We start from the raw sequence: 72,089 nt of genomic DNA on the forward strand, positions 1-72,089 counted from the left end.
ACGGCGCGGATTTATTGAAGCTCTGCTGTCTGGGAACCTAGCCCTGTTAGTTACTATTTGAGCGCAAAAAAGAAAACACAACAAACAAAAGGCCAGAACGGAGTGCTAATCTGCAACTGATTTATTCGGGACAAGGAGAACACAGCAAACAGGGAAAGCATGATCATATCAATGGCACGTGTACGGGCAAGTGTTCATAGCATGAATGCACAAGTGACTCATCTCGTCTTCTTGCGTATCAAGAAAAGCAACGCCCTCTTTATAAATTGCCACAGATGACGTACTAAACGATCAATGTCCCACTTCCTGATGTGTTAAACCTCAGCCATCTCTTCTGCGAGTGTGTGATGAAAGCTCCTGAAGAACAGAACGCTATGTCTTGGACGCATTTTGTTTTCTTTTCTCCTTTTTACCCTTATTTTCTTTTCCGAATTAATTAATGAGCGCCGGAAGATGAGTCCCAGTACCGGTCCGTAAAGACAACTTGTGTTACCGTTGACACTTGTAATCGTAACTTTCTCACATTTCAATGAAATTCTATGCACCACTTCTTTCTCACATTTCATAAACCGGTTCTAATGCTAATAGTGCAATAGGTCGTCATTGTTGCACGTTATCAAGCGAGACAGGGAAGAAAGTTTTCTGGGAACTGAAGAGACCACAGGCACATCCTACTTTTTCACCGCGCGTTTGACATTATGTGCCACATTATGCTGATATTAGATAATCATTGTTTTATATCTAGCGAGATTCAAACACTATCTTTTCCTTTTTTCCTTCTTCTTTGAGCGAAAGAAGCTGTGAGCATTTGGCAACATACGAATAAATCTCAAACTTTTTCTGCTACTTTTCATTTCATACTTTACGTTACGTATCCGGTGGCCCCTCGTTTTCTTTGTTATAAAGGGTTATACTTGCGCGTGCTTGGGGAACTGAACAGTTATTTTGCTATGTGATAAAAGACTTTTTCAGCTGTGCGTTTTTTGTTAAAAGCTAGAAGGAAGACAACAAAAATAAAATGTCAGAACTCAATTTTTTTTTTCGAAGAGTTTGCCACAAGGCATAAGTTGAGAAAGGGGGAATGGGATGCAGGAGATAGAAAGTTAGAAGAAGGAGTGAAGTCCAGTTGCGCTTATGTATTCGAGAAGGTTGGCAGTATAGCGATTGTCCATTGTCCATTTCTCATAATCACTATCGCGATTCCACCGCAGGCCCATCCCCGTGACGTTGGCGTGCTATAAGCGGGACTAATTCGAAGAGCCTGTCTACATAAGTAGATAAACATTCCGGTATATTGTATGTGATAAAGGTGACTTTTATAAGTGGACAAGAGTGAAGCATGGCCGCGTCGACTTGAGGACCCTGGAAGTAGTTGAGAAGTTCAAGTTTAACAAGTGTCGCTTGAGAACTAGATTGTAGATAAAAGATAGAAGCGTTGTTTCTTTTTTACAGATAATATGTCTAATATGATACCAGTCATTTCACCTATTTCGAAAATATTGTAATATATTTCTTGCTTTAATCTACAAAGGTATTTTGACAAGTTTTATACAAATGTTGCTCAACTTTTTCTCGCAAAAATGTTTCTTGATAACGCATATAATTTGTTATTCAAGCTTATGTGCTGAAACGTGCATTTACATAGCTTTCATGTCATGTATTTAATAAAAGTTTATACGTAATAGTTTTTACAGAAAGAGATCTAGTGGAAGTCGAAGCCCTTCCCGGCGCAGCTGCAAATGATGGGTTTACTCCGAATTAAACGTTGTAAACTACAAGAAACGCAGTGAGACGACTGCATCGAGGCTGACTGATACGTTAGAAGTTCGTTTATGCCGCCAAGCAGAACCGATACGCGGAGCCCAGGGGTTTGAAGAAGGGTAGTGCATAAGTTGCTGCGTTTGACAGCACACTGAACACGCTGGTTGACAAGGATCAGATGCGTCAGAGACGGACAAGAGGGTGGATGGAAAAGGGTTGGGAGAACGGTTAGGGCAGTACGCATGTTTCCTATACTTCGTGTCCGCCTTGCGTTTTCGGCGTCATTCTTGTTTTTATGTGTCAGTTAGCAGCTTAACAACTTCGTGATACGCACTCGGTGGTCACAAGTAAACGACCTCGTGAGCATCTACATGCCTTCTTCTGTTTTACCTAGCTAGCTCCTTCAGTTTTAGAGTTTTAGGAAAAGGGAATCTGGATAGATTAGTGACGCTGTGGAGACGAGGCCTTTGGAGAGAACTCCGACAGGAGGGAGCTCTGGAGGTAGTAAAATCCTAGTTTCCGCCCGGCTTATAGATACCGCCTGGTCAACCCAACGTCTGACTTGACTCACCACGGCTTCAATATTTGCTGTGATTTTTTTTTTAGTATCGAGTATCTTTAAAATACACGATTCACTAAATAAGTATTTTCGATGCTGGTACTCCGATACTATCATTTTCAGCTCATGATACCTAATACCAATGTACAAAATTTATCGAAAGATAGTGTCAAAGATACATGTATATCTATTTTCGATACTTCCCATGACTGTCATCTGGGTGGATGGCATGTCGATGTCCTGGTATATAACCAACATTTCCATCTGTTGCCTAGTAAGACAATCGTGGCGGCCACGTGCAGACGAAGGCGAAATACAGCGACGTTAGCGCATAAATAAGAACCCCAAGTGGCCTGGATTAACCCGGAGCTGCTCACTACGGCGTCCCTTATACTCATATGCGATTCTGGATTTTGAGCACCCCAAATAGATCAGAATAGATCAATCAATACGAATTAGCTCCATAGATGGCCTTGTCGAATGCAGCGCTGGGGATAGCTGAAATGTTTGGGCGCAGAAGGGTTATCAGATGTACTAACTGGTCATTAAGTGTACTAAATAAGGCCCTCATAATTTGCGGTGGGAGACGCCGAAGAAAAAAAAAAGCAAGAAAACGAGTAAGACCGATAGAATAAAATAAAGTAGAATGGAAGAAAAACAAAGACGTAAGAAACGAAACGACCAAAACAGCCATGAAGGGAAATGGAAAGAGAGAGAAGCAACGATACTTTTGCTCAAAAAGGAGTGCCACTTGGTGTCGAGAATGTATGTGTATAGCTGTCTGTCCCCGGAAAAGAGTCACTGCTGATGGGCTATTTCGCTGGAGACCGAAAAGAAGTCACTTTGAAATACCGCACGTCGCCGGGTTGGCCCCGAAGCAGGCGTTTCGCGTTATCTTGAAAAACCTCGATGGGGGCCCCATTTATTGTGAGCTTTAAAGAGGTGCTTATCTCCGCTCTCCGGAGGTACTATCCTCGGTGATCTGGCTGGAACGTCACAAGCGCTGCTTGGGTCGAGCTGCTGTTTTAATTAAAGACTATATATAGAGCCGTGCGCTAGGAAGCCCCACTAAGTACGAGCTGGCGGTCATTATTTTTTGCCTTGCCGTAACGAGAGGTCTTTGGCCTTGAAATCCTTGAAGGTCGCCAAAGCTTGAGTTGCGTGGGGCTGCCGGCAAACTAGGGTGACGAGCGTATGCACCTGGGAACACCCAGTCCGGAGTAAAGCAAAAATGAAGTTCAGAATTAAGTGTGCCAAGGACAAAAAAGGCGTTTTTCACGACCCTTTCATTTGCTGTAAAGAGATTGAAAGAGAAAATCAAAGGAATTCAGGCCCGGTACTCGCCCAAATAAGTGAGCTTGGCAGGAAGTTAAGTGACTTTAATTAGGTGTCACGTGGAGGCCAGATAATCGATGACCGCTTAGTGCTGCTGAATAGGAAAGCCAACGTAGGCAGTGTGGTTGTAATCCGATTAAGGCGGGATGCGGGACTAAAAGGTCAACTTTTTAATTGTTGCACCAATTTCGATAAAAGTTTCAGGAATGGCTTATCTTCTTCTTATTAGCATGTAACCTAAGTTTCATCGCCTTAGCACAAATATAAAAAGAATTTAGTTGTCATAATTAGTGTCTCGGCTTCCAAAAAGTGTCATTTCAGAAATTAAAAAAAAAAATGTACTAACTGTTCGTGCTTAGATGATTTCTAGGTAGTTCATCGCGTCGGATAAGGCCAGTTGCGAGTTCGTTTTACATTTTTGTAAGTATCTAGGTACTTTGAAAGCTAACTTTATCTTTTCTCTTCTAATTATATGTCATATATTTGATACTGTCTTCTTCTTAAAGAAAAATTGCGAATACAAAAAGTACCTTATCTTGTTCACAAGGAAGGGAAGAAAAACTTTATTGTGCTCTATGTTATTTTTCGTCGTTCTGGGGATTTGGTCACTACAAAAGTTTAGTCCAAAAACCAGATTGAAAGTAGCCTTTGGCGAAGGAGTTTAGAAATGGTAGTTTTCCTAACGGTTCTCCTCTTGCAAAAGTACAAACTGAGAAAATTGAGTTCTAAGGTTTCAGAAAATTAATTCAGAAAACTTAGGCCCTAAGTTAATAAATCAAAGTTGCCTGGTGCATACATTTGGCTATCCTTTCCAACGCGGCACTGCTCTGTGGCGATTTCTTCGAGTTGCCTCTCTTTCCTTCCGCATTACAGCTGTCCAGCGCCCCTGTCTGCGCTCGTGAACAATTTCTTCGGTTGCTTGCTGGGCGTGTCTCTTCACATAGGCTCCATATTCTATCTCCAGCTTGTCGAGCGCTTGCGATTTCAGTGCACGTTAAAGATCCCCAGGCGGTCGATATAATTCCGTAGCCCTCGACTACGGCTCCTCTTTCTCTCTTTCCATTTTCACTCCCGCCTTCCTCCCTTTCCTTACGTCGCTGTTTAGGTGTCCACACAAATTATACGAACAAATTATTGCTATTATTATTTATATCGTCGAGGGCCTTGGTTAGCCACACTCTCATTGGTGCGAAAACAGCGCTCGAAGGTTACGTGCTGAGTTTTAGTCAATCCTAGCTTCTATTTCGGTTTACTAGCCGGACCGGCTGGTAAACGGCTCAAAATTTACCTTTACTTTCTGTTTTTCTTCTTAGCTCCGTGCTGTATTCTCAATAGCAGATCCCTTTTGGCTAGACAGCGCAAAACACAAGCTGTCCAACTTGGTGATATCCTCCGCGTTCAGCTTCTTGTCCGCTATCGGATTGTGTCATGGGCCCTTCCAGTGGTGAATGAACTCTATCTCGCAAAAAATAAATAAAAATACAATCTTTCTACTGCGTAGATGACAACCAACCAATGTTTCCTAAATACATGCACATCCTAAACAACAAACAATTAAAGGCTTCACATTTTTGGTGAGAATTGCGATTCTAGTCCCTCATCCCCGACTCCCAGCTTGCGGGGATGGGATGAGCGTAGCTATCACAGGGCGGGGTTAACTCAAGATATGTGCGATATATGAGGAGATTGCGCTAGAAAACCTGGTGCTCTGTGCACAGAGTGCCTCACAATTTCGAGCGTACTGGAAGCTGTTAATAACGCTATCAACTCAGTCCATAATAAAAAGGACGTCAAGTGCATGAAAAACTACAGTCCGATCAGTGTACAGTCCTTTGCCTACAAGGTTTTACTACGGTAATCGCGTTAGAACAACCATAGACTTACATCAAGTGAAGTATTAGGCTCTTTTTCGTAAAGCCCTTTTACCCCGCCGGGGTGGCGCAGTGGTTAAGGCGCTCGACTACTGCTCCCAAGGACGCGAGATCGAATCTCGGCCTCGGCGGCCGCTTTTCGTTGGAGGCGAAAAGCAAGGTGCCCATGTGCTGTGCGATGTAAGTGCACGGTAATGAACCCCAGGTGGTCGAAATTTCTGGAGTTCTCCACTACGGCGTCTCTCATAGCCTGAGTCGCTTTGGGACGTTAAACCCCACATACCAAACCAAACCTTTTTCATCCCCGGGAAATGTTGCGAGTCTGGCAAAACTATCCAAGGACTTTTGCGAACGCTTTTTTCGTAATTACCATCATTTATAAAGGGGAAACCATATATAAAAATTCAAATTCAAAAACAAAGATGATCGCCCGATACAGTTGCGCGGTGGCACATTGAATTTGCGCCGTGCTTCAATTCTTGGGCTGTGGGGCGGAATACTCTGATTTTGTCGAAGCTTGCAGGAGAATTATAGGGGCCAGCCACTTTTGCCTCATCGGACTAGATAACCACAATTCCAAACTTTTTCCGTGTGCAGCTCTGTGCGTAAAGACGTCGCAGTGTGAGCCACATCAGATCGCTCTCAATATACAAATACTTTTCGGACAGGGCGATGTGCTAGGACGCCAGTGCATATGAATTACCGGCCTCTCTGAAAGGGGGTGAACCACGTACGCAGGAATCATTGAGTGCTACAGCAAGTCGCTTCGAAGTTCTTGCCGAAATGGCTGCGTACGTTCGTTTTCGTAATTCTTCTGCTGTTTCACAGGTGAAACGTTGAATTTCTTCGCATATGATTATAGTTGCCTCATCTGAGAAGCATAAAATGAGAAACGCTGAAATGGCCGAGATTGATGTAAATCTGCGTTGCTATAAATATGCTTATACGCTTAGAATTCTGAAACCATGTATTGACGCCTTCTGCGCGTATAAAGCCGCCCCGATCATTGAACTGCACGGCATTTTGACCAGCAAGCAGTCGTCATAAGCATTTCTTTAGAAATGCCCGAGCGAGTCGTGGCACCGCAAAAATACGACAAACGAATGTTTAGCGAGGGGAACTTGTGCAAAAGTCATTTCGTTCTCGTATTGATTTACACGGGCCAGACTACAATCGCAGATAGATTCATATACTGTGTGTTCGATAGGTGCAAACTTAGGATCGTGGTGACATTTAGAAGAACAGAAAGAATAGTAACATGGAACGTGAAGTTTACCAACTTTCTTTTGCAGGTTCCATTAACAAAAGATGGTTTAAAGATAAGTGGCAGAGCAAGGGGGAGTGGCGAGAGGGAGGGGGGGCGTAAAAAGATGGTCGAGAAAAGAAGGCAATGGTAAATCAGGAAACATAAGCTAGTGACGCGCAAAATACGTTTTCCTCTGTAGCCAACTCATCGCATAGTTCTACCAGCCCACTGCTACGCGCACCGTCGCTTTGCCATACGCTTATTATTAGCCACATGGATGAGTTGTCGAAAGCAAACGTCAACTACGAATATGTAAAAGGAGCTCGAGGTGCTACTATAAGCTCTAGGAAAAATCCAGTTATCAATGACAGCGTGCGTATAAAACGAGAAGATGTAATCACGGCAGTATCACGCAATATTAAATTAGTGATTACATAGTAATTTGAAGATTGCCGAGAAGAAATGAGTCGTTCCAAGTGAAAGGACGCGAAGTAATGACCGTAGTCACAGCCACTTTTTTCCGCGCGCTTTTTTTCTTTTTACCCGTAAAGCACTCAGGGACACGTCGTCTGATCACCTGGGAAACAATAAAATACACCATGCGGACTTTCGAGTGGGAAGGCACACACACAGTTGGACGCAATAGAACTTTTCGACTTCCATTTTTTCTTTTCTTACCTTCACTTGGCGGCCTTACGACGACGCAGAGTCGGGGATGCCATTTCACAAAGCACCAGTAGGAGGTACCTATCGAGCACTACGGCGCCGAACCCGCTTGAAAGGTTCTCGTGGAGTCCGCTAAGGGGCGAGGAATCATCTCAAGTCTCGAATCCGCGACAAACCACGGCATTCACATTATCAGTACATTTACTAGAAAATGAGCAGAGGAAACCAGGCCTAACACATTTATCCTTTAAATAATACGAGGAAGTATTTTGCTGAGTTGAAACTTCAGCGTAAAAGAGGAATATGTAAATGAAACTGGGGTGCACTCTAGAAAAGTCTTGAGTTGAACTGATATGGAGTTGAACTGTTTTTGTTGCTAATTAGTAGCGATAATTATTAACCCTAATTATTAGTGCCAAGTATTACAGCTAAGTTGTATTGCTTCTTGGGAGGGATGCTTGTACACAATGCTTCACAATTAGTGGCTTAATTTTAACTGCGTGTTGCTTTCATGTAATGTGTGGCTGCTTTCCACTTTAAGGTATGAGGCAGTCGTACAAAGCGAGCTCTCCTCAATTCCGTAGAGGCACCGCGCTCGGCTCGCGACCCGAAGTGCAGCGGTTAGATTTCGCATGGCCGCGTTTTCCTTTTCGTCTCCTCATTGGTCGAGAGATTGGAGACGTCACAAAGCCTCGTGACCTGAAGTAGCATTGATTGGTCGGTGGTGTTTGCGACGTCATGAGACATGTGTCCTCTTTCTACCTATCAGCAAATTTCGTGTCACACGCCGGCGTCTTCTTCGAGTGCGGACTCTAACCACCGATTGGCAGTGATGAAATACCATTTTTTTGGGAAGCCTGAGGGGTGAAAAAGACACGTGAGAGAGACACATATTCGCACTTTTTTCACGTCTCTGTCTTTTTTGCGCTTCAGGCTTCGCCAAAACGAGCTAACTCCACTAACTACCAAGAAATAACAGGAAACAAGCCAAGAAACAGCCTTGCTGATGAAATACCATTCGACAAGGGTGTTACGAAGTGAGACATGATTCACCAGTTCTAGTAATTATGTCTTTACAAGAGGAATTCACTCAACTGCACCGGGAAGACTTAAATATAGTCTTTGATGGCGAATATTCTGCTAATTTCGGAATTGTTGAAGTCATCGACTTATTAAGTAACTCAACATACGAATTGAAAAGCCTGATTGAATGCTTAGACAGGCAAAGTAGAATGGCAGGACTCAAATTTGATATGACGAAATGACAGCCATATTTAGTTTTCTTGGAAGGGCGCAACATTTTACAATAGGCAATGGAGCATTAGATGTTGTCAGGGATTACATGCACTTTGGGCAGGTAGGAACCACTTACCTTGACTATGACTGTGAAAAAACTAGGAGAACAAGACTGGTTTGGAGTGCGTTTCGCATGCAATTCAGGTGATAAATGGCTCGTGGCCGTATCCCGCAAGAAGGAGGCATACAGTAGCTGGATATTTGCAGTACTCAATTAGGGGGTCTAAACTTGGAGGCTGTTGTATATGCTTCAAGTAAGGATGAAGGCAGCACATGTGGCCTATGGACAGTAGAGTTATATATGCAACGCTGAGAGAGAGAGTTAGAAAACAGCATGGATAAGTGAACAATCGTATCTTAAGGAGGGGTGCGGATTTCACTCTAATTGTTTTTTATTTTTATTCGATTTGCACAAATAGTGTTGAGCTTGCTGGATATTCATTTATTTCTGCATCAATGGCTAGCAGGTGCATTCTATGAGGGCTGCACAAACGTGAAAACTCGAGGAGGATTGGCTGCTTCTGTATGGTTGATATGTGGGCGGGTGATGATGCATAAGGGTGATAACATAAGAATTCAGGGGTGAATGGTAGAATTTGTGAACTAGCAGAGCCTGTTTATTTCCGGTGAAATTTTAAGGCAAGATGTAAAGCTTATGTGGTATTAGTTCTCCGAAAATGCAAAACGTACTGCTCCGCTTTCGATGCTTCAGGTCAACTCGATAGCTTTTGTAAAGTTAGTTGCGGGTCAGCGATCGAGCTCGCTTATTCAAGCTTCAGGTGGACCAAGGTTGAACTAGGCTAAAGGCAGTTTTACAAGGGATATCATAGCTACTCTTAGAAAGTACTTCTTGGTTATATCACAGTAATATCTTTTCTATAACATATATCTTCCTTTATTTTTGTGACAATTCTGCAGACTTAGCAAAAGATCGAGGCCGGGTGGAACATTCACCGAGTTTTGTTTGTTCTGACACATGTTTGTTCTGAAAATTTCTTCGACGAAGTTGCACACATGACTCAACTCTGAAGACAACTCTATACAATAAATCTACAATTAAAATAATTGGGAAATCAAGAATAACTTTACCTGGAGTACCATTCCAGAAGTGCAATTCAAGGAATGCTTTCAAAGTAAGCGGAAAACGTGCAGTGTCCAAGGTAAAGATGTGCACAGGTCCAGATTCTGAGCCCGAGCCCTGCCCGGCTCCGACGTTACAGGCCCGAACCGGGCCAGCTCGGTCCGACACTGATCTGGCCCGACACTGACAGGGCTTAAGCCCGGTCCGACCCTACCCGGTGCTCAGATTTAAAGGCCCGTGCCCGACCTGGTCCGACATTTTATAATTGAAGTTGAAGCGGTGATAGAGAAAGAAATAATTTAGGGGTGCTGCGTTTATCGTAGAAGTTGAAATGTTCAGTTCTCAGGTTTATGAATTATCATTCGAACTTAGTATGCAAAAACAAGTTGTGCACTGTTGAAGGCTTCGGTCATTTACGGCACTCATGGGTGATGAATCCAGCAGCGCTGAAGTCTCGGTGCTATAAGCTAAAAAAAAAAAAATAGAGGGTCTCTTACATGCCTTTTAAGAGAAGATTGAGGAAAGCCTACCCTTCCTCTCCTATCATTTGCCTCTTATTGGCGTTCGTTGCAGTGCTACATATAATTGGTTTGCATGAAAAGGAAGGCACAGAATCGGTCACACTGTCTCCGGCAAGTGTGTTTGGACGGTACACTATCGCTCCTGTCGCGTGGCGTTCCTTGGCGAGCGTTCAAGTGTCGCATTGCAGTTGGCGAGAGTGCTAGACAAGAACTAATCTCATGGAATACTGCGGAGTATGATTGATCTCGCACAACTCCCGAGCACCGGATTTCGTTCAACGAACCTGTTTCGAAATGTGACTAGCATCTACCGCTCCTGCAGGCGGTAGATGCTAGTCGGAACAGCCCGCTTTCTTCGTCTCTTCTGTCGTTTTGTCCCTTGCGGAGCCACTGTACCGAGCAAACCCAAATACGCGGCCCGGCCAGAGCCTGAGGCAGAGGGCAGCTCTACAAGTTCGGCGAAGTTCGAGGTTGGTTGGTTCACAGGAAGGGAAAGGCGCACTATCTGTCACCCTTGCTCTGTGGACACCTGAACCGCGCCGTAAGGGAAGGGATGAAGGTGGGAGTGAAAGTGGATAGAGAGAAAGGGGAGCCGTAGTGGAGGGCTACGGAGTAATTTCGACCACCTGAGGATCTTTAACATGCGCTGACATCGCACAGCACACGGACGCCACTTCGTTTCGCCTCCATCGAAACGCAGCCGCCGAGGTCGGGTTCCAACCCGGGAACTCCGGCACAGTAGTCGGGCGCGGCGAAGTATGATACACAGTGTAGTGAGGAAATGCAGGGGCATGCAGACATGATCCAAGTAATATGAACATGTACACACATGAACAAACATTCAAATTCAATTAGAAATGAACGCAGATGGAAAGATCAGACCCAGATAAACAAAAAGAAGTTATCGTTCCAGCCCCCGCTTTTGACGATGACGGGAACTCTGTCTCGGTGGTAGTCGACGGGTCCGGAATAGAGCAAGGCAAGATATATACAAGCGGAGTAGACGCCACGGCAGCGGAGGAAGTGGCGATCGCCCTAGCGTGCGTTAGTACGAACGCGAAGGTGATCATCAGTGACAGCAAATCAGCAATAAGGAATTTCTGCAAAGGCAAAATATCACACTACGCGTTGGACATATTATCAAAAAACAACATAGACAGAGGGATCACTCTAACCTGGGCCCCCGCTCACACCAACATACCAGGAAACGAAGCGGCCAACGCCCTTGCCCGAGCGCTCATTATCCGGGGGGGGACGCCGGCCTCAAGCTAACTTTAAAGTCGAGATGCTCGCGACCTACAACGAAGTCATTGAGCACTACAAGTTAGGACGGCGGAAATATCCACCCCAGATAGGTCCCTCACATCCACAGAGGCAGTCACCTGGCGCCGCCTGCAAGCCAAGAACCACATGTCTCCCAGATGGAGATACCTCACGCAAACTGGAAATCCGGAGGACCAGTTCTGCAGATTCTGTAGTGATATAGGAACGTTAAAACATATCCTCTGGGAGTGCAGCCACTCCCCGGGCTACAATTTATTCAAGGACGCAGAAGCATGGGAGACCGCGCTTCATAGCGAAGACCCGGCGACACAGGCCAACATTGTCCGACTGGCAACCGAAGCGGCGAACCGCTTTGTCTACTAGCCCCTGCCTCTTGGGGTGACATCGGGCTCCCTGGACGCCTGCGAGCGGTGCCGGAGCTCCGGTATCGCCTCTTCCGGACAATAAAAGTTTTCACCACCACCACCACCTCCAGCCCCTGCAGCCACTAGGTCCCAGGTCCCAAAAGATCTTGGCCTTAGCCTTGGCGGTTAAAATCTACTCGAATTTTACTGACAAAATAAAGTTTTCTACCTCACCCCCTCTCTACGGTTCTACAGCTGACGTAATTCGAAATTTCTAAAAGCCCAGTTATGTTTTTTTTCCTTAGCATAGCCATCATATATGTTTTTTATATAGGAAATCACTCCTGCTAAACGACTGCATGACAGGTGCACGTTTTTTCTGGAAATATATGCTAATGCAGTTATGATAACTATCGGTGTGCAGTTGGCGCAACCAATTTTTTTTCTTTGATATACAGACCAAAATACAGCAGTTTACAATACTTATGACAGTAACTTAGTTTTCGCTTTTGTATCTTACAATCTACCATCCTTTAACTAGTTAAAATTATATTAGAGATAACTGCTTTGGATCTTATTACTGCTTTATGACTTGAATCTGTTCATTCTGCATGCTTCTTGGCGCCTGGCAGTCACGAGTTGTTTTGATCTTAGTTCAGGCCAAAAAGTTAGTTATATGCAGTGAGCACCACCGTGGTAATCAAGATTCTGGCGTGTCCCACCGGTGAATTCTTCAGCTCGGAACGAAGAGATGTTTTCGTCGACCCCCGCTTCGTCCAGCAAAAGGGCCAGTGTATTCCTTGCCAGCGTTCGCCGCCGCCGCTCAGGTGGCCTATTCGATTACTCTGGGGAGCATAATATTCTCAGTGCGCTAATGGAGCCGCATTCCGCATCGCATCGCAGGCCTTTGTCGGCACTCGCCGGTAGCTCCCATTACGCGGGCGCCTTCTGAGTCTTCTCCGGCGTGGAAGGGCTTCCATAGATCGAACAGGTAAGATGCTTCTGCAGTGGGTGGAGGAAACACAGTCAGTGATAGTTAAGACAGCGTAAAAGTGTTATGAGAGAGGACGACATGGCTAACTGGGATATTACTAGAAGAATCGACTGCTGTACAATGTCTCCACAAGTGTCTGACAATCATGAGAAAATGGATATCGCTGAAAACAGCAACAGAAGTATAGGAAGGGACTGTACCAGTTTGATTTTTTGTCTATTGGGAAAACAGCACCGAACATGCTAGACCAACCATGACCATTCAAACACCTCTCGTACCTTCCACGCAATTACGGCATCTGGTGGGGCTAGTGGAGAAGGACGCATAGAATATCCCAATAAATGAATATGATAGCTTCGTAAGGTGGATATGCTACAATGCCCAAGCTATGCTGACAGCAGCGCCCTGCAGTTGAGGCGAAGAACAAAGAAATGGTGGGCCAAAGAAGTTGGTTGCTGCGGCCATAAGCAGCTGAAGAAATCATGCCAAAAATACAGACAAGCTCTACGCATTGCAACCCAAGCAGCATAGATTGGAAGTTTATGGAAGAAATAGAGTCGACAAACAAACAGCATTATTGGTCAAAGAAAAATTATGCACTTTAACTAAAGATTTCTACAAGACCTCAAAAAAAGTGGGGCGAGATGCTCCTAGAAAGTTTTCGCAACAAGTAAAGTTATAAAATCCACACCAAGAATAACGACAGTTTAACCTACCAGGCCCAGACACTGGGCGGGTGCACGACGGAGAGGCATGCCTAGAGTACGTAACAAACTACTAAGCACAGAAGCTATCAATATGCTGGGACAGCAGACTAGTTCCACTCACCACAAACGCGACGACGGCATCACGTACCAAGCACTGGAGACAACAAGAAAGCATATGAATGGCCAGACCGCAGCGGGATTAGATGAAATCCCTCCGGAGTTATTGAAAAAAAAAAAAAAAAATTGGCGCCAGGTGAAGTGTCTTTCTCAGTGAAGTCCTGAGGGATAATATTATGTGAGTGATATGCGAAAAGACTGGAAATCCTCGCGAATATGAATGATCCATAAACAGGCAACAACAGGTAGTTAGCGAAGAGCTATCGCTCAGTCGCAGTGACACCAATAGTGTACAGAATATTTGCCCAGCCTGTGCGCATGCCTAAACCAATGGTTGGTTGGTTGGTTGGTTGGTTGGTTGGTTGGTTGGTTGGTTTGTGGGGTTTAACGTCCCAAAGCAACTCGGGCTATGAGAGACGCCGTAGTGGAGGACTCCGGGAATTTCGACCACCTGGGGTTCTTTAACGTGCACTATCATCGCACAGCACACGGGCGCCTTGCTTTTCGCCTCCATCGAAAAGCTGCCGCCGAGGGCTGAATACGGAAATGTACTAGGGAACTACAACACCGCGTCAGTAAGGGGCACACACTGGATGATAATCAGTTTGTCGCCACGCAGGCACTGGAGATTGCTGCCGAAGAAAACAGGCCACCGGTGCTGGGTTTTCTGAAGTGCCACAGGCATAGGACTCAATTGATAATACCATTCTGTATGAAAATCTCAGCAGCGTTGGTTTGCCGAACGAACAATTAAATCTTCTGAGAGATCTACGCAGGCAATACACCACTAGTACAATAGGACAGTACCATGTCAAAACCTGTTGCTGGGAACAAACAGATGACATAAGCAAGGATGTCCCATGTTACCAATCTAGTTCATTATATTTGGCAGGCATAACGGGAAGATTAGACATCTGTGGACTGTGCTTCAGTCTGACGTATACAGGGGAAGAAAGCACACAACAAAAAAACGTCTCCAAGCTTGATTTAATACAGACGACACTGCATCATGGTCAGCATTTCATTTCATTTCATTTATTGTACCCTCAGGGCTTTCGCATTACAGAGGGGGTGGGAGTAGTGAAACAAAAGAAAATCAAGCACAAGAGGAAGCGTGACACAAAATGATACTATTAAGAATAGCTCAAAACGAAATTCAACAAAAAAGAATATATTATACATGAGTCAACAAAAAGCAACCAAACAAAAACATCCAAAATAAATTGTAGAGGAACTCCAGGAGATCCTAGGTATTTGCTTCGAGGAGGGATCCCACCTACGCCTGGATTTCAGTCCCGAGAAGTAGGCGGTCATGAAGGGCAACGAGGGAAGCTCCGGCAACGCCGAACCGCAAATAGCGCTCAAAGACCAAGGCATACAGTGGGCCAAAAGGTACATCTGCCTTGGCTCAGACGTTACCAGCGACCGGAACTATATCTGGGCATATGAGGATCAGATGCCCCTTGAAGATAGTGAAGAAGCGGGCTTATATTATTCTAAAATGCTCTGGAGGTTCTACCGGATTGGGTTGATGAGGTGGATCTGGAAAGCGTTAGGGCACCTGAACTGACCTTTGGCAACGCTGTGTTGTGTTGTGCCGCTGGTCGGTGACCCGGCAAGCCTTCGTGATCCGTCAACGTGAGGTGGTTCTGTTGGCGCTAGGAGTCCACCGGGTGTCCTAAACGAATAAGCACAGTGCGACATGGGATGGTCGTCTTTCAAGGCAAGATAGGTAATCGCCAAAATGGCTCCTGAGCGCCGATTTAGCGTACTACCTGACGGCAGATGGGTCAGAGGGGTGTGCAAGTACAGAATTCTACGCTGCACAAAACGAAAGGAAAAACCCAATCACGAAGACTAGGAGAGCGCTATGCATATAACCGGCCAAATTCCTAGACGTTTTAAAACCAATGTGGGCCAATGAATTACGGGAACAGATCAGAACAGTGGAGTAAAACAATTGGGGAGGACATCACTGGCAAAGAGATCACTAGTGCTGTACTGAAGATTCAAGAGAGACATAAAGAAGGAAAGCATATATGACGCTTGAGGAGAAGCAGGCTCTTGTGCGAACGATAAGTGGGTTGTTACGGACGCGACCACTCTGGGACAAATACGCAGAGGGAGGTGGCGGAGGAGACATTAGGGCATGTGGTCATCAATTGACTAAGCTTGCGACCCGTGCCTATTACAACGCCAGCAACGCAATCTCCGTAGCCACCCATGAGCGTCACTGTGTGCCCGAAGAATACAAAGGGGAAGGGCCACAGCAGAATCAACACAATCAGTATCGGATCATGCAGGAGCTGTTTATGACAACGCTGTCGGAAGGTCACTTCTTTTCGAATCCCGTGCGTGGGTGATGCGTACAAAGCTACGGACCAAAGCGAGCTAAGAACTGGTGTCCATGACCTTCTAGAGCTGCTTGAGTTGTAGGCCGGCTGACACGAATTGAAAATAAAAAGTTTAGGATGCGTCGAGACATATTGTCACGATTTAAGCCCCAAGGACCCGTGAAAGTACGCATAGGCGAGAACTCGGGAATCAGGTCGGCTTCGAGCATTGATATAAGAGTTCAGAGAGCTTCTCGAGCCAAAGGCTATTTCTTCGTCGTTGTCTTCAAAGTGCAGCGGCAGCGCTGCGCTAGGCACTATTCCCCCCGCGAAAGGAAAACATATTCTCGATGGCAAGGTGAGAAAAAAAAATAAAATTAGGGGTGAGATGCACTGCACAAAGTCCTCACTTGCGGGAAACGTCAAGGTTGAGAAACGCAACGTTGACACAGCGCTCAGTCATGTGAACAGTACGGCTTTAAGCGCACCACATGCACAATTTCAGGCCAATGATGCCGAAGACTGACGGTCGCGCTTCCATCGGGAAAATATTCGTAGGTGACGCTGTTTAGACGGCACATGACGTTATACGGTCCGAAATACCGATGTAGGATTTTTGCGCACAAGCCTTCGTGGCGCACGGGGGACCACACCCATACTTGGTCCCCTGGTTCGAAGTGAACGTCCCTGTGCCGAAGGTTACAGTGTTGAGCGTCGTTGGCATGCTTCTCCTTGATGTGCAAGCGGGCCAGCTTACGAGCTTGCTCGGCTTGTCCCGCGAAATCGGCGGCATCGGGTACGACCGCTTCATCCCCACACCGGAGCATTACGCCCAGCATCGTGCGGGCCTCCCTGCCATAGGCGAGACGGAACGGTGTAAATTGCGTGGTTTCCTGCATCGCCGTATTGTAGGCGAAGGGGAGCATACGGCAGGATCCCGTCCCAAATTTTATACCTAACGTCGACGTACATCGCCACCATGTCCGCCAACGTTTTGTTGAGCCGTTCCCTTAGACCATTGGTTTGAGGATGATACGCTGTTGTTGTGCCATGATCGGTATGGCTGAGGGTTAAGATGTCCCGCAGCAAACGAGCTGCAAGCGCCTTGCCTCTGTCAGTATTGATGTTCGATGGCGTACCGTGTCTAAGCCCAAAGTCGCTCATAAAGAAGTGAGCAACTTCACCGGCCGTAGGGCAAGGGCGTTCGTTTTAGCGTAGCGGGTCAAGTAGTCTGTGGCGACTACGATCCACTTGTGGCCGTTCGAGGATATAGGAAATGGGCCTTAAAGGTCCATGCCCACTTTCTCGAATGGTGCCAGGAGTGGCTCAATAAATTGCAACATGCAGCCCGGCTTGTTGCAAGCGCGGCGGCCGCGCGGTTCAAGGCACGCGGCATGATTATAATTCCTATACAGAGTTTACGCAAGACCTATATTTGTTGTTCGATGGTAGAAAGAACTACAAAATTAAACCCTTATTCCTATTGAAAAGGCACGCTCTACGCCTCCACCTTTATGTCCAAAAATCAATTTCAAACCTGTAACTGGAAGCCCTTATCCTTAATCATAGTTCTAGCTTCCAACTACTCACGGTGCGGCTTTTCCTCAGATCATTTGAACCCAGTCACATAGTCAGTCCTCCCATTTCTGTGTCCCAATCGTCCTTATTATTTTCTAATCATTAGCAACATCAAAAACCGGACTTACGCTGACGCAGACCTTTTAACACCGATTAAGGTTGATCTCATTTCTTTGGTATGGGGTGATGACACGCAGGAAGCAGTGGAATTCTATTAGGGCGACATCTGCCCTTCCATCCGAAGCACGTGCCCTCAAGAAATTTAAGTAGTCTTCTTTCCGATTACATAGAGCAATATCCCTATCATACTAGTTTCTTCTACGGATGTCTTCTACGGAGCTACAAAAAAGCGTCAGTTGTCATCTTTTCGCAGGCCTTGGTTTGAAGATAATATGACCGCATCAAGGGTTATATTCTTGTATTGTTTGCGGAATATTAGGCTTTTGGATTGCTCTACACAGAAGCCAATGTCGTGTATCACATTATCATCCTCCTCGATAGTAGTTTTATACGCGCTTGAAACTTCACAAAATATTTTTTGAGCCGTTCCCATCGATTTTTTTTTATTCCAGGCGCATTTGAAAGTGGTCCGTCTTGTTTGGGTTCATGGAAAACCGGTATTAAATAAAACGAGGTGGCTGATTTCTTAGAAAGGCTTGATCTTAATGTGGCAGTGGCATATGCAGTCCCAAACATCAGTCTGCCAGCGATTTCCAGGTTTTAGTCGTTTCAGCACATATCAACCAAGCTACGTGATCCCTTTCTAAATACCACCGATTATGGGCACTTAACATATATTTTGAACGACCGCTGTTGTAAAACCAGGCTGTGTGAGGCATCAACGACACTGTTGTGGAGCAAGATTCCTAGTTGAATGCCTATATCTATGCAGATGTGGGTGGTCACCGAAAAACATATGAGAATCATGTGAGGATGGTGAAGCTATAGGGAATTTTCTTCTCCCCTGCCGGTATTTCACACCTCAGAAAAAGGTTTACCTGAAGGACCCTCTCTCCAGGTCATTGGTTCTCTTTTATCTACCAGTGTTACTGTCGTTTATGCGAGCACCAAATGATTTGCATTGGGTTGAATTTGTGGGATTCACTATATTTGCATAACTAAAGCTGGCAGGTTGAATTGCTACAATTTTAGAATTTTTAGCGATCCTTTTCTGACAAAATGTTATGCTTGTTATTTAACTTTAAATATTACATTGCCGTTTTTCATCGCTACATTTTTCAAAATTTCAACTTGGTGTCAAATATTTTGATTTAATCGCCTGTATAAATGTTCTTGTATACGTCACTAAACCTTGGCCAATTCCTCAACGTGTGTCCTGTTTTAAGAGGCAAAGAAGAAGAAGAAGAAGGAGTAGACACTTCAGCCTTCAGCCCGGCGAATGTGATTCGAGACGTTTGAAGGTGCTTAGCCAGAACCCTTTGTCTTGAAACGCTACGCCCAAAGCATGGATATCGTTTTACCGAGACGCTTACTGTCAAAGGACTTGGTAACCAGCGACTGCTTTGACTGCTTCGAGGCCTTTGGGAACGGCATCTTTCAGTCGAGGCTACTAGTCCTCAACACCCTTGCTGTTTTCTTGACGAATATCAACGGCTTGGTCGTTCCGCTGATATCCACAAATGTGAAGCACTGGTGTAAGCAGTCATCAACATCGAACAGTTCGGAAGCCACATGGAAAAATGCCACCCTTTCTAAAGTAGCCGAAACGCCCATCAGCCGATGTGAGCTCTACAAGTACACCCAGGGTTCAAACAATACAGAGACAATGCCTTGCGAGGAGTGGGTATACGACGACCAGCAAGTCAGGACAACCATTGTGAGTGAGTGGAACCTCGTATGCCAAAGGCGCTTTTTGCGGGAGACTATCACAGTGATCCACAACGCCGGCACTGTCTTTCTCGCGATTCCTGCTGGCTGCATAGCGGACAGCATCGGCCGTAAGCCCGTCCTTCTAGCAGGCGTCACTGTGCTTATCGTCTCTTCAGTGAGCAGCTGCCTGTCGAAAAGCTACGCGACGTACACCACCTTCAAGTTCTTCACCTCGGGTTGCGCCAGCGTGGTAGCCTGCCTGACAATGGTCAGCCTTTTCGAGGTCACCATACATGACCGTCGGCCGCTGCACGTTGTTGTCAGCGCTTTTATCGGAATCCTTTTGTCTGAACTGTGGTACGTGATATTTTTACCTCTTAAGCTGGGTTGGATGCTAAAACAGAGCCTATTTATTCTACCGACTGTGCTCTCGCTGCCGCTTTTCTGGATCATCTCCGAGTCGCCGCGCTGGCTGGTCTCGAAAGGGCGACTTGAGTCAGCGGAGGTTGTTATGATGGCCGCTGCCGAGGCCAACCACTTTCTCTACGCACACACGGCATGCATGATTCACAAACTGAAGACCGACATCGCCATCAACGCTAAACGCTTACCCGCCATAAACCAGCACATGCTCGGTGACTGTAGCGTTCAACGACGTACGTTCATAATGAGCGTCTCCTACTTTTCCATGACGTTCGCTGCATTCGTGACTGTATACACGCAGAGGCAAGACAACGAGCCTTGGTTTACACCCGCCTCTTTCGCATTGAACTTGCTTTTCTGTTTACTCATGTACCTGATGATCACCAGGATGACAATGCGGTGTGTCATGACAACGTGGTTTGTGATAATGGGTGCCACTCAGTGCCTTTTGAGCATTGTCGCCGGAACAGACGCCACAATGGTTGAAGTAGCATTAACATTATTGTCCAGTGCAATGTTCTACTCTGGTCTCGTCCTGTCCTTTTGCTACATCCTTGAACTCTCTCCAACCCCTGTTCGTGCAACACTGGCTTGTTGGGGCTACGCCTGCAGTCGCCTCGGTGCTGTAGCCGCCTTCATAGCAGTGGTACTGCAGAGGGCAGGTCGCTTAGACTTGGTGTACGCAATCGGCGGACTTTTTCTTATGACGTCATTGGCCATGCAGCGAAACTTGCCCCGAGATACTACAGTGGAGTGCGCCAAGGAGGAGGCCAATCGGGCGTCTGTCATCAGCCAGCGTAGCATGGCGTTCATGAAGAAGAGCTTGGAACCAAAAGCCGTTGAGTCAAACAGAAGCAAGTCCAGCTTCGACGTGAGCCATCGGTCATCGGTGGTATCTCGGAGCCATCTTCGTGACCAGCAAGAAACCGATGGATGACTGTGCGATAGAGAAGCGCAAAGCGTCAGCTATCTGCTAGTATTATTCTGACATCAAAATTTTTATTTTGCAAATATCTGAATACTATCTAAAATTTATCTGTTCAGTTTCTGTATATTTCCAGCGTGCCTGATTACTACTAAGCCCAATGGCAGAGGGGAATGTTCTTCGCAAACGCCTATATGTATGTGTTCTCGTTAGCCACAGTTAATAACTTTTATCGGTATTTCGCCGAATCACTAAATTGTTAAATTCACGCTTTGCTGCAATGTCGCGCAATATTTGCGTTTCATGACTCCTGTTTAACATGTGCGAGATAAATATATACTTCCTCATGGCAAGCAGCGTTGGAAGCACGTATGTTTGAGATTTGTAGAATAAAACTTTCAAGATTGCCTTAAACTAGGTAGTAATTTGCTGATAACCGAGGGATTACCGTGCACAAGGTGAAAAATCTTGGATGACGCTTATACTTCACCTTTAAAATTAGGACGCGTTATAGTGTTACCGGGGCGCTGTTCGCGTGAGGTCACTCTAAATGCAGACCTTTGCAGTAGGTCCAAGCTATGCAAATATATTCATTTGAATACATTCACTAGATATGTGTTAGCGTGAAAGACTACATGGTTTACTTGTAAATTTTCTTTCCCCAGCCGTACATAGTTGACTTGGCCAAGTTGGCAGCGTATCTTTCTGGTTAACTAAACCTTGTGGGTTAGAATCATGCCAGCCTCATGAAACGTTTAGTGGCGCGAAATCAATGACTCTACCTGTAAAACAATGTTACACATACGACAGCATTCACTCAGAAGTAGGTCCGGATTTGGTTGCTTTTCTTCCACTTTTGACGTAAAGTTTAATGTGAGCTTTGTGAGTTCTTAAAATTCCCGCGTGACGCCATGTGGCTGCTAGGTCATGTCCCTATCAAACAATATATGAACAAACGCAAGAAGGCTGAGTGGCTTCGATATGAGATACATAAGATACGATACAACTGCTAGCGATGCAAAGGAAAGCACCTTGGAATGCTTTTTCGGCGGGTGGTGAGTTATATAATAAATAAAAATAATCGATTCACATGAAAGGCGCGGTATCTGTCACACTTGTTCTGTGGACAACCGAACCACGCCATCTTTTTTGGTTCTTTCTTCTCTATTTGCTCTTCTGCCCGCACGAGGCAGTGGAGGTGGCTCAGCTACAGGGCCAGTAGCCGGCCCGTGCATTTTCGTTTCGTTCTTCCCACAATCGCAACAGCAACAATAGGGAAGGGAGGAAGGTTGAAAAGTGAAGGGTTGCCGTAATGGAGGGCTCCGGAATAATTTCGACCACCTGGGGATCTTTAAAATGCATGTGTGAGAGGAGCAGGGGGAGGAGGACAAAACATTTATTACCGCAAGGGTATTCGGGGTACCTTTGGCCCCCTGGGTTCCCGCATGACCCCACCGCACTCAAACGTTCATGTTCAAGGTGGCTGTTCCTGGCCCTAGGAGACTGAGACTTGTAGGTCAACGCCGCTTGCTGCGGGGGCTAGCTTGCCACCGAATGTATATCTGTTGTAGGCCGTCATTGCACCCTCCACTGCTTAGGGGGTGGACGACGGCGGTTCCGGCAGCGTATTTGGGTTTGCTCGGTACGGTGGCTCCGCAAGGGACAAAACGACAGAAGAGACGAAGAAAGCGGGCTGTTCCGACTAGCATCTACCGCCCCCAGGAGCCAAGCAGCCTAGCGATTAGCGGCGCATGCTTTTTCAGTGGGCGTCTCGGACGCAGCACTAGCTTGAGAGAGCCTATAATACAATAATACAATTACTACTACTACTATTACTACTACTACAACTACTAAATAATAATAATAATACACAGTATTATTTTCTGCTAATTATTATTATTAATATTATTATTATCATTAGTAGTAGTAGTAGTATAGAGGAAGACTCGTTTCACGAAGTTGGCACTAAATTGTCTAGTTAACGGCCCAATGAACTGGCTAAATATTATCTTCACAGTTTTAATTAATAATAATAATAATGATTGGTTCACAGGAAGGGAAAGGCGCAGTATCTGTCACACTTGTGTCTGTGGACACCAAGGGATGAAGGTGTCCACAGACACGCGTGTGACAGATACTGCGCCTTTCCCTTCCTGTGAACCAATTAATATTATTATCGTTAATAATTAAAACTGGGAAGATATTTAGCCAGTTAATTTGGCCGTTACCTACAGACAATTCAGGGCCAACTTAGTGAAACGAGTCTTCCTCTATACTACTACTACTACTACTACTACTGCTACTACTACTACTACTACTACTACTAATAATATTAATAATAATAATAATAGTAGTAGTAGAAGTAGTAGTAGTAGTAGTACCACTACTACTACTACTACTACTACTACTACTACTACTACTACTACTACTACTACTACTAATAATAATAATAATAATAATAATAATAATAATAATAATAATAGTAGTAGCAGCAGAAGTAGTAGTAGTAGTAGTAGTAGTAGTAGTAGTAGTAGTAGTAGTAGTAGTAGTAGTAGTAGTAGTAGTAGCAGTAGTATAGGCTTTCTCAAGCTAGTGCCGCGTCCAACATGACGCCCATTGAAAAAGCATGCGCCGCTAATCGCTAGGCTGCTCGGCTCCTGGGGGCGGTAGATGCTAGTTGGAACAGCCCGCTTTCTTCGTCTCTTCTGTCGTTTTGTCCCTTGCGGAGCCACCGGACCGAGCAAACCCAAATACGCGTTCCGGCACGCGTCTTTCTCTCCCTCTTCTTTTTCTTGACATAATAAATCAGCCAACGTGGGAAGGCTGGGAGACGGGCGGCCCTGTCCAGCTCGAATCTCAAGGAACAACGAGCCCTCGTCGAAAGAGCACGTGCAGCGGTTTTTACGAACGGTGTCCCGGCCTAGGGGCCCGATCAGCCTTCCCTTAATCTAAGCCAATGTGGCTTTCAATAAGCTTTCAATCATCATCATCGGCGGTGGCTTAGCTACAGAGCCAGTAGCAGGCCCGTGCATTTTTCTTTTCCGCAGGGTACAGTACCCTGCGGAGCATGATCCGCTCTGTCCTTTTTGCAAAACAATTATTTTTGGTTGAACTCTGGTTAACCCTAGTTGAATTGCGATAGCAACGGCGAATCTTCTTTTGCCTGCTACATTTTCCCCCATCACGCCCTATCAGTGTAGGGTGCTGCATTATTGGGGACTTTTAGGCTCATCCTTTAAGAGTATGATGCGAGAGCGTAAGCTACAAGCCTTTTTTTTTCTTCTTCTACTACTCCTCCTCCTCGGAGAAGGAGCGGGGCCAAGCGTGGCCTCTGCCGGGACCACGCGACGGCTCGAAGCCTGGCGCAGTATTGCTATCACAACAAAAGTAAACGGTACTCTGCCGCACGTTTTGGCAAAATGCCCCAAACACAAGACCCCCCCCCCCCCCCCCCCCCCCCCATCCTCCCGTTGCCGCCAATCCCCCAATCGCCAACCTCTTGAGCGATGGGTGACCTTGCTATCCAGTCCTGCCCTCGCACTGACGGACAGGCGCCAGGAGCTGCTGGAAAGATATGGGTCCCGCCACTAGGGAACCAGCCCGTCTGGTGCCTGCATGCACCACCGATTTATTTCGGGCCTAATAAATGTTGATTCCTCCTCCTTGTCTCACAGCTCGGACGACTCACTCGTACGAACGCGGGAAGGCCCATCCCATACAGACTACACATGTGCGGGCAACTTCCAGAGAAGGTTGCGAAAACACAGTTACCTACACACATTAGGACAGATCTATTCATTAAGCCCTTACCCAAGAATATGCACCCCGCGCACCACGAAGTTCGACGCATGGCAAGTGCTCGCGTCCTACATGCCAAGTATGGCCGACACGTCAATGCAGCATACGTGGACGCGGCGGAATATCGCCATACCAAGAGACAAGCGTTTGTACTGGCCGCTGTGAATGGCAACGGTTCCCCGTTGGCGGCCGCATCAACCGCAACCACCTCCTCCGAGACGGCGGAGGAAGCAGCCATATCCTTAGCTATAAGCACACGCGTCCGTTAATATTATATTTAGTGATTCTAAAACAGCCATTCGCAATTTCGCGAGGGGCCGTATCACGCCTACCTCCCTCCGAATCAGCATCCCTGCTCCGATTAGAGAAATTGAACTAATCTGGGTCCCGGCCCACTATAATCCGGGGAACGAGGCGGCTCACAAGCAAGCCCGATGTTTCGTCGACCGGGAAGTGAGCACGCCCTCCGATCCAAAATTCACGAGGGAGGGGTTAATTTCTTTTCATGATATTACCCACCACTTCAGACTGGAAAGGCGCATATATCCGCCTTCCCACAAATCCCTATACGAAGGCGCAGGAAGTTACCTGGCGCCGACTGCAAACATGCTCCCTCCTAAATCCGGCGGTGCTTGCCCTCATGTACCCAGGCCAGTACAACCCAAACTGCAATAAATGCGGTGAAAAAGCGACATACGACCACATTCTCAGGAACTTCGTAAATGATCCGCCTTTGACGGAATTAATACAGCTCCCTTCTCCCGAGCGGTGGGAAGCCATGCAGAACAGTTCGAACCCGAAAATCCAACTACGGGCCATCGAGCGGGCTAATGAGGTCGCCGCCAGCCATGGACTAGCGGCCATGTAGTACATCATTATCATCATCATCATCATCATCAGCCTGACTATAGCCAATGCAGGGCGAAGGCCTCTCTCATATTTCTCCACTTAACCCGGTTCTGTGCTAGCTGCATCCACTTGACCTCTGCGAACTTCTTAACCTCATCCACCCACCTAACGTTTTGCCGCCCCCTGCTACGCTTTCCTTCCCTTGGAATCCAGTTTGTTACCCTAAGCAACCATCGGTTACCCTCTCTTCGCACTACATGTCCTGCCCATGCCCATTTCTTCTTCTTGTATTCGTCTTTCCTGAAACCTGCTTGAGCGACGAAATGTTTTGCAGTCCAATTAACGTGCACTGACATAAGAAAGGCGCCGTATCTGTCGCACTTGTTCTGTGGACACCTTAATAGCTCCCTTACGCTACCTATGACGTAAAGGCCGCCAGATCCGCATCCTCAAACTAATCACGTGAAATTCGAAGGTCGTGAGTTCAGATCCCTCCGGGGGCATGTGGTTGTTTTTTGTGATGCTTTGTAGCCATTCACTTTCAGTTTTAGTTACCACTTCCAATTCACCGGACAAAAAAATTACGGGACTGCGTTTAATTACTTTTGTGAGCGGAAATGGCGAAAACCACTTTACAGAACTAATTTGATTAACTGCATCATCATTGTAATCGATGTATCTGTATCGTCATTTTCAGTGTCACTAATTGGATCTTCATTGTCACTTTCATCAAGATCACTAATGCTACTATCATAATTATCAGTAACAATAAATGCACAATAACTGACATCGCTACTACGATAATTTTACGTTTTCCGTAAAGCACCAAATCAGTCGAAACTGTTGGCATTAGTCATGATGGTAGCATGCAAGGTAGGTCAATAAAACAGAGCATGATGTGTTTTAGAAGGCCTAGATTGCTTAATGCCTCGTGAAAGAACCTAAGAATAACGCTATCTTGATTAAATCTACTAAATACCTTCAATGCGTAACCTGAACTTGGTGATGGCAGACAAGGAACGTGTTTCACCTTAATGTCAAAAGCGCTATATGATGTTGTATCAGATCGTCAGGAAGGCACTCGACAGCATGGCGGCCAGAACAAGAAGAGCCCTTGTTTATTGATGGCCATCGTATTTATAGGTTTCCATAGCGCGGCGCACGCACTGCGCATGACATGTGCTCCGTCATCAGGCTATCACACAAGCCTGATACATCCTTCCATGGTTAACACAAGATGAAAGCAAATGTTCATGTTAATTGATTAAAAGCAGCATCATAATAAAGGCGCTGTGGTGGTCGTATGGTGCGAGTCGACCTTCTGAGAGTGGTGGTCGTCCTGGTTGGATCTGGATGGGTGACTGCAGCTAAGGGCATGGCACCATGGGCTGGAAGTGGGCTGGAAGTGGGCTGGAAGTGGGCTGGAAGTGGGCTGGAAGTGGTCTGGAAGTGGGCTGGAAGTGGTCTGGAAGTGGGCTGGAAGTGGGCTGGAAACCTGTGGTGTTACGCTACCAATGCTGTCGGTGTCGTCGTCACTTGTTTCAGCATACTTCTCGCCAGTGTGAAGCAAGTGTCTCCTGTTTCGTCGAAGAACACGATCTTCAGTCATGACGTGGTATGACCTCGGAGCAGCTTGTCCAACAATCTTCCCTTTCTGTGACCAAGTCGTATCTCTTAGTCGCACACGCCACCTTTCGCAAGTTGTGGCAACGGCCGCCCTTCGCATGTCTGACGATGCTTCACCACATCAGTGGCCGTGATTTTGCCGAAATCTGGAATATTAGATCGAAGGCGCCTCCCTTGAAGTTCACCAGGGGATTGACCTTCGGCCAGTGGTGTTGAGCGGTAGGCTAGAAGGCCTAGCCAGAAGTCGTTTCCTGCATCTGTTTTTTTCATTATGCGGTTCACAACTTGGACACCTTTTTCTGCGAGACCATTATACTGCGGGTAGTAGGGACTGGACGTGACGTGTGCGAAGTCGAACTGCTTGGAGAAGACCGCGATCTCTTGGCTTGAGAACTGGGGTCCGTTATCCGGGCAGAGTTTAACAGGAACGCCATATCGAGCAAAAATAGCGCTGAGAGCCGCAACAACGCTTTTTGCACTTGTGTCTGGAAGTTTCTCGACATCTGGGAAGTTTGAAACAGAGTCATATACGGCAATATAAGAATGTCCTCCAAAACAAAAGATGTCCGCTCCGACCCTGTACCATGCACACTGTGGCACCAAGCGCATGAGCAAGGGCTCTTTGGCTTGTTTGTACGCAAACTTTCTGCACGTTGAACAGTTCTGAATCAGCTCAGTGATGTCACTGTTGAGGCCCGGCCAAAAAACGAGACGTCTGGCTCTTTCTTTGCATTTGTTGAAACCAAGGTGACCAGCATGAATTCTTTTTAGCATTTCCCGTCGCATGCTCTTCGATACGACGGCTTTCGTACCCTTGAAGAGTATTCCGCTGATAACAGACAGTTCAGATGAAAAAGGCTTCAGTTCACCTTGAATTTCTTTGTTGATAAGCCGGTGACGAGAGTGTTCAAGTAGCAATCCAGAGCTTTTTCTTTCGCCACTTCCTGTTGTGTTGTTTCCGTGACCATGCAGTTCAGGAGCTGAAGTGCGTGAACTTCAGCATCTTCCGTAGCAGCCGCATTGTCAACTTCGCCTGCCGGAGTCGCTCGTGACAGCATGTCCGCCAGGATGAGGTGCTTCCCCGGAACGTACTGCAGCACATAGTCGTACCTAAGAAGTTTTAAAAAGAATCTCTAATCGTGGGGGCATGTCACAAATTCCTTTAGAAAAAATCGATAAAAGTGTCTTGTGGTCGGTCTCAATAATAACCTTCTGTCCGTACACAAACTGGTGAAACTTCTCGCAGCCGAACAAAATTCCGAGCGCTTCTTTCTCAATTTGTGCGTAACGTTGCTCAGGATGTGTTAGCACTCTGGATGCATAGGCCACTGGTCGCCAGGAGCCACCATGACACTGCAGAAGTGCCGCCCCAACGCCATCTTTGGATGCAAAGCATGTTATTTTCGTTTCCTTTTTGGGGTCAAATATTGCTAATACGGGCTCTGTCGCGAGTACCTGCGTGACGCTTCTCCATTCTTTCTCGTGACTTTCGGTCCATTCAAACTCGACTTGAGGTTTGATAAGCGCTCGTAGCACGCTGTTCTGTCAGACAAGCGAGGCACGTATTTTCCAAAGTAGTTGACTACTCCTAACATGCGCTGAACATCGGCTTTGCTTTTTGGCGTTGGCATTTGAACCAAATTGCGCACTAGCTTCGGACTTGGGGAAATTCCAGTTTGTCCAATGACGTCACACAGAAATTGAACCTCGGTTAGACCAAACTTCCATTTTTCGGCATTGAATGTCAGTCCTGCCTTTTCGGCGGCTTTTAACACTTCCACTAGCCGCTCGTCATGCTCTTGCCGTGTAGCCCCCCCACAAGAATGTCGTCGATATACACATGCACTCCTGGTAGCCCCGCAAACATCTGACTGAGTATTTTGTGAAAAACTTCCGGCGCAGATGCGATGCCGAACGGTAGACGCAAGTAACGATATCTACCGAAAGGAGTGGCAAATGTTCATATTTTTAATGTTCTCTTGTCGAGTGGTATCTGGTGAAATCCAGAATTTGCGTCTAGACAGCTAAAGAAGCAGGCGCCTGTCAATTCCACTTCAATATCTTCTCGCCTGGGAACCTGGTAATGCTGCCTTTTTATATACTCATTAATCCTTCTGGGATCCATGCACACCCTAAGTCTGCCATCTTTCTTTTTGACCAAGACCAAAGGGCTTACCCAGTCGGTAAGGTCGTCTTCCTTTTTGATGATGCCGGCCGCCTCCATTCTCTGAAGCTCGTCACGCAGGGGTTGACGCAAGGACAGGGGCACCCGCCGCGCTGGCTGGACGACCGGGACAGCAGCTGGCTGCAGTACCATGCTGTAGGGCTGCTTCATGCAACCCAACCCTTCGAAGACTTGCTTAAAATCTTTAAGTGCTCCATATTCAGCGGAAGCGCTGATAGTGTCGATTGACCGCCGCACCAGACCCAATGCTTCACTTGCTTCAAGCCCAAGTATGGCCTGACGACCATTTTTCACAACGTAAAACTTCACCGCAGTGGCGGCGTTCCCAATTGTCACTTTTTGGACGGTTGTTCCAAAGTTTGTGATGACGCCTCCATTGTAGGCTCGCAGCACAGAGCTCGTAGGATTCAGTTCGGCAATGTGTAGCTTGCGGTATACTGAAAAGGGTATAATGCTTGCCTGTGATCCGGTGTCGACCTTGAAGAGTGCTTCACGACCTGCGATTTGGGCTTTCACAGTCCAGTCCTTACTGTCGCTGCTTGCGATGCCAACGTAAAGAACGTCGAACTCATCGTTAATATTAAGTTCGCTGACTTCGCTGATGACTGCCTTGGCCGGACAACAAATTGCAAAATGGCGGAGCTTTCGGCAGGAGTTGCATCTTTTCCCATATGCCGGACACTGCCGTTGTTCATGCTGTCGGTTGCACTTCTTGCAGCGATACGCAGTTCTGTCGAGTGCAGTCTTCTCTTGTGGATCCATGCAGTGACGGAATGGCGCTACATACAGGGAGACTGCGTTAATACTGTTATCTGGCTTCTCCCAGATCTGATTTCTTCGTGCCACTGATTCCGCTACTCGGCACATTTCTTCAGCCTTTATCAATGTTAGGCCCTTCTCACGGAGCAATTTTTCACGCAACTTTGAATCATTCGTCCCAAAGACGATCTGATCTCTGATCATTGAATCGTTCAGACCTTCGAAGTTGCACTGCGTTGCCTCTTTCTTGAGATCTCGGATAAATTTTTCAAACGGCTCTCCATCCCCTTGCTTCCTCGAGCGAAATACGTAACGCTCATGCACTTCGTTGCTTACCTCAGCACAGTAGGCCTATCACTTCGTGACCAGAGTGTCATAATCTTCTTTGTCTTCACCAGCCACAAACTGGAACGTGTTGAAGACGTCAAGCGCTTCATCTCCGGCAACGCTTTAGAGGTGCGCTGCTTTTGATGCACCGGTTCTAGGATCCTCTTAAGACGTGGTCGCCTTGATGAACAGTCCCAGTTTCTGCTTAAATCGCTTCCAGTTCCGAGACAGGTTTCCCGAGAGCTGCAAGGGTTCTGGGGGCTTCAGCAGGTCCATCATCGACCGTGGCTAACTGACCACTTCTGACACCATGTATTAGATCGTCAGGAAGGCACTCGACAGCATGGCGGCCAGAACAAGAAGAGCCCCTGTTTATTGATGGCCATCGTATTTATAGGTTTCCATAGCGCGGCGCACGCACTGCGCATGACATGTGCTCCGTCATCAGGCTATCACACAAGCCTGATACAGATGTTAAGGCGAGTGACGCAATGGATAAGAATTTTAAAGCAGTAAAAAGCGCCTCTACCAGAGTAAAGAGCAAGACGTTGGTTTCATTTTAGAAGTTACAGTTATCGAGCCTTCTAAAAACTGGGATTGCCGAACGGAAAATGCAATTTCCATTTTCTTCACAACAAAGGCGCATAAACCGGATGTGCCCTTATGAGCCCCTTTGACCTAACGTTCTTCTTGGCCGAAGGCTAAGTTGCCGCAAAAGCATCTCAGCTCCGAATATAGATCATCCCTTCGTGGTTGCGAATTCGGCTGATGTGATAGTTTACTTCCAGCAGTGTAACAGCCGTTCGGAGGCGGTTACTGCTTTTTGATAGACGGCAAAGACCTTTTTTACTGCATTCTTTTTTTAAAGTTCATAAATTATTTATTAATGACAGAGATTTTATTGAGCAATAACGCCCTCTGCATTTACTCGTACAGAATTCTATTGGTTTATCTTCTGAAGGCTTCATGAATTGTTGTCATTTTATTTTTCTTTTGCGTTTATAGATTTTAACCACGAACATTTCATTCAGACGGCGGGCTTCTGCAGCAGTTCCTGCATAGCGCCTGTTCTAAGCGCAATCTTTTTATCGCAGTGTGACAAACGTATTAGCATAGGCATTGACAAGCTAATATAGCTAATACATTTAGATGTGTGGGCGACTACTTAGTAGCTGTCAGATCAAGCTCGTTTCAATGTAGCCACGACATGGTCAGACGGGTGCTTCACGTGTTTACGGTCGGCTCTAAAGGAGTTCGTTTCACCTTTGAGTTGCCAGAAGAAAATGGCCTCCAGTTTCTAGATGTATGTTTGCTATTCCGGGAGGTGCGTTCATGTTAGAGCTACAGGCAGCGGTCAAAAAAAGGAAGGTCTGAGGTATAATTTGGCCCATTCGAAACTAGTTAAAATGACAATATCTGTTAACTGCCTACGTGGTGCTCTCGCAAAGTCGGGTTCATGTCTTATGGCCACCAGCGTGCCGCGCCGTCTTGAACGCCTAAAGCCGTGGGCTACCCGAAATTCTGGCGTTGGCAGCGGGCAAACTGTTGCGAGAAGTGGAGAATGAGAAACGAGGGCGGCCACAGCAAACCAGAAGCCAGAAAGTAAGAACTGTTACCATTTCCAAAATACCGAGTGTTGTGTGCGCTTGAACTGAGGCACACGTGACGGTGTCACATGCTGCATGAGCATACGCTGTGTGCGGCTATTGGTTGTCCGATAGTCCGTGCTCGCTGTAAAAGACGCTGGCACGAATGCTCCTCAAAACAGTTTGACAGTCTTCTGAAACTTCTGAGCGATCACAGTAAAGCGGGGAGTCAATCGCCCAATTTTGTCGCTGAGCTTCAAAGCCTGGTGCAGATGGGCGAATTCGGAAGTTTCCTGGATGAAGCGCTCCGGGACTGTTTCGCTTACGGCCAGCTTCGCGAAGACACTCAGCGTATTTTGTTCACGGAAGACAAAAAGTTAACCTTCCACAAAGCTGTAGATAAGCCGCTTGCAATAGAAAACGCAACGAAAACCGCGGCGTTTACGCTTAACAGCGTGCCCGTGGGGCAAGATGTGAACAAAGTTCGAGGGGCAAAAAATTACAATGGTTCAACGCTGCTGAAACAAATATTGAGCGATAGCATTAGCTGCGGATGACCGAGCGTTCTTATCTTTTTCTTCTTCTTCAGCCCAGATATAAAGCCCCGCTTTAACCAACCCGTATGAATGTGCCTTAGTAGCCTATAGGGGTAACGTGAATGCCAGGGTCCTAGCAGGCTGATTCTGACATAACCGTCCCATGTGAAACGAGAGACCCAAGTTGGCAGCTTCTGCCAGCCCACATATAAAGCCCCACTTTAACCAAGCCATATGAACGTGTCTGACGTCACATATCACGTGAGCACCAGCTGCGCCTCTAGCACGCCACGCCGACCGCTTTTGTGTCACGTGGGGTGTGACGTCACGCGCTGCGCCGTGGCTGCGACTGCGCTACGCCGACCGCTTGAATTGGTAGCCCAGCTCTCAACCTAGTGCCACGTGGGGTATGACATCACAGCGTCACCTAGGTGCGGCCGCGCTACTCCGACCGCTTGAGTTGGTAGCCCAACTCTTACCCTAGTGCCACGTGGGGTGTGACGTCACAACGTCACTTGGGTGCAGCCGCGTCACGCTGAAGGCTCGAAACCTAAAGTAGTATTGCTTTCGCAATAAAACTGACGGTGACATCGCAAAGTTGTTTCCAATGCGAGTGACCCAATCACTCTAGCGAAGCGTGCCCTTATATCAGCGATACGAGTTACAATTGTAACCGGAAAGCGCATAATTACACGCCCACCACAAAGGAAAGAAAGCTAGGGAGACAAAGCCTCGGAAACGAGTGAAGATGCTGACGTCCATCCGAAATGCGTCGTCTGCCTCGTTTCAAGCAGTCAACGCAGCCCCAATTACTGTGCCCCTGAGCATCGATGGCGTCCAGCTGACGATGGAGCTTGACATCGGCGCAGCCGTATCCGTCATTTCCTGTCGCGAATTCAAGAAACTTTTTCCACGAAAGAAACTTCAACCAGCGTCGTTAAATCTGAGGGCTTGCACTGGAATGCTGGTGAAGGCGAAGGGACTGGCGTAAGTAGTCGTGAACCGCAACGAGCAGACAGCGCAGCTTCCTCTGTATGTCCTAGACACTGCAGCACCGGCTCTTTTCGGCAGGGTTGCAAGATGTTTGGCTGGATTGGAAGAACCTGTTTTTTTTTTGAAGCCCCTTGGTCCTTCTCATGGCATGTCAAAGCACTGGGAACGAAAGCTGGAAGACCTGCTAGACTTCCACTCTGAGCTTTTCTAGAATGAACTAGGTACTATTGCAGAAGAGCGAGCCATGCTTGTCCTTCGGGAAGGGTCGCAGCCGAAGTTTGCGAAAGTAAGAAGCGTTTCATTCGCTCTACAAGGTGCAGTAGAAGCTGAACTTGCGAAAATGGACAAACTTGGCATTATATTTCCGGTTGCTACAAGTGACTACGCGACGTCTTTGGTACCGATCACGAAGAAGGACGGAACCCTCCGGCTTTGTGGTGATTATAAGGTCACCATCAATGTCTGTTTAGAAGTAGACCGCTACCTGCTACCTCGGATAGATGACCTTTTAGCATCGCTTGAAGGAGACGACGAGTTTTCCAAAATCGACCTCAGTAGGGCGTACCAGCAGGTTGTGATGCCGGACAGCTCGAAAAACCTACTGACGTTAAACACGCACAAAGATTTGTTCAGCAAGAAACGTTTGGCTTTCGGTATTTCGTCGGCGCCAAGCATATTCCAACGAATTATGGACAACATGCTTGAAAGATTGAAAGGAGTCAGCTGCTATCCTGACGACATTGGGGTCACGGGAAAGACCAAGGAAGAACTCTTCCGCAATTTTGAAGCCGTCTTGTCAAGATTACTAGAACGTGGAGTGCGCATCCCGTGTGATAAGTGCTTGTTTTTACACGAGAGCTCTGTTATCTGGGCATATCATCAACGCAGATGATGTTTGCGCATCCCTCGAGAAGATATCGGCACTACTTAATGCGCCTGCTTCAAAGGACAAGCAGCAACTGCAGTCTTTTCTGGGGAGGGTGAACTCGTGAAACCAGGCGGGACACTTTATTAAGCAAAGTACTGGACTTTACAAGAGCTGGCTGGCCGTCTTTCTTGCGTTTATATAAGTTTACGAGAATGAACCAACTAGCCCCGCAACGCATACTACTGCAATAATTATTCGTGGAAGTAAATAGCCAGAAAAGGTGAAAATAACAACCACATGCCACTGGGGGTATCCAAACTCACGACCTCCGAATTTCGCGTGATTCGCTTATCGAGGGCTTCGAATCTGGCGGCCTTGACGTCCTCATGGGTAGCGTAAGGGGTTATATAGTTGCCGCTTCATCACGTTGTACGAGACGCTCGCAGTATTACAGGATGTTCCACGTTTGCCGCTATGATGGAGTGAGGCGCTGGGGAATGCTCTCAAGAATAGGTGCGAACCGAACGTACTTCCCAATGAAGGTTGCTGTATGTGGGAAATCATTAAACGCTGTAAAGTAATTGATTTCGAGCAATGAAAAGTTTAAGATGACTGGTTCGATTCGAACGCACTACATTCGGTTAGCCACCAAGATACGCGACCGGCCAGCTACCTGCGCCAAGGCACTCTTATGTCTTGAGAACAAGCGAGGATTCATAAGGTCCTCCAGTGGTCTTTTGCGCAAACATGCATCTGACGACTGCATTCAAATGGGTATGTTTGTCAATGATTGGTCCTATAGCGAAGCCTTGCATTTAAATAAGTGTGCAGTTAGAGTTGCCCGACGCGAAAAAGTCTCTGTAACGCTACATCGCGGCCTACTTTTAAAAGCGAAGCTGAAGCAACCTCCAAGATGTTTCTCTTTGGGCACGGTAACCACTCGATGATGAACAATGAGTACCTAGTTTACCGCAGTGCGACACTTTTTGAAAGTTTTGTTCAACGAATCTCGAAAATACGTGCTTCTACTGCTGCTTGCAATGAGGGTAGTATATTTATCTCACACATGTTACAGCAGGGGTGCATGAAACGTAAATGTTCCGCGATATTGATGCACAAGCTCGAATTTAGCAGTCCAATCGTTTGGAGAAAAATATAGATAGATAATAACTGAGCCATTAGAGAACACATGCATAGAAGTGTGTGCAAAAAACATTGCATATAGCCAATCATCACAGTAGTCATCAGGTACACTGGAACTATACAGCAAGCTAACATATAAAGTTCATATGGAGTTGAGATATTTGCAAAATGAACATTTAGACAATGTCAGAATATTATAAGCACGTTGGTGCCACTTTGCCCTTCTTTGCAGCACTCTCATCCGTCGGTTTGATGCTGGTCACGAAGATGGCCGCTAGATGACATCGATGATAGACAGCTCCTTTCGGAGCTATTTTTCCTAGTTCTGTTTACCCCGGTAGCCGGCGATTCCAAACTTTTTTTCATGAACTCCATGCTGCGCTGGCTGATATTAGATGCCCGATTGGCCTCCTCCTTAGCGCACTCCACCGTGGTATCTCGAGGTAGGCCTCGCTGAACGATCATTGACGTCAAAAGAAAAAGTCCACCGATAGCGTACGCCAAATCCAAGCGACCTGCTTTCCGCAGTACCACTTCGATGAAGGCGGCTGCAGCACCGAGCCGACTGGAGGCGTAGCCCCAACATGCCACAGTTGCACGAACTGGGGTTGGGAAGAGTTCAAGAATGTAAGAAAAGCATAGGATAAGGCCAGAGTAGAACATAGCATTGGACAATAATGTTAATGCCACCAGAAACATTGTGGTGTCTGTTCCGACGACAGTGCTCAAAAGGCATTGAGTGGCTCCCATGATCGCAAACCATGTTTTCATGAGACTCCGCATTGGCATTCTGGTGATCATCAAATACATGAATAAGCAGGAAAGAGAGTTCAGGGCGAAAGAGAGGGGTGTTAACCATGGCTCGTTTAGTTGCCTTTGCGTATATATAGTCACGAATGCAGCGAACGTCATGGAAAAGTAGGAGACGCTCATTATGAACGTACGTCGTTGAACGCTACAGTCACCGAGCATGTGCTGGTTTATGGCGGGTAAGCGTTTAGCGTTGACGGCAATGTCGGTTTTCAGTTTGTGAATCATGCACGCCGTGTGTGCGTAGAGAAAGTGGTTGGCCTCGGCAGCGGCGATCATAACGGCTTCCGCTGACTGAAGCCGCTCTTTCGAGACAAGCCAGCGGGGCGACTCGGAGAGCGTGCAGAAAAACGACAGCGAGAACAGAGTTGGCATAAGAAAGATTCGCTGCTTTAGGGTCCAACTCAGCTTAAAAGGTACAAAAGTCACCTGCCACAGGTCAGACAAAAGGACTCCGATAATACCGCAGACAACCACGTGAAGTGGCCGATGGTCATGGGTGGTTACCTCGAAAAGGCTGACCATTGTCAGGCTGGTCACTACGCCGGCGCTGCCTGAGATGAAGAACTTGAAGGCGGTGTACGTCGCGTAGCTGTTTGATATGCAGGCGCTCACAGAGGAGACGATAAGCCCAGCGACGCCGGCCAGAAGGACGGGCTTACGGCCAATGATGTCTGCTATGCAGCCAGCAGGAACAGCGAAAAAGACAGCACCGGCGTTGTGCACAACAGTGATCGCCTCAAGTAGAAACCGCCTTTGGCAGACAAGGTTCCACTCACTCACAATAGTCGTCCTTACTGGCTGGTCGTCGTATACCCACTCCTCGCAAGGCATCGCCTCTGTATTGTTTGAATCCTCGGGGTACTTGTAGAGATCACATGGGCTCAAAAGCGTTTCAGCTGCTTCAGAGAGTGTGACGTTTTTCCATGCATCTTCGGAGACGTTCCATGCTGCTGACTGCTTACACCAGTGCTTCACATTTGTGGAAATGAGCGGGACGACGAAGCCGTTGATATTCATCAAGAAAACAGCAAGGGTGGTGAGCAGCAACAGCCGGCACTGAAAGACGCCATTGCCAAAGGCCTCGCGGCAGTCAAATGAATCGCTGGTTACCAAGTCCTTCGTAAGTAAGCGTCTCGGTAACATGATGTCCCTGGTTTGGGCGGCACGCCTTGAGGTGAAGAGTTCTCGTTAAGCACTTTCAATCGTTTCGAACGAGGTTCGCCGCTCAGAAGCTTCTTCTTTCTTCCTCAGTACACGTGGCACGTACCCAGTGTGTCTGATTGGCCACGGTTCATTAGAAAAAAAAAATCAATAATTGATCCGGACTTAAGCTGTGCTATTTATATATTATAAATAAGGATTCAGTGTTTTAGAATCAGTTAGGAATCATTGTTATGGAAAAAAAAATGGTGGTAGGAGTAGTAATTCAGATAGAATAAAAAATGCAAATAAAACTTGTAAATATATTAAATAAGAAGCGCTAACAAACAAATCTGCCAGATGAAATATTATGCCTATGAAGTAATTCATACATGAAATATTGGGTACGCCCTTTGGCGGTTACACCAGTGGAGACGAGGACCGGCATTGTAAAAGGCAATTCTAAGAGAGCAAAGGGAATATGTAAATAATTTCTTCTCTGAGGAGCATGCCTTAGGCAGCAGATGATTTAACACTCCGTAATGTCCACGTCTTTTCATGGCATGTGAAGAATAGACGACATGCATAAACAAACCCTCAGGTAAGGAATTTCCGCAACGTAAGAGTGCCGCGGAGACTACGCATTGCCTCAAGCTGCCGGATGGGATATTAGGAGAAAAATTTAAATATTTAAATGTTCAAAGTCCGCAGTCTCAAGAAGCGGCTCGCAGCTCAGGGAGTGGAGAGAGAGAGAGAGAGAGAGAGAGAGAGAGAGAGAGAGAGAGAGAGAGAGAGAGATAAGTTTTATGAGCACCCGTCAGGAATGACGTAAGAAGGCTTCAGCCTAAAACCACATTCATTCCCCTAACTGTCAGCTGGAAACCCTTCGCAATCTGCGGCGGCCAGGGGGAGACCGATCACTTTGCGTTGCTGTTCTGCTACGTGATTGAGCAATAAGGTCTCCCAGGATTCTGCATTTCTATTCGAATTGTTATAGGATAGACAGGTCAAGGCCATGTGGGCAAGATCTGCTATGCTATTGCAGCGCGTACAGGCAGGGAGTGGAGCTTTTGTAGCGAAAGTTGTATTGGCCACGAACGAGGAGCTTCGCGTGACGGGAGGCACTGAGCCGTTGCCTAGCAACTGCTGCAGCTGGTGGACGCCTCGGCTCGTCGCGCCATCTGGCCATTAAAAACAACCGGATGAAGAAGTCTCGTCTTTAGTGCCTCAACATAGCTAGACATAGTGAGTCGGACCTTGCCGGTGTGGCGCAGAGCTTTGGGCGTCGTCTTCTGTGCCCGAAGATACGGGATCAAATTCCGGCCTCGGCGGTCGCTTTTCAGTGGAGGCGAAAAGCAAACGCCCGTGTGCTATGCGATGTCAGTGCACGTTAAAGAACCCAAGGTGGTCGAAACTTCCGGAGCCCTCCACTACGGCGTCTCGCATAGCCTGAGTCACTTTGGGACGTTAAACCCCAGAAACCAAACACAACGAGCAGCGCATCTTAATTCTCCTTCTCTACCGTGATGATGATAGATAAGTCAGCGGCGTATTTTGAGCGGGCGTGTACTTAGCATTGGACAAGATTTGATTGGATTGGATTGGACTCGATTGGACTTATTTGGATTGAATATGACAGGATTGGTGCGATTGTATTTCACTGGAATGAACTATACTTGATTGAACTGGATTTGATTAGCCTGGATTGGATATTTAGATTGGATTAGATTACATTGGATTGGAAGGAGTAGGCAGCCCAGCGCCAGGCACACATGTTTTCGCTACGTATATCCTGGCTTAGCTGAGCTAAGCCACGGCCAATTTTTTTTAGCCTAAGAAAACGTGACATCGTCAGAAAAATAATGCTACGTTTGTAACTGGCAATACACCCATTGAGAGCTGAATTCGCTAAGAAAATATTGGCCATTGTATTGGATGTATACCGCAATACCGCGAGGACAACTGAATATACACTTGTTGTACATGCAAAGACAGGAAACCAATTTAGGGATTGCCTCAAAAGACGTGTCCTTGAGCTTTCAGCGCCGACTAGGATAGACATGTTGTGACGTCATCACGTAACTATATTTTGTATATCACTTGAGTAGGTGGCCATGTTGTTACTTCACCACAGGTCCCGCCCTCGCTAGCAGGCGGCCGCCTGGTCAGCTGTTACCTCCTATACTGTTGTTCCGCTATACATAGGGTGGGGTCTGGGAGGAGGCCGGCTGCTCTTGGCCCTAAAGGGCTGGAATGGTAGGTCAGTGCTGATTGCGACGGGGGCTAAGGTTGTACCGTCATTGCACCCGCCACCGCTTCCGTGGCGGACGACGGCTGTTGTGACGCGTGTCTTTCTCTTTCTTTGTCCCTCTTGTTCTTTTAAAGCGATAGCAATACTATTTCAGGTTTCGCCTCGTTGCGTAGCACCGGCCGTAGCCACGGAAGAAGAAGAAGAAGAAGAAGAAGAAGAAGAAGAACGCTCGGTCACCGGCAAATAATGCTTTCGCGCTGCATTTGGTTCAGCAGCATTGAACCCTTCTCATTTATATGTAGACTGGAAGCTATCGCTCTCGCGTCATACTCTTAAAGGATGAGCTTAAGTGTCCCCAATAATGTAGCACCTTACACTGTAAGGGCGTTACAGGGGATTAATGTAGCAGGAAAAAGAACCTTCCGCCGTTGCTATCGCAATTCAACTAGGAAAAACCAGAGTTAAATCAGAACTAATTTTTTCTTTCTTTCTTCTCTATTTTACCCCCCGTCCACACGAGGCAGTGGTGGTGACCCAGCTACAGAGCTACAGGTCCCTGCATTTTTTTCCTTCTTCCTACAATCGCAACAACAACAACAACCGCCATACATAAGCCAGCCGGAAGTGCGACAACATTCGGCTCTTAAAGCTATGGCTGATGGAATCCGCGTGACTTTTTAAGTGCTGAAAGCGAGGCAGATTCTGCGACCCGCTTTTCACCGTCTACATCGACATCGCCGAACCTCATAAAACTGACAATGCTACCCTACTTTTAACAAGAAAGGAACACATCCGACGCCGTACACGTGCTCTGATACCTCCGTGTACGGTATGCCTTCCCCGCGGTCTAACCGGTGCAGAGGAGGTGGCGTTTCGGAGGATTAGAGTTGTGGTGACCCTAACACCGGCAGTGATTAGAAAGTGGCCTCAATCTCGACATTGGTATGCATACCCTGGGTACCCCGTCTGCAAATCCAGAAATACAGAAGCTGACATCCATCACCTGCTGTGGGAATGTCCAGCGCTGAAGCCAACGCGGATCGCACCTGGTGTCAGCTGACCCCCCCCTCCCCCCCCCATAATCCGTAGTCATATGCCGCTACGAAGGGACGCAGAGACTACATCACCGTTCACTTATCGACGCCATTGCATCAGCCGACCTTTTTTCATTCATTTGACCACACCCTTCATCCTTCATTGCATTTTTTATTCCCTGAGGCAATAAACATGACCAAGAAAACAAAACAAACAAAACAAACCCTGCTGTAGTATTGTAACAGACGAGGAAGAAGCGGGAAGTGGAGCAGGCAGGAGTGCTCGCGCTAGGCCCGCCGCAATTAATTAAATCAACTCACAGTCATCAGCCATCTTCTCTTTCGGTTCTCTGAGTTAGTCGGCTTGCGCCCCGTAACAATATTTTCAACCAGATGATCGGTAAAATCAAATAAAACATGATATCGGAGCAGCAAAGAAAGACGACATATCGGTGCGAATATCTGAAAATAATTACACAGTGGTGATACCCTTCGCTGTCAACATCGTCCCCTTTTCTGTAATCTAGAAATCTGGATCTTCACCTTGCACCTTGTATAACAACATTCAAGGCGCTGACGTATTGGCGGGCTTTACCAATCCTGGACACTAATCTTTGCGAAAACTGTAGAGAACAAGATTGCTACAAATCTTAAACCTTTGTGTGAGCTGGGCACTCTGTGAAAGTGAGTTAGTACCAACTCGAAGAAATGTTCAAAGAAGGTTAGGGTGACATTCATCATGAAAAGGTGGTCAAAACAAGCAGACAAAACGTGAAGTGTCACTCTCGAAAAGAGATTGAGCCAATGAAGCAGTGAATCACTAAAGTCACTAAACAGTGAAAGGTGTGCTGTGCGATGTCAGCGCACGTTAAAGATCCCCAGGTGGTCGAAATTACTCCGTAGCCCTCCACTACGGCTCCTCTTTCTCTCTTTCCACTTTCATTCCCACCTTCCTCCCTTCCCTTACGGCGCGGCCCCGCCGGGGTGGTGCAGTGGTAAGACGCCCGACTACTGTGCCGGAGTTCCCGGGTTCGAACCCGACCACGGCGGCTGCGTTTCGATGGAGGCGAAACGAAGAGGCGTCGTGTGCTGTGCGATGTCAGCGCACGTTAAAGATCCCCAGGTGGTCGAAATTACTCCGTAGCCCTCCACTACGGCTCCTCTTTCTCTCTTTCCACTTTCATTCCCACCTTCCTCCCTTCCCTTACGGCGCGGTTCGGGTGTCCACAGAGCAAGTGTGACAGTTACTGTGCCTTTCCCTTCCTTTGAACCAATTTAACTTACGGCGCGGTTCGGGTGTCCACAGAGCAAGTGTGACAGTTACTGCGCCTCTCCCTTCCTGTAAACCAATTTAATTTAATTTTAAGAAAGCGCCGGCAAGCGAGGCACGGTTTCGGAGGCCTCTTTTTTACGCCTGGCCATTGAGAACACAGTTTAGAACAGAGTTCTTGCCTAGTTGATATCTGGGACGGCTTTAAAGTTGTTTTGTTGCTTCCAATCTGAAAATAATCCCCTTTTTTGCATGCCCGCACCACGCTTCCTATGCAATGCTCTTTTGCGCGAAAATAGCACTACACTGTAACCTTGCCGTACGTTACAAATCGTCAATAAGAACGTCCATCGAAGAGTATAAGAATCAATAGAAAAGGGGTTTAATCATAGAGGAGTTTCCTCTTTGATAGGTGGTGTTAAACATGGTAGCAAACTGTTGCAAGGAAGCTTCACGCGGAATTAAAGTTAGTTGTTCTGGGGTGAAACCGAAATGTGCTCGCTTTGGACCGCATTACACGTTATCGCGACAGTTATGCCTGCGTGCAGGAAGGAAGTCGCGCTAAAAAGAGCGCTTTATTTTGTTTGATTTGAAAGGTGAGTCAAACCAAATGATATGTCAGCATAATTTCAGTTCAGTTTTAGTCGATTGAAGTTATTCTGAATATTTAATTCCGCATATTTACCCACTCCCTCATTCCCTTCCCGCTTCTAATTTTCATTTTTATTCCGTGAAAAAAGGAAAAACAGTCAGGAGCAAATGTTTTCGGGATCCGAATTTGTGGTAAATTATTTATTTTATGCAGTTAGACAAATACGGAGAACGAATTTTACTAAATCACGAGGGGACATGCACCCCCTATTAAGAGACAAAATATCAGAAGACAAAGTGGCGAGGAAACGACGAAATAAGCGTTTGTCTACAAATCCGCATCCCGCAAATTGTGGTTCCTGACTGTAAATTCATTATGCGGATAAGTGCTGTTCATTGCACTCTGTTCAGCACAAAGTTCTAGGTGAGAAATCACGTGCCAGGCTCTGCATAATATTCACGCTGAAGCTTTCGGGATATGCCTGCAAATGTTTCACACCTAAAGGTTATTACACATAAAGCTCCGGATTTTTGCGCAGTCAAGCGCTGGCTGAAAGCAGCGCTTGTCTACGTCAACTTTTCTACAGTGCTAGACTGGAGGGTCAGCAGATGATAAAAATGGTTAACCGTACAGGTCCGCTTACTTTTTGTACATTAATTATTAACAGAGTTTTTTTTCTTTTGGGTGTGAGTGGTCGGTAAAGTAATGAAATGGAATTGATGATAGCTTTTTTGTTGGCCCTTCTCTCGTCTTACACAACATTACGTGAAAGCAGAAGTGAGCCCCTGGCTTTTTTTGTGGCAGCTGTTTTAGTGATTGTGACTTCGGAAGTGAGGCTATGAAGACAAGGGTTCCTGCTTTCCTCATCAGGCAGCTACCTGCGCTAAAGAATAGCCACTGCAGCAAACTAACTCGCGGAGAGAATTTCCGAACAAGGTGGCCCTGTGTGGATTGAGTAACCTTTGTACTGTATATATGTAACGCATGTGATTATAGTTAGCACAAATGCAGTTAAGCAAGAATATTTAAATTCCTTCGGAGATTTTATCTACGCTGTCGAATGACATCTAATGTTTTACTCTTGCCGTTTTGCTCTGATTTGATTATCATGTTCTGTGACTATATATATATATATATGCTGTCATCAGTTCCAACTGCATGGAGGATCATAAAGTAAAAAAAAAAAAAGCTGATAATCCTAGGAAGGGCGCAATATATATACATCAAGCGGCAATTTCGTTTCTGGCTGGAGAGGGACATTTTGCGGAACTGATGGTTCGGTCTAATACAAACTTGAACGAAATTATACCATTTATAGTGCGTAAATCAAAGGGACAGATTCCAACCAGCATATTTATTCAGTGCTTTGGCTCAGATTTAGGCTCTCTTTTAACACTTGCAGACTGTAACTGAATACAAGGTATGATATAGATCGCCCTTGCATACAAAATGTTCTGCCTGTCACTTGAGTGGAAAGAGAACAAGACACGCGGACCTCGCTGCCAGTAGTGGATAAATACGGCGGAGGGTGGAGGAAGAAAAAAAAAAGCGTACTTCCACGTTCTCCAATAATATTAAATTCTGACCAGGCAGCTCACAAATTAGTTTTTAAGTGCAATGAGCTCAAAGAGCACTCGATCACTTGCCTGGAAATTGTGTGATTTTTGTAAGAGCACATTCACTTTAGGACTGCACTCATTGCACAAGCCGACTTAGGCAGAACCAAGATTGGAAGCGGAACATACGGTAATGGCGTGGGCCTTCGCGATGTCGGTTCGCCAGCCCTAACACACTCAGGACTTGAAAAATGACCAGTATATCTGAAGTTCTTGTTACGACTTCGAGGCTCTGTTTCGTTGCTGCCGGATGTTTGTCCTCACCAGCACTTCCACGTTCGCGTTGTCGACGTAAGCAGTGCGAAGCATAGCTCGCAGTTCGTGAGCAAACGTGCTTTAATGTGATAGGGGACTGCCTTCATTTTCACCTAACTTTCTTATCTTTCCCTTGCATGACGCTAAAATGACGCCCGGTACTGAATTTCGGCTTCTGTGTTTTTGCACAACTTTGGCTCTCTTACGCCAAAGTGGCAATAGGGGACATTTCGAACAGCAGCAATTTCCTATTGGTGTAATAGAGTCCTTGAAATGGAAATGAAGACTGGGCAGGCAAATATTAAAAAAAAACAACTTTCACAACTCTATAAATATGTTGTTGTCAGTATAAACTCATTATATGACTCTTTTGCGGCTGCGTTTAAGTTCACTCGGGTGCGGAAGTGGCATTTATCGCAGAAAATAAGTTCAAAAGCTTTGCCAACAGTCGACTCATAGTCGCACTGTCGTAACCGAAAAATTGGAAGGTCCCTTAGATGTCTCTTAAGAGGAGAACGGCGAAACCTTCCCCTCGCATCATTTGCCTCTCATTGCTAAGCATTTGAACTCTTTTCGAGTCAGTAGTGGGCATTCCAGTAATCGTATGATATATTCGTCGTTCAAATAAATAAATAAATAAATAAATAAATAAATAAATAAATAAATAAATAAATAAATAAATAAATAAATAAATAAATAAATAAATAAATAAATAAATAAATAAATAAATAAATAAATAAATAAATAAATAAATAAATAAATAAATAAATAAATAAATAAATAAATAAAAAAATAAATAAATAAATAAATAAATAATGTCCACTAAAAAGCGACGCAAGCAGGTTAGTAGATGGAAGCGAAAGTGAAGGGATTCTAAAGCTAGGAGTCGGAGACGTCGTCCTGATAGCAGTTACCAGCGACGTCACGGAAAACAGATCACTTTCTTTTTATTACGACAACTCGTTGCTGCTTCGTATGTCGTTTTGCCATCTTCAGATTTCGAGAAATTACAATGTTCATCCATTCCACGAGAACGCATGGCTAAATACTCATCCAGCATCTCGCCATCAACCGAGAAACTAATCTGACCGAGTAATATGATACGCTAGTATTTGTCACAATTGGTTATCTTGATCGCCTGACTCTGAAAGTCTTTGAGATTTCTCTAATCTAAAAAAAATAATTACAATATATAAATCAAATATTCCAGCCGTGTATAGTTAAGTGAAAATGTTAACCATCTTTGATACTGTGTTAAACACAAAAGAAAACAAAATCTTGATGCAAGAAAGGTCCTCTACTGAAACAACTTCACGAAACTGAATTACAACTAATTGACCCAGCGTCGGGCCATAGCGAGGATCAGCAGTGATCCGGATGGAGGAAGGGGCTCGAAACGCTCTGCAGTATAATTTATTCATCCGTCTATTTTTTTTTCTCCTAATGTCACTCTGGCACGCCACTCATCGATTATCTAGGGTCTTTGAACGGTTCGCCACATGCCTAGGGATATCACGTCAAGAGAGTGTAGGCCAAAACAGAATGAGTAAACGCAGCGCAAAAAACTGCCCCTACAGCTAAACACAACAGAAACAAGCAGGTGGGTTAGAAACAGCACCCGAAGAAAAAGCAACATGCGTCAGAGCAGCTAATGGAGCCTTGTAAACCCGTCAAGCAAAACTCTGGTGTTCTGTGCAGCTTTTCTGTCGACGTGGAATATTTGAACTGTTCTTTTGCTCTGTCATCTCAGTCGAAAAAAATTACAGAACCATGTCAAAAATACGACAAAATATTCTATAGTTCTGTTGTTAACGTCAGATGTTTCTGTAGTATTTTTTGTAGCTTTGTAACTTTTTTTTGTAGTAGACTTCTATTGTCTGTAGTTCTGTTGCTCATTTCTGTTGTAACTATAGAAAATTCTGATGTTACTGCAGAATGGTCTGTTGTCACAACAGGTTTCCTAGGCAAGAACCACTCAGTAATTCTGGTATAACAACAGAAAATGTTCTGTAGTCTTTTTCGATGGATAAAGTTTTGTGTCATTATGTTTGTATGTGCCGTTTTAAAGCGCGCTGTTTTTCTACTGTCCGCATCGCAATCTGTCTTCCGCGATACGAATGACAAGGGCCAGCTGGGCAAATGGGCATCAAGATTACGCTTCTCCGCGCCAGTATAGCGCGCGGTGTAAGAATGTGGTAGGATGAAGCCACGCAGTGCGTGTCGCCCTGATTGGTCTAGGTCGACCTTACCATGCTTAATACTGCAAAAAAAAAATCTAGTAAACCAAGGTGTATATTTCCATCTTGTTTGACGAGTGTGGTTTGATTTGTCGGTGTTTCTATAGATGTTGTTATGTCTCGGGGTTCCTAACAACCCCAGGAGAGGCAGCAATAAGCCTGCTCCAGAGGCGGTAAAGTATGCATTCGTGAAACGTTGGAGATTATTTACTCTGTCAGGAAGTTACGTGGTGAGCTACAGATTGAAGACAGGCGGGTATTCGCGTCCACTTCGTGCTAGCTAGGATTGACCATGTGGCAGTTCACACACAACCCGCCATCTCTTCTGGAGGAACGCAGCGACCGCGTCGCTCTCACAGCTGACAAGGCATAATACATTAAGGAACATTCACGGTTAGCCTTGAAAGCGGCGCGTGTTCCGTTTTCGAACTGTTAATCTGGTAATACCTCTGTAGCCATATGCAGTTTTCATTGACGTTCGGTGGCGTACCAGATGGCTGACCCAAAAGTGAAAAAAAGAAAGAAAAAGAAACGCTTACTTCACGAGCCAGCACGAAACGCCTGAAAATAGGCCCCTCTTCACTTGGCAGACTAGTACTTCCTGATTCATTAACGCTGTATTGCCGCGTCGACACTTGACAGCGTGTCACAGGGTGGCCGGCGAAGCGACAGTTATCGTCGTTGCCAAACCGGAAAGAACAATGGCTCTAGCAATAGCCGTCAGTCAAGCACTCGGTCCCGACAATAAATTTTGCGAGCAGAAAGTAATTATTTACTGCCTGTCGCTGAAGTGCTCTTCCGCGCTACAATTCACTTCTGGTACATGCTCTTACCGTGTGAAACTCAGCAGCTTTAAATCAAACACGACAAAGTTTCATAGACAAAAACAAGGTGCGTTTCTCGTTTCTATACGTTCACTCGTGGGAAAACTGACTTCCATAATGTTTTGACGTGAAAGGACATGCACCTTGCATAGAATGTAGATAAGCCAGGTAGAACAAACTCCGGCATGACTGATATATGTATGACATAGAAAGGGTTATTTCAATAAAAAGAATGATGCTCTTCAAGAAAACACAGTTTGCAGAATTTAAGATTCTCATCCGCCGACGATTACGCGCTTACTTGTGTGATAGCGAAAACTGCATGTTTATATTTAGTGCTCGGAATTCACCTTTTCCTTTATGCCTTGAGCACATAAGCATTTTTGAAGCGTTACCCGCCATTATTTACGCCCCATATATTTAAAGGTCTTGACTGATTGCTTTTTCCTTTGCAGGAAAACAAATATGTTAACTGCTTTAAAACATGCAGCTTTGTAGGTCGCGTCTTTTGTACGAAGTTTTGTTCATGAACGTGTATTCGAGCAGTTGAAGTAAAACACCGGGGCGACGGCATATGACTAGCAACACTCTCAGTGAGGCCAATCGACAGTAAATCAAGTTATTCGGGAGGTTCCCATGGATCGCGCACCGTTTCCAATGCTGGTACCATACAGCTCATCAATTGGTGAATTATTAGTGGATTAAAAAATATTTTCTCTTTTCAGCTGCGGTGTATAATTGGCCTGATTCGTGTTTCTAATCAAATGGTCATCCAAGGTAAGTATTCACGAACTAGTTGCAATGAAACATTTGGCTGCAAATACAAACTCGCGGCGAGTACGTGTTCACGTTTCATTCCGGCATGGCTGTATGTCCTTACCCCTTTAATCGTCCGCTACAGTACCTTTACAAGGTCATTCCTTATTTCTCTTTATCACTCTCCCGCATTTTCTGTGTTCTGAACACGACTGTTATAACAATAATAATAATAATTGGTTCAGAGGAAGGGAAAGGCGCAGTATCTGTCACACTTGCTATGTGGACACCTGAACCGCGCCTTAAGGGAAGGGATGAAGGAGGGAGTTTAAGTGGAAAGAGAGAAAGAGGAGCTGTAGTGGAGGGCTTAGGAGTAATTTCGACCACCTGGGGATCTTTAACGTACGCTGACATCGCACAGCACACGGACGCCACTTCGTTTCGCCACCATCGAAACGCAGCCGCCGTAGTTGGGTTCGAACCCGGGAACTCCGGACAGTAGTCGGGCGTCTTACCACTGCAGTACCCCAGCGGGGCCGTTTCAGGAATTTTCGGCTTTCCCATGCTTTTTATAATAGAAGTTTCTCCCCGTTTAACGCTCAGGCGCCTCATGCTTGCCTTCATTTTTGTTTTCTCAAGGCAACGGTCTGCATAAGGAGGGAAGATCACATAATTTCGTAAAGAACTTTTCAACAATAAGGACTGAAGAGGAACACAGAGGGACTCGCAGAAATCAGCGAAAGAGATCTTTTCGATTCCGCGGGAGATGAAGAGTCACACTTTATTATCTTATCCGAGGTATTTGTGCAAACCGAAAGACCGCTGAAAAGCGAAAGGCAAGTAAAATTAGAAATAATAAAACCAGAACTACCCATCGCGAGTTGTTTCACGACCACATGCTGCACTGGTTATGTATGCCAGATTCCCTCTCCTCGCTCGACGCACTCGGCAAAATTGCTTTGAGGGAGTTTGAGAACACGTACAGACGGCGCGATTCTACAGAGGGGCGGTAAAGCGGAGCGCCAAACTGGCGGCAGAGGTTCAAAGACTTCGTGTGCTGTTGAGCCTCGCGTAGGCATCTAAGCCGTCTCCGATTGCTAAATTCTCCGAGTGCTTACACAATGCCCTCTATAAGTCTCATTGACGATGCCAGGAGTATTCCGACAACATTAAAGAAGCTCACACGCTCACCTCATTTTCTCGTAAAGAATGGTGGAAAAATGGAGGTTTCTACCAAAAACATCACGGTTGGTATACATAATTTATCTCAGACGAGGGCCTCCATTTGGACTTGAGCATTGTCTGATGAAACCATAGAGGGCGATACCATAACTGAAAAGAAAGCTTAGCGCTCTCTTATCTCTTTATTTGGTCGAGTTCTGATTTTAGTATTACTGAGGTACAAATGGTGGATTGCCATAGTGCTTATGTTGTGTGTGTGTGTGTGTGTGTGTGTGTGTGTGTGTGTGTGTGTGTGTGTGTGTGTGTGTGTGTGTGTGTGTGTGTGTGTGTGTGTGTGTGTGTGTGCGTGTGTGTGTGGTAGAAAATGATAGTGTTTTCCTTAACACTGAACAGTTTCATTCTGTTTAACTAGTCAAAACGCAACAAAGTAGAGGCGAACAACAGGGCATAGCAGACACGGAAATGACTTTGGCAGACACATCCATGATGCAAAAAAAAAAAAAATAAAAATAAAAAATAAAGTGAAACGGGACGGCGCACAATGTTGCAGTTATGGGCAGAACTCGCCGTGATCCGTCTCTCCTTGTATACTCACACGCGCGTTCACAAGCTATTGAAAGCATAGGAAAACGTTTGTCATACAAAACATTTCTGGTTAGCTGTAGCTACTGGGACAAACAAAGGGAGAGAGCTCTGAAAAAAAAAAAAAAAAGAAGAAACTCGACTAAACCACGGACAAGTGACGACCGAAGAGACGAAAGATAAAGTGAGATATAAAATAGAAAGAAATTATTGTAGAGCAGAAGAGACGAAACAAGGGAGCAGGAAGAAACGAAGTGCGCATCTCTTTCCGACGGGCGGGTAACCAGCGAGAAAATGCCGAAACAAGCGTGCCGCATCACTGCTTCGTTCTCGAATGGCGGTATGCTATAGAAGCGTGGTGGGATAAGCGCTCTGGGATAAGCTGAGGAAAGCTGAGGAACTAGAGGTTGAATATTCCAACCCTCAGCAATATCAAATTTGAAAAGGATCGCACCGAGTGGCTGCAGGAGCAAAGTGGGAGCGAAACAAATTTATCGCGGTGTTGCTACGTCAAGAAAGTCTCTTATTTACCGGTGGGTCGTTATCGACCCACAAACCGTACCCCTTCTTCGCAGTGCAGTGGGGGGCCGGCTGTGCTTAACAATGCGAATGGACCTTAACGAATCCACGATGCAAGCCGCGGAGGACGGTGATCGCTTTTCACGACTTCGGCACTAGGTAAAGGAGCGCAGCAGAGTTTACGCTGCATATTTTCGCGTGAGCCGGCGTCATCTGAAACGCTCCTAGCGCTCTCAGGGTTAACGATGATAAAAGAAGAGAAATGTAATTGCTAGCTGCTGTTCTCCAGAGGTCTAAGGTCACAAGGTATCGAACGTCCGTGGTGCAGCACTTGATGTGATGCTGGCCTTCTCGCGAACCTTTCGTTGTGTGTACTTCTGTCGCTACGGATTGCAATACATTTACGTATAAGTTTCACACTACGACTGCTTTACCATAACCACTTTTATTTGCGTTCGGTGGACAGTACTTATGAGTTAACGGCCTTGAAGCTCAAAAGTCGTCAGAAGCAATTAACAACCTATAGGCAAAAAGAAAAGAAACCTGGCGCTGGGAATGACCATAATGCCGCTTGAGGTAGAACCGACTGCATCTCTGCGTATTCTTTACCACAATTTAAAATGAGTTTATTAAAATGACTACAATTTAAAATGACAATAGCAGTGCCGAATGTAGGGCCACAATATTTTCCACGTTTAGATTGGAGCGATGTGCGCAAGTGACGAACCTCGACATCTTGAGTATACTGTAGTACATTCTGACGGTCGGAAGTGAAGAATGTAGTCTGCTTGAACTGCAGATTGCAGCGTGGAAATATATTATTTCCCCAAGTTCTGCCTGTTTTAGCTCTAGGGCACCACTTGGAATCTTCTGTTTTTGTTCTGCCATTGGTCCGCTGTTTGACTTCTCTCAGAGAGACGTCTGCGACATTTCCCAAGATTTGGAAACCAAAGAGAAAGGAACACGTGCGTGACGCCTGTGCTTCGCTTTCGCGATGTGTCGTCACGCTTCTGCAAAGTGACTACCGTAGGCGTATTCTGAGGAGGAGCTTTGAAAACAAGAAATTCAAGGGGATAGACGCAGGCTTTAGAACGGTCGATGTTTGGCCGCACAAAGAAGGTGTGAGCTAGAGCACGTTCGTTTCTCCCGACTCCAAACGGAGATGAATAACATGTTTTTTTTTTTAGAGAATCAGCATATAACCTTCAAGGCGCCATATTGTTTTGTTTAAAGCAGCATTTGACCCGACGAGGACACGCATGGCGTAACCCGCCGCCTCGGGGTGAAAGACGTTCATTGTATGTAGTTCGGGGTGCGAAATGAAAGGGGAAGGTGCGGGTTGTGACCTTGTTTGAAAAACGGCTTCTACGGCTGCGTTCACTTGTCTGGGACTGCCGCGTTAGCACTCGACAGGCGTGGGGAGTAGAACTTACATGAGTACCTCTGTGGGTTGCGCACCGCAAAGCCGTCCCTGGCGAGCTTGCACTGCCGAGGTCGTTGGACCCTAGTTTGACGCGCATTTATCCCTTGAAGCTGAAAAGATGGGTTGCCGTGAGGTTGTCTAAAAAAATAAAGTAGTATGATCACGCGCGCTATGCGGTCCAGAAGACGGGGCAATCTTGGCGGCTTTGAATGAGTCCCTTCGCTGCGAGTCTAACTCACCTTCGTACTCTAACTTGTTTAGCTGCTGGGAAAAAGAATATACAGGAACTTCTATGCCGATTTGCCCGCGCTAATGGTGCCCAAAGTAATTTCGAGCTTTTTTTTTCTCTTTATTCCAACGAGTCCGTAAACCTGAGCAATAAATGCTTCGCGTTTCCTCACTGACTTCTTACACTCTATTACCGAGCTATAATACATGCCTGCTACTTCAAAGGGCACTCGACCACCTTGAGCCAAAAATTTGTTATACCTGAGTAGTTATAAACCGCAAAAAGGATTTCAACGGGCTAGGTACCTGCAGAGTTACAGTAAGCGAATTTGCCACTACTGACGGTGTCGCGGCCTTATTAAGTCGGAATGAAAATGATGAGACAATATAAGTTGTCGGGCTAGGTTCGAATGCTGCAGCTTATGGCGAGTTTTCAGGGGCACCTGAGCGGCCGCCAATCCCGATCTCACAACTAGAATTCCTGTCCCCGAAGCTTACGGCGCGCGTCTTAAGTACCAACAAGAACAACGTAGAATTTATCCCCCTCCACACAAGGGAACGGACAGGAAACGCGGGAATGGAGGCAGCTCCAAACCAACACTTACCCTTGGTGCAACGACCAGCCCACCACCTACGACGTCACATGGGGGTGCACAGGCCCCAAACCTCCACACATAAACATGCATCATTCGGAGGCGCAGTGGGAGGCCACTCTGCTATTCTCTGATCTAGAGACCCAGCGTAGGCTGGTAACTCAGGCAAGAGCGGCAGCCCAGGCCACTGGGGTCTTGAAATGAAGACTCCACTCACTCCCCCCCCCCCCCTTTTTTTTTTTCTTTTTCTTTTTGAAATAAAGTTTTTTTTCCTCTCTCTCTCTCTCTTGATCCCTTTGGACAGGAGGGGACAAATTTAGGCGTGAGCAGACCAGGTAGGGGAGCATAATAATGGCAGGTACTCTGCTTAGAGTGTAGCAGACTGCGACGTTTAATTGCAGTAACTGGGGTGCTTGGAGGAGTAAGCTAGATTTATTGATTATGTCGCAGATGCGATTTTTCCGTTCGAAGGCTCAGGTTTTCGATGTTGGTGACGAGTTCCTACCTTTGCAGATCATAACCAAGGCTCATGCAGTATCAATGTGCTCTTGCATGCAATCTTTCTGACAGTAATGGTACGATGAAGAAGGGGACAGCACCTCCGCTAGCTCTTCCTCGGAAATAGAGCCTTATTATAGTGCAAGAGCACTTAATACTCAAAAGAATTTGGGAAAATTGCCGCCTAAATGTGCGCCTCTGTTTTTAATGCATTGTACGAAAAATACTTTCACTATTCTCAGGTCAAAGTAAAGGAAGCTGTCCCACTGCAGCACCAAGGCAACTCGCATTTACTTTTAACGTTTCCTGTCTTGTGCCTACTGTCACAATGGTTTCAAGTTTTTAGATTTCTCATATCAGCCACTCCGCTGCATTATCGTTCATCCTTGTTTTCTTGACCTCATGTGCCTATTGTTTTGCCTGCTTTATTTTCGAAGGAAAAAAAGGTTATATTATATCTTAGATATATCTTAAGAGGAGAACGGTGAAAGACTAGTCATGGAAAGCCTAGTTTTGTAGTCATGGTGAGTCACACCCAGTCATTATAGCCATTGCCACCATAGAAATAATTTTTTTTTAAATTTTCAATCAGTTGCGCTGATTTCAAGTCGTCGATGGACATATTGGTCCCTTCATTGCCATGACGATTCACGCCTAGTCATTACAACTCACAGCTAAAGCATTTTTACTCATGCGGCCATTACAAGTGGTCAGTTGAGATATTGGTCATTTCGTAGTCATTAGCAGCCATGATGAGTCATGTCTAGTGGTTTTAGTAATTATCACTCATAACTAAGCATTTTTACTCATTTCCAATCAGTTGCTGACAATAAAAGTCCTTTTTATTCACTAATAGTCATTAATATCAGTCATTAGCATTAGTCGTTAACGCTATCGATGTCTATTCACAATGCTTAATCATTACATAACACCATCAATCGTTTTTATTCTTACTCTCTCTCCTCATACGTCCGCTGTTTGCGAGTGACACATCCGCTACATACGCGACGTAGAGATCGCGGGCAAATGAGCCTAGAAAGGCTATCGATTGAACACACACACACACACACACACACACACACACACACACACACACACACACACACACACACACACACACACACACACACACACACACACACACACACACACACACACACACACACACACACACACACACACACACACACACACACACACACACACACACACACACACACACACACACACACACACACACACACACACACACACACACACACACACACACACACACACACACACACACACACACACACACACACACACACACACACACACACGCGCGCGCGCGCACACACACGCACACATGCACACGCACACGCACACACACACACACATATACAGTGAGACGACATGAACAGTGGTAGGCGCCGTTGGTGTAGGCGCTCCAAATGGAATGTATATATGTGTGTATACATATATATATATATATACATATATATATATATATATATATATACACATATACATTCCATTTCCATATATATATATATATATATATATATATATATATATATATATATATATATATACACACATATACATTCCATTTCCATATATATATATATATATATAGCTTTATTGGAGGCGAATGTCTCTTTTTTCGGAGTCCCCCAGGGACACTGTAAGTGAAAACCTAACAGTACCAAGAATGCTCTGCGCGATATCAGTGCACCCTAAATAGTCACGAGAAGTCGAAAATAATTTCCGCACTTCCCTCTGCTGAACCTTTTTCTCTTTCTTCCTCTCTCTTTCTTTCACTTCTTCCTTACTATTTTTCTCTCATTGCAAAACCGGTGTATGTGGCCACGAAGTAAGGCATTCATCGCACCTTTCCTTTCCTCCAAACCAATTAACTTCTTTTTCAAACCAAAAGCCACGCGCAACGGGGCACTCGATTTTGTAGCGCCACCGAGCCACAAAAAGAAATTTTATACGAAATGGTCACGCAACCAGCAACGAAGAAGAAGTACTACAGCATATGCGGCATTGCTTTCAGGACAGAAGGCACAGTGAGAAAGCCTGACTGCATAGCAAAAGAAGGCGAACCAAGAAGTCGTGTCAATGACATTCTACGAGTGCCTGGGTTACGGCCTGATGGGATTCGGGCCGGTATTGTCCATGTTCGCACTTAACGTCGCGCGACACCCGACCCGTGTCGTGGTCCTGCTCGTGTCGTCTTTCGGCTGGCTCCTGTCGCTGCTGCTGTCGTCGTTCGCCTGGTTGGCGCTGTCTCCGCTGGGAGCACCCTTGGCCCTGGGCGCTGCCATGGCTGTGTTCTTTCAGGAGGCAGCGCGCCTCATGACGCTCAGGGCGCTTCGCAGCGTGGACAAGGCACTCAACCTGGCTCCGCTTGCGACGGCAGCCCAGCTAGCGCGCAGCAGAGTCGGGATGGCGTACGCCTCGGGCCTGGGATTCGGCGTGGCCAGCGGCGCCTGTTCGCTCCTCAACGTCTTGGCGGACGCTGCCAAAATGGGTGCGCCTCCTGGACTGCAGGGAATCACTGACAGGTAAATGCCCTAATTATCTTAGTGCTCGTCTCTCTTTGTGCAACTTGCACCTACCGGGGATTTGGCGTACAAAACTATTCGGCTTTAGCGGAGGAGGGAGAACCGAGACCTGAAGCAATGAACTCGTATCGAAAACTGATAACTATGGAATGCACAGTAGAAGTTGGTAATAAGAAAAAAAACATTATGTCGGTAAAAATATCACCTGAAGAAATATTTGGTTAAGGAGTGACGGTGCATGTAGTATGAAATCCAAAAGACGCAGTTATTACAGCTATTCAAATTAATTATTAAGCTTAAAGTACCGGCATGACAGTATTTCGAATAATACATCAATTCTAGCATGCTCTAAACTACATAGGTCGGATTAAAGCATACGCGAGGAAACCAAAGAAAACTAACATGCTCAGTCGTTAGCGCGTTTAACACGAATGCTCGAGGTTGTGGCCTCTACGAGTTTAAGCGCCAAATTAAGGGATCAGTGAATAGGTCGTAGCAACGTGCATGATATCAACGAGGATCCGCAAAGGGGGGGGGGGGGGGGGGTGTGTGAAGACGGGAGTCATTACAGCTACTGCATCATTTGTTTAAGGGAGGGGCTTATATATGCTATAATTTGTTTTGTTTTTCTTTTCGGCTTTTACACCCCGTCATCGTGGTGTGCGTAAAACACTGTTGCAGAATTTGAGAGCGGGGTCAAGGAAACGTGGTAACAGCTTTCTTGGTCGACCGTGTTTCAATCCTGAAGGTAAAAACAATTAAGGGCTTCAATTTAATGAAAAAAGCTGCGCCTTTATGGTATGATGTGACAGCGCTTATGGCCTGCGTAGATATCTCTCCTTCCGGATCTTCTTTCGCGAAAATGCACTCTGCTACTCGCATAATCACCAATTTCTTATTTCGTACCTCTGTTAGCTAGAACGTCCGCGTATACGGCACGAGCTCCGCTTAGTAACTGAGAAGCCAGCACCTTGGGCTCTCAACTTCAGGCAAAGGCTGTACTTTTTGGAAGACTAGTCCTGTCGATGCTGTATCTGCCATATAGAGTACATGAGCGCAAAATAAGAACAAACTGCTTGATCATTTCTTTCCATCTTTTGCACTTAATCCCGAAATTCTGAGTGTGACGTATCCAGATAAGCATCCTTTCATCCAGCGTGCCCGACTCTTTCTTCATGGTGTCGGCTCTGACAACGAGTGTCCTGGTGGTGCTGAACACTCTGTGGAGTGTCATCAGTTTCCAAGCTATGTGGATGCGCAGCCCGGCGCTGCTCGCTTTTGCCCCCGTCTCGCATCTCTTCGCTTCGGGCGTCACTTTGCTCTACTCACGGGTAGACTACGAAGTCCCGCTGGCCACTCTCGTGGGGCTGCTCTTTCTGACGGCAGCAGTAGCCTTCGTAGTGGCTGGAGGCCAGCCGGGACCCCTGTGGGCAGCTCTTGGCCTCATGCCTAAAAAGGGTTCTCCTAGGGGAGCCGAAGACGAAGCTGCGCCGGCAGAGGGCTGAACCACTCGTTTCGACCGAGGCGTTCACACGCTCGATGCCGCTGTGACTCCAGGAAAAAATCTGCCTGCTGTGGGTAATCCTCTACGTGCTTTATTCGCATTATTTGATGATTTGAAGGCACACCTACATTGGTAGGTTTGAAATAAACATGCGCCAAAACTTCATCTTTGCTGATGTAAATCTTAGTTTGAGCCAGCAACATTGTTTAGTTACGTTGCAGCTTTGCTTCCTTTTTGTTACAGTGTGATCCCATTGTTAGGTTTCGCGCCGCGTCTCACAAGCGAATTCCTCCCTAGCATGAGTTGACTTGTACGAACTCGTTTTGCGTGTGCATGCTCGTATAGTTACTTCACGGTATAAACACTAAGATATCAATCATGATTTCGCTGCTTCTTTATTATACACCTAATATAAACGTTCATTTCGACCAGCGTTGTACTCACACGTTTGTCTTCAGGACCGCTTTGTTTAGAGTGAGAAGTGCTGGAGTGAAGGGTGCTGCATATGTTAACTACGCGTTAACTGAAACATTAAGTTTTTGTGTTCTGCGATATGAATGAACAGGCTTCAATAGTGTATCAATAACTTCTGCTCCATGTAGCAGTAGCGCTGTTTGAACAATTATTGCACTTGAACATATCTACATTATCTACAACCTCTACAACCAACGTCGATTATGCCCTCTCTGATGTATCTATCTCTTGAGCATAAAAAGTGTCCATCATAGTTTAGTAGTGTGTACAATTGAGAGCTGGTCGCTTTATAATAGAGTTACAACTATCAAACAAACGTTTTTGAAATTGCATAAATATTCCACTTTCAGGCAACAGCAGCAAAAACTGATCTCTTTGGCGGTACAACATCTTCGTTATGTATTGGTGCCTTTTGATATTGCAAAACTTACCTTGCAGTGATTCAGGAGAACGTGTTTTTGTACTACTAATGTGCTAAGCCAGCCTAGCGTCAGGTTAATGTTATTTCTTCCTATGAAGCTGAACACAACAGTGAGGTGATAACTTTCTGGTCATATTCGCACGACAATTTTTGAATCCTTGTATAGGTAAGGCTGGTGGTATCATCCCTTTTCTTTTTACAGCGATATGTTAAGGGCCTACGAACCTCTGCCAAGATATACTGCAGTCTATGCTCCAAGCATGCTGAGGCAAAAACCGTGTCTTCTTAGTCAGGTGCTTTCATATCTTGCTAATCTACGCATGCGAGAAATCAATGTCGAAGCGAAGCAAAATTAGTTTAGGTCTTTGGTGCAATGAGGTTAGAAGGTGCAACAAGTACACTCGTCCGCAGCATCCGACAGTACTTTAACTGCTAATTTTCGCGTGATCCGGGAGAACTTCATTTGATGAACGATACTAATCCTACTATTCGCTGCTGTCCTGTAACCGCATTTCCAAATATACAAAAATGCGTTGAAGAGATCGAAATGCTAGTAGTATCATAAGAAATGACTGCTCATTGAGAAATATTTAGCCCACCAGTGAAATCGTAGGAATAGTGCCTTTCTGTAATGGATTCGAACATGAATTGAGTAACTGAAAAAAAATAAAGACCATGAATTTGATACCGGAAGAATGAAATCGAATGCTAATCAAAAATGTTATGGTGCAAATCTCTCTGCATAGCAAATATTCACTGAAACAAAGCGGATGCGAAGGGCTATCACTGGAAAATTTAAACGTGGAGCTGTGGAAACGCGAAAGTAATTTCTGCTACGAGGCACGCATTACATAAATCAATTGTATGTGCTTAGGAAGAAATTTTCCATGCCTTATTTTAGGTGGGCCTGGATATCTGTAGCGGAAACGTGGAGAAGTTAGCAGTTTAGCGATAACGTTATAAGCACTGATAAGCATGGCGGAAACAGCGGGTATCCATACCCATGGCAAACACTGTAATGGTGACCAACTCCTTAGCTAGAGAACCTTACATGTGGCACAAATATTCGCTATGTTGACTGTTCCGGCAGACCATGCGGGGAAAGCTAACTGCAGAGTTGCGTGTGTGGTCGTACTCACCGGCGACAAGACCTTCCGATGCCAGAGTTCACCGCACACATTGCACACACAGGCAAACTGGTTGTTTGAAAAGTTAGCATTGAAGGTCGTAGTTGCGGTAACACTGGCTGTCAGCCGAATTTTATAGTCAGTTATCTGACACGGCTTCGTCCCTTCGGCTTCTTCTTGGTGTACCGTTGGATGGTTTTCTCATTGTAACTCGGCAGCGACTCGTCGTCTTAGCCGATCCTAGACTTGGCGCCGCCGATTACCGAGGCATTATTCTCGATCTTCGGGCGTCTCCGACTCTAGATTAGTCTCTCTTGCTTCATTCGAACATTTTGGGATGGCATTGCGCCATGCGATGATTTCTGGGCCCGTCGACGCTTGTTCGCGTTGCCTCCGCTGATGCCGTTCACAGTGCGCACATTCCTAGCGGTTAGAATTGGAAATGAACTACAGAAAGCTCGCGTGTGCATATGAAATATTCATGTCGTGTTATAGTGATTTTCATAGTAAGCTACTATAAAAATAAGCAAAACAGAATCATATTCCACTCTTAGATATGATTTCTTTTATTTTTATTATCTTCCCCGTTCTGCAGTTTTCGTCTACCCAATGAGAATCGATCATTCACAAAATGGAGATTACGTTTCAGCGAACCAAAATAAGCGATCCCAACTCTCCTACGTTAGGCAATTATTTCTGCTTCTAGTCGCATCACTGTAGATGTAAATATGAGTCGATTTCCGTTTCAAAGACTCGGTTCTCGGAGTAGATAATTTAAAAAGAGAGTAATATTCCTTAAAGGAAAAGGACAGTTCATATGCCACCAAGCCCGCACTTTCACTTATACACACATGAAAATGGTCGAGACAGGTGCTGCTACAGTGTACACTCAGGTACCCAGTCTTCTCCGTCGGGAACTCAACCGAACGAATTCTGCAAAGTAAAGGAGAACCGCACCCGGCTTTTTGTACAATATCGGTCAACGGGGGATAAGGGTTCTACGAGAGCTGAGAACAAAGATAAGCGTAGAAATAAAAACAGATGTGCACTGACACCGTGCGCAACTGAGGTTTTCGAACAGCTGCAGCAGATGCTTCACTGATTTCTAATCACCCCTCCATGATGCTCGCGTTTAGCAGTCTTTGCACCAGAGACTCGTGTCGGATTTCTCGCAACTCTAGGAGGATTCAAAAAGTCGGATACTGCTGGTCGTCGAAGCGAAATTTCTGAACCAAGCACTCTTCGACAGTGACCGAGGGAATCGATCCAAGTGTGTTGCTACTTGTCTGTAAAAACGCCTCAGAGCTACTATCCATCTTATCTTTCTTTTCAGTAACTCAAAACAGGCTTTTCTTAGTGAAATCGTCGCTCAAAATCTTGGAGACATACGTGTATTTCGACTTCTGCGAAAGGATTGGAAACGCAAATAAAAAATGAAAGTCTAAGGTTTTTAATATTTTTTTCGCGCAGAGCGATAGAAATTTGCGCGGCCGGTATTTTCTCTGCCGATTCACTTCCTTTCCCTCAATTCTTTGTGTAATAGTTGGTTCATAGAGTTTAATAAGGGGGTGCGCCGATCCCCCTTTCGTCCTCCCCAACAAGAACCACTTCTCTCTTCTCTCTCATAGAGTTTAATGCCCCAAAGCCAGTCTATCATGGACACCATAATGGAGATCTCCGGAAGAAAATGTTTTGGCAATCTGAGACTTCTTACGCGCACAGACATCGCACATACAAGAGTGCCTTGCAGCCCCGACTTCATCGAGACGCGGCCACCGCGGCCGACTCGAGCCCAGGTCTCCACGGCTAAGTATTGGATAGCCCAAACAACTGAGCCACTGTTGCGAGTCATGTGTGTTCAGTGTGCGGCGTTTTGTTTAGTTTTAGATTCCTCCCGAATGCATGTTATTGTGCGCACTTTCGGATCACTGCCCATAACGCTCACTCCATTTGAAAGTGCCAACTGAAAAAACTTTATAGTTCAAAGCAATTCCAGATTTATATGCCATTTTTCCCACGGCCATTCAACCACCAAAAGAAAGCGTTGGCTGCCAGCTGGAATACGAGGAATCTATGAGCAGATCCATTGAGGGCACAAAGTTCTGTACGCATGAATGGAGCTATGTAGGCTCTCATCTAGTGGTCGCCTATTGACACGCGGCATTGGCCTTCGCGCCAGGGAAATGCTTCCGGCACTTATATACAGTCCCAGATTGAATAATATGGACCAGGCTTCCACATTTAAACTCTTTAGTCCTCTTTAAACCAGAAATAAAAATGATCGCTACCTCCACGTGCAAAGGAAAAAGGAAATTCTAGCAAATTTGATTTTACGTAAAATGTTCGATACATTTCGCTAGGTAATGCTTCACAGGCTTTGACCATCGAAGCGTGGTTAAATTCCTCTGTCAGCGACTGGAAGATGTTTGGTTCGCTCGGGTCGTATTCCCTGCATCGCACAATGAAATAAGTCTCATACGAACGCTTCCTTGTGAGTTCAAAGCGTCAGTTCGAAAAGTACATCTGCCTTCTTCTAAGATGCTTTGGAAATATATCATTCCCCTTCTTTCCGACACGCCACTCTTACTCTTAAGTGCACGAGCTCTTGCGCCGCGAGCAGCGACTCTTTTAATTTTACTGCCGTGTTGCGCCTTTTTAACACTTCGAGTATTCTGCTGAGTCCCCCTCTATGGAAGCGTTGCATTCATGATCTCCCAATGCTGAGGAAGATGGATCATGAAGGAAACATCTTTAGGTTCTGAAGAGGTACTTCGGTCTCTCTATCTCTTTCCCGCTCTTATTTTTATGTTCTTTTTTCATGGTTGCTCTGCTCGTACGCCTTCACAGCGTGAACGCTTAACAGCATTGCCAGGGGCTTATTTGAGTAGTTATATCTTTTCTTGTGCGTAACCTTTTAGAGCCTTCATTTCCGTTTGCTGGTGTGAAGGATAACGTAATGGCTCAAGCTCTTGTTTGGCGTCCAGTCTGGTTTCCCTTTTTTGCTTGTTTTCGTAAAACCATACGAATAGCAAAATATTTCTGTCGAAGGGAAAAGTGTAGTAATTAAAATGCACAAAAACAGTGGCCTCGGAAGCTTCTGACAAGCCGCACATATACACGAACCAACAAACACCACTGTTTGTGTCTAGCGAACTGCTTATTGTACTAAGGGACAAATGATGACTGCCGCACGAGTGTGAGCAAGCACCACTGCTGCTTTCGCAGAAGCCGACTACGCAGATGCCGCTTCAACTATCGCGAGCGATCCTGGAAGTGCCATGCTCCGTTTCTTCAGGACAACGCACCCTGTACAAACCTATGTACCGGCGGTCGAACAATTGTGCGCCATCATTTTTTATTTGGAGTCAGATATTCCGCTACGAATGCTTCACGAATATGTATTTTGACAGACCCTTTACTCAGATACACGAATCAAGCGAGTTGCTCACAGCAGCTGAGAGAGGTAAAGTATTTTATTTTGCTTAGAGCCCCTGTTTATTTTTCGTTTCGGACCGACTGTAGGCATAGACCGAAGGAAAGTAAATAACAGCTTTAATATGTGTGATTGCCCACGAATTGCGCCTCGCAGCCCATATGTACCTGTTACGATATAATTTACCAATTGATGCGCTTTCTATGGTTTCAGCATTGCAAACAGATTGCGAGTCATTCGAGCTGTTCCTTTGCTGGTGTTTTTAGCTGTAGAGGTGCTTTTGTGCATTGCTTTTACGTATTCTGTTTTTGCCAGCATGGTCTTGACATGGGGTCCGGAGAGAACTGGTGAACCATCCGAGAGAAATTGAATCGTCGAAGAGTGGCATGCCAGAGCGACATCAGCAGAATCACAATAGCAGGACGCAGCAAATATCCTGGAGCATGCTTCGATTCCTTTTTGCCATACGAAGCATCGGGGATCCTCGCTGCGGCACGGCATGGCATCATACTATTTCAGTTCAGTTTTGGAAAGTTATTTCAGAAGAAGACTTCCCTACAGACTGTCCATCGAGTTTGTTTTCTTGCATGTCAAACAAAGAAGAAAAATAAGTTTCCTATTTCACTTTATCACACTATAAACTGTACAGACATTTTGTTTACGTATTGCCTATCTTTGTTTGGTTTAAGAAAACCTAAAGAAATTTTATTTTATTGTCGAGCGATAATCATTTATCATTGCCACATTTGTGAACGCATCCGATTGCTTTGACCAGAATAAGTTTTCCTCAGTTGATGGCGAGATGCTTGGATGGTCGTCCATGCAGTCTCGTGGAATGGCCAGCTGTGATCTCTCGAAACTGGAAAACTGCCAAGCAACATAGGAAGCTGTAATGAACTCACTTTTTGCTTTCAAGATCACTGGCAGCTGGTAAAAGGATATTATCTCCACACCTCTGGTGTTTAAATCCTTCGGTTTCACGTTCATCTAGAAAGTGAGCTTATGAAACATCTTATTGGACACAACAATAGCGTATTCGCTATATGAGCAACGCGTTTATTGGTGCGCTCTTTGCAAGGTGAAGCTTAATGCAGTGACCGGGGCCTTTGTTGGTAGATAAATGAAGAATTTACCAAGAAACAGTAAGGCAGGATTTTTCAAAGTCTCACGACGTGGATCTGCTGCAGCGTCGGCATGGCACAGGCTTCAGAAAAAAAAAAAATTACGAGGACGGTTTCGAGTAAACTCACATTGAAGCACACACGTCGCACAGAGCGCACACAAAATACATACTGTTGCTTTGGTGTATGTCAGCATGACGTTATAAAAAGAAAACTCAGCCTATCTTAGATGACGCTTGCTTCTATGAAGCGCTAAGCCTCATCCGCATAGCCTGGTGAAACTTTTCTAATTCTACAAAGTACACAACCTTGTTTATGCGGGTGTCAGGTTTACTTCAGAATGGACAGGAGTTTAGTGAGAACAATGGCCTTCGTAAAGCCGGATGTTATGAAAAACGCAACTGACGCGATGTGGGCAAAGAAGAAAAGTGGGTATATAGCAGCAACAGACGCAGGTGTATGAACGCTTGTGAACACCTTAATATAACTTTACAGACTGATAAGGAAACGTTGAATCTTCCTCGGAGGAGTTGTGCTGCCGGGTTTATGATGTGCATGAGCGGTGCAACTGTGACATTCTTGTCATTATAATTTAAAGCGACTAAACCAATTCATGACCATAGTCTTCGTTGAAGACTCAATGTCCCTAGGTTTGACAAATTGGTGTCGGCTATTTCTATTTCAATCTCGCCACTTTACCTTATAGCTACACTGAGAAGCAATTGAAGTTTGTCAGTGTTGATAAGGTGTCACTTCTGACCACATAGGGGCTAAGATGATTGAAAACACTGTTTTTATGAGGTCGATAAAAGCTAAAAATGAAATGCAGATGTGGCTAGCAGTGACCCATTACGCACACTTGAAGAGTTCGATCGTCAACAGCTATATTGCGGCATACATGTGTCAAAGGCTACGCAGTGCCGCCACTTCCTTTCATGGACGCCAGCCCGTCTTTTCTGGTTGCGGTGTCGCGACTATGAATCAACTAGTGGGACCGTTTTTGAATTCATTCTTGGAATGAATTCTCGCTGCCGGATAAACATCAACGTGACTACAATAGAACCATACAATGATAACATCATTCGCCTACCCAGATTTCATTTCTGTTTCAAGGAACCTGTCCCGCCGTGGTGGTGCAGTGTTGTGTTGTGCCAAATGGTGTGGCGTGGGATCAAATCTCGGCTGCGGCTGTCGCTTTTCAATGAAGGCTAAAAGCAAGGTGCCCGTGTACTATGCCATGCCAGTGCATATTAAATAACCCCAGGTGATCGAAGTTTCCGGAGCCTTTCACTAGGGCGTCTCTCATAGCTTGAGTTGCTTTGGGAGTTTAGACATTTTAAACCATAAACTATGTTTCTAAGAACCTGTTAGTCCAATAGAAATGTCCACTGTGTTCCAATGTCCACTGTCTACTGTGGATTACTTAGACAGATATAGTGATATAGCCTATCGCGATCCCCGATCCGTCACCGTGACCCGCTATCATGCGCCACCAGCGCGCGTACGCTGTTTGGTCCTGACGTGAAATGTCTGCTGCTGACTTTCAGTCTGTTGCCCTCAAGGTTGTCTTATTGAGCTACGCTATTGTGCCATTCTCAAGAAAGAGAGCCAAAGTTGCACAAGGGTACTGGGGCATTAATCACCGGGCGGAATTTGCGAATGTCATGCAGAACCAGAATAAAGAAGCTAGGTGAAAATAAAGGTGGTTTCGTGTATCATTAAAGTCCGCTTTACTCACTGACCGCGAGCTATGCGCGGCACTGTTTACGTCGAAAGTGAGAGCGTTGAAAGTGTTGCTGCTTAGTACAGCTGTCTGGCAGCAAGAGCTTCAGTTATACAGACCGAAGTTTCAAGGAGTGCTCTAGAGTTGGGCAACCGACATCGCGAAAGCCTATGCCAGTGCCGCATGTTCCGCTGCCAATCTTGGCTCTACATAACTGGTCTTCCACAGAGTAGGAATCTTAATGAGAGGGTACTCTTGCAAGAATTTGCCGAACAGGTGATTGAGGGCTCTCCAAGTCTTGTGCACTCAGAAACTAATTTTGGAGCCATCCGATGGAAATATAATGCAGTTAAAAAAACCAGGGACGTATTTTTCTTGTCTCCCTCCTCCCCTGTCTTTATCCGCATCCTCTTCACGTGAAGCGAACTCCGCGTGTCTTGTATCCTTTTCATTGAAGTGACAGGCGGAGCATACTGTATGCGGTAGGAGGAAAGATATCAGTAGGAGGAAAGATTAGCTGCCATTAATAATTTTTGCGCAGTTATTTTTTGCGATTATTTTTCTTTGAATTTCTGCTTTATAGAAATAGTAAATACATTTTACTATAGAGGTAGGTTGATAATACGATCCGCTGACGACTTGCTGCTTTGTAATTAGAAGTCATGTTACTCAAGCATAAATTTTATGTAAATTTTTTTTTTGTTTGCTAGAAATAGGAAGAAAAACAGAAGGTGCAAATTAATACAGGTGACTGACTGACAGTGAAACCTGACGAAATCAATATTCATTACGGCCAACAACTATTTGCTTTCACCGATACCATGCACTTTATAAATAAAAGGTTGGACGTTTCTCTTGATGCCAGAGGTATGATTTAATTAAGCGGAACTGAGTTTTCACATTTGGTTTTAGGTTATAAAGTTCAGTAATTTTGGTGAACAAAGCGTAGCTACCTGGCTGCTCAGTGCGAATTAACGTTCAGTGAAGGTTCACACCTAACAAAGGAAGCCAGGGCTGTGAAGTGGTCAAGTAGATTTATGAGCTGCATGTTGGCCACAGACATGAAATCGCGGACATAAGGCTGCGAATACATGGGTTTCTATTTTCACTCAGCTGTCCGCGCTAAGGAAGAGCCACTGCAGCAAACAGCGTTTCGGAGTGAGCATTAAAGAACAAACGGGCTTGGAGCGGATTGAGTAACTCTCTCGTATATACGTAACGTCCGTATTTACAGTAAGCACAATTGAATTTAAACATGTATTTAAATTCCTTCGGTCATTTTCTCTACGCTCCTGAATAAGGTTTAAAGTCTTGCTGTTTGCTTTTTGTTCAGTTCTGATTAACACGTTTCGGACATATAAACTTCCTGCCATTGGTTCAGATTACATACCTGCTCATAAAAAAAAAAAAAAAATCAGGAATAACAAAAAGAAGCGACTTAAATTTCAACGAACGGTTTTTTCGTTTGTGAATAAATGTTAAAAGAAAAGCGATAATTTACACAACCGACTCCTCGGTGAAAACCAAACTCGTCGGAATTCCTATCGTTTTCAGTACAATGTAATATGTTAGAACCAGCGCATTCATTGAATGCTTTGTCTCACTTTTAGGTTATTTTTATCACTTAACTGAATAGAATTTACGATATAGGTCCCCCCGCATACAATATGCTCCCCCTGTCACTTCAATAGAAAGGGAACAAGACACTCCGAGTGCGCTTCACGTAAACAGGATGTGGATAAAGACGGGATAGAATGGAGAGAAGAAAATACGCCCCTGGTCTTTTTAGCACTCATTGAATTTCCATCGGATGGCTGCTCCAAAATTAGTTTCCGAGTGCACAAGGCCTAAAGAGCCCTCAATCACTCGCTTTGAAATTGTGCGATCCTTGTGAGAGTACATTCACATTAGGATTCCCACTCTGCTGAAGACGAGTTATGCAGAGCCAAGATTTGCAGCGGAACATGTGGCATTGGCATAGGCCTCCGCGATATCAGTTCCCCAACTCTAGAGCACTCCTTGAAACTTTGGGCACTATAAATGAAGCTCTTGTTTACAACATCGAGGCTTTGTGGCGTTGCTGCCGGACATCTGTACTCACCCGCACTTTTCCCGTTCTCACTTTCTAAGTAAACAGCGCCACGCATAGCTCGGGCACCGAGTAAAACGCATTTTAATAGTATACGAAATCGCCTTTCTTTTGACCTAGCTTCCTTAATCTGATTGTGCGTGACGCTCACTAATGCCGGCCAGCGATTAATGTCGGATCAAGAACTCTTGCTGCCAAGACATCTACCAGCATGCGGTGCACATCCCACAGTCAGTACGCATTTAGTGGGACCTGCTGCCTTTCCAAAGTGAAGCTCATTTAGCGACCCGCCTCGTGAACCAAGACGCATCAATCCCACGGCTCCTTGAAGGGGACGACGCTACCCTCCTTATATCAAAAAAGAAAAACCTCCGGCGCCGCACACGTGCACGTATCCCTCCGTGGGTGGTATCCCTTCCCCGTGGTCTCACCCGAGCAGAGGAGGTTGCGCTTAGGAGGATCCGGGTCGGCGTTGCCCTCACATCAGCTGTCACTAGAACGTGCTCATATTACTTTCCACTTTCACTCCCACCTTCGTCCCTTCCCTTGAGGCGCGGTTGAGGTGTCCACAGAGAACAAGTGAGACAGTTACCGCGCCTTTCCCTTCCTATAAATCAATCAGTTCCGACACTTATATCCCCGCCCAGGGTACCCGATCTGTAAAAACGAAGATGTTGAGGCCGACATTCACCACTTGCTGTGGGACTGCCCAGCACTGAAACCAACCCGAATCCGGGAACTGAGGATAGCTGGCCTTTCAGCAACCAATCCTTGCTCATATATCGCTTGGACGCAGGGACCTCATCATCGCTCACTCCTGGACTTCATAAAATCAGGCAACCTTTTCCATTCATTTAATCATTTATTCATCCTTCACCTCATGCCCTACTGATGCCCTGAGGCAATAAATATCGATTAAATAAAAAGAACTCTTGCGCAACTTTGGCTCTGTTTCTTCAGAGTGGCACTATACCGTAGAGCGATCTGCACTACGTCTCCGTGGTACGTCACAGCGCGTTCCCGGCGAATGTCCAGATCATCTGGATGGTACCAGATAGCGTCACATGCTGGAAGTCGGAATCAGGTCTTTCTTGTCAGGACCAAACAGCATATGCGCACTGGTGGGGCGTGATAGCGGGTAAGGGTTACGGATTGTGGATCGCGCTATGCTGTATCCGTCTAAGTAATACTTTAAACAGCGGATATTTTCTATTCGACTAACAGATTCCGTATACCAGAAATGAAATCTGGGTAGTCATGCGAAATATCGGTGGCAACCCCATAAATATACTGCTGTCAATAAATAATCATTATCTGGTTCTTTTGAAACTACGATGATGGTCACGCGGCAGCGAGAAAGGTATTTACTGCAGGAAATGAATTGAGAAACCTTCCCACCAGACGATTCGTAGTTGCGACATTGCAGCCAGAAAAGGCGGGCTTGCACACATGAAAGGGAAAAAAGGCTGTGCATAGCGTTTGGACTCTATGCCACAATATAGGTGTTGATGAACGCTTTAAGCTTGCTTATCAGTCATTGGTAGGCGCACATGTATTTCGTCTCCTTTTATCTGTTCCTGCCCAAAAAAAAAAGTTTTTTTCGAGATAAGTGCAGAACCCACACCGGAGAAATGTGTAAGCGTGTGCGTTGCTGTGTTGTCCGCGAGATGTGTCCACGGGATTCCGCGAGTGGTAGATACAGGGCCTTTCGTTTCCTGTAAACCACTTTATTGGCTCTGATTAATGACCTAATTAAAAAAAATCAATCATGTCACTTGAACACCGTTTCTTGACGCTCTATCCGATGCTACCACGCTTGTTTCTATATACCAAATAGTTTTTTTAGTCGATATTTATTGCTTCAGGGCATCAGTAGGTTATGAGATGAAGGATGAATAAATGATTAAATGAATGGAAAAAGGTTGGCTGATTTTATGAAGTCCAGAAGTGAGCGATGATGAGGTCCCTGCGTCCAAGTGACGTATGAGACAGGATTGGTTGCTGAAAGGCCAGCTATGCTCAGGTGCCGGATTCGTGTTGGCTTGAGTGCTGGGCAGTCAAACAGCAAGTGGTGGATGTCGGCCTCGACATCTTCGTTGTTACAGATCGGGCATCCTGGGCGAGGATATAAGTGTTGGAAGTATGACCACGTCCTAGTTACAGCTGGTGTAAGGGCAACACCAACCCGGATCCTCCTAGGCGCAACCTCCTCTGCACGGGTGATACCGCGGGGAAGGGATATCGCACACGGAGAGATAAGTGCACATGTGCGGCGCCGGAGGTGCTCCTTTCTTGACAAAAGGAGGGTAGCGTCGTCTACTTCGAGAAGCCGTGGGATTTTTGCGTCTTGGTTCACGTCTTGGTTCACGAGGCGGGTTGCAAAATCAGCTTGACTTTGGGAAGGCAGCAGATCCCGTGGGACCCACTCAATGCGTATTGATTGTGGGATGCGCGCCGCAAGCTGGTGGATGTCCTGGCAAATTTTAAGGCAGCGGCTGACACGTCGGAGCAGACGTACTGCTTGAAGTGCGTCAGTACGGATGACAACGTGGGCTGTAGGGAGCATGGTTATAGAAGTCACGGAGCAGAGTGCCTCCTGAACTGCCACAAGCTCAGCGCAGAAAGATGTAAGTGGTTCCGAAAGCTGAAACGTAGTTGTCTGATTCAGGCTAGGTCTCTGTGGACAGTAGATTGCCGTTTTGGCTTCACTGCCTTGCAGGCTTCCTTCTACGTACACTACTATGGAATCTTGAGGCAGGTCAGTATCTTGCTCTTCAAATCTCTGGCGTAGCAACGATGCAGAGTTGGCATACGTCGGTCTGCAGATGTCAGTTGGCTTGTCTCCTAACTGTATAAATTTCCAGGGAGGGAGAACTGGCGCAGGTGGCTGAAGAATAATGTGTGACGTTGCATACGCCCTCAGTGCTTGCGTGGAATGTGACAAATTGGCCTTGAGTCTGCGAGCATCACGGCGGTGCTGCACCAGTTCATCGATGGTGTTGAGCTGCGCATTCTCCTGTAACGCTACGACCGGTGTGATTCGTGGAAGGCATGTTATGGTCCTCATAGCTTCTCGATTTACGGCTTCAAGGCGATCCCTTTGTGCCCTTGTAAGATGCTGGAACTGGGCCTGATAAATAATACGGGGCTGCAGAACCGCCCTCACTAACTGGCGTGCAACAGACGAGCCAGCGCCACCCGTTTTAGGTGCAATTCTTCTTATTAAACTTATAGTTTTAAGTGCTTGCTTTTTTGCCTGAGAGAGCCAAGCAGTCGCTGATCCTGATTGGTGAATTGTTAAGCCCAGGATTTTCAGGCTCGAACTTTCTTGTATTGGGGTGCCTGATAGAGAGAGACGAATTGGATTTGACGCAAGTTTACGGCGTCCCCAGCGGTTGGCGACTGACGTGTATGAAGTTTTACACACAGAAAGTTGAAGGCCAATGGAGGATGCGTAATCAGAGGTTACGTCTAATGCTGACTGAAGGGCGGCCTCTTGAGTGAGAAGATCATGGTGAAGAGGCCGCCCTTCAGTCAGCATAGTTTTCGATTTTCCTGAGTACACATTTAAAGTAGAATGGCGAGATGCAAATCGAAAGAGCCAAGCGCGGATTCGCCAGTCCGAGATGCATTGAATCTTTAAGGAAGATCGTGGTCTTGAATGCTCTAGTCGCTTCAAATGATAATAATCATCATATCACTCTTGCGCCACTCACGCACATCGTAAACCAGGCACAAGTCCTCGGGGGAACATTCAACGTTTTCTTTCCAGCCTGTAAGATTACAAGGTGTCCAGAAACGTTTCCACTACTGCCCCCAGTCTTGCTATATAAACTGCAGCCTTCTTTTTCAGTATCGCTGCTAGTAGCGTTTTCATAAAATTCGGCTTTCCTGAAGTCATTGTGCTCACTGAAGTCTCGTCTCGGCCCGAAACCCGCCTAAAGGAGGTTGTGTATTTTGTTGACAGAGACTCGGGGCACTAGGCTATGCGAAGAGGCTCAGCGTTCCATAGAGGCAAGTATCACCTAAGCTTAGCTAAGGTTTATCTTTATGACGTCTTGCTGACGTACACCAGACCAACGGTATGTATTTCGCGCGCGCTCTGTGCGACGTGTGTGCGTTAATGTCGGTTTACTCGAGACCATCCACTGGGTTTTATCCGGAGCCTATGACCACGCTATGAAGCACCACGTTCGTGCAATGAAACTCTGACAAATCCTGCGTTATCGACACACTATTTCTTGTTACATTCTTCATTTCTCTGCCAGCAACGCCACAGTTATTGAGTTGC

At 45.9% G+C, this 72,089-nt stretch overlaps 2 protein-coding genes across 2 annotated transcripts; both read left to right on the forward strand.

The window, feature by feature from the left end:
- Positions 1–19,158: 19,158 nt before the first annotated feature.
- Positions 19,159–20,883, forward strand: LOC146198703 (solute carrier family 22 member 6-B-like). The gene has a single exon (XM_084591956.1). It carries the CDS (start codon positions 19,159–19,161, stop codon positions 20,881–20,883), a length of 1,725 nt encoding a protein of 574 aa, XP_084448082.1.
- A 34,577-nt stretch (positions 20,884–55,460) lies between these two features.
- On the forward strand, positions 55,461–57,411 carry LOC146198704 (gamma-secretase subunit Aph-1-like). Its single transcript, XM_084591958.1, has 2 exons — positions 55,461–55,906; positions 57,063–57,411. The coding sequence occupies exons 1-2, from the start codon at positions 55,461–55,463 to the stop codon at positions 57,409–57,411; spliced, it is 795 nt and encodes a 264-aa protein (XP_084448084.1).
- Positions 57,412–72,089: the final 14,678 nt, after the last annotated feature.

The sequence above is a fragment of the Amblyomma maculatum genome, chromosome 2 (assembly GCF_055883805.1).
Source record: "Amblyomma maculatum isolate TAMU_Amacu chromosome 2, ASM5588380v1, whole genome shotgun sequence".
Lineage (NCBI taxonomy): Eukaryota > Metazoa > Arthropoda > Arachnida > Ixodida > Ixodidae > Amblyomma > Amblyomma maculatum.

Excerpts from the sequence above, each read along its gene's own strand:
- LOC146198703 (XM_084591956.1), top strand. The coding sequence starts at position 19,159 with ATGGATATCGTTTTACCGAGACGCTTACTGTCAAAGGACTTGGTAACC.
- LOC146198704 (XM_084591958.1), top strand. The coding sequence starts at position 55,461 with ATGACATTCTACGAGTGCCTGGGTTACGGCCTGATGGGATTCGGGCCG. Across the intron at positions 55,907-57,062 it reads CTGCAGGGAATCACTGACAG|CGTGCCCGACTCTTTCTTCA; the intron begins GTAAATGCCCTA and ends CCTTTCATCCAG.